The following is a 70721-nucleotide window of genomic DNA, read 5'->3' as shown; positions in this document are numbered from 1 at the left end:
GGAATGAAAGCCCAAAGCTGACAGGAGGAGAGCTGGGGAGCTGAATCAGCGAAGGATCTCGCCCATTGGAAGAGCTATGAGCACCGCCAACATCAAGGCCAGGGAGTCAGCTGGAATCTGGAAGGGGTGCTGTACGGGGGCAGAGGCTGTCGGGACAGTGCCTTGGGGCCCCCCCCAGCCGACTCTCTGCTGCTCTGAGCCTGGCAGCAGCCTGTCCCCTTCCAGGCACGCCTCTTTTCCTTGCCACCCTTGCACGTGAGTCTCTGGCCCATCTGGGTCCAGCCTGACCCCAGCTGGCCCTCCCCTCTCCCTCCTCTCTGCCCCCCCCCTCCAAGCACAGACATCCCTCAGTCACCCGCACAGCCTGGGAAGGAAAACGAACCCCATCTTCCCTTCCCAGAACTCTGCAGCGGTCCCCATCCCCCTCGGGGGGCTGGCGTGCTCACCTACAAAACCAGAGGGGTGGGGGACAAGGTTCAGGTCTTCCCTGGCTCCCGGGTCCTTGAATCGGAGCTTCCCTGGGCAATGAAGGAAGCGCGGTCAGACAGGCCTACTTCCAATCTTAGGTCAGATCTGACCGGCTGTACAAGCTTGAGTAAGTTACTTAACCTCTCTGAGATGTACTTCCCTAATGAAGATCTCTCTCTCCCCGTCCCCACTCAATGAGGCTCATAATTCCTGGCTTGCTGAGGTTTTCTGAGTAGCAGACTGGAATGATGTGAAAAGTCCAGAACATCATTAGTACAAACCAAACAGTTGCGTAATTACAATCATTCTAAGGGTTCTGAGCTTTCAGCTCCGCAGCTAAAGGGGCACGCTGTAAAAGCTTGAAGTCAGGGCACCTGGGTGGCTCAGTGGGTTAAGCCGCTGCCTTCAGCTCAGGTCATGATCTCAGGGTCCTGGGATCGAGTCCCGTATCTGGCTCTCTGCTCAGCAGGGAGCCTGCTTCCTCCTCTCTCTCTGCCTGCCTCTCTGCCTACTTGTGATCTCTGTCAAATAAATAAATAAAAATCTTTAAAAAAAAAAAAAAAAAAAAAGCTCGAAGTCATTTACGGTAACTCAGGTACCCCTCACGCTGCCGCTGACTCCCAGCGCGAATTACTTGCCCTGGAAAGGGCGATCAATTGAGATTAACTTGCAGCGGGAAGTAAGTTTCAAAGGACGGCAAAAGCACATCTCATCTCAATTCGGTGCCCTTTTTCTTCCCGTGGAGGGAACGGGTTTCGCGGGGAAACTGTGTGTGGGGTTGTAGGGGGGGAGACGCCCTGAGAAGATGCAGCTCTGCCCTGAGGCGGGAACGTGCAGGCGGAGCCAGCTTCTTCCTCCCGAGGCCCCGTGTGCAGTCTCCTCCCCGTGAAAGCCTCAGTTCACAGGGTGCACAGTGGACACGCCCGTGTGTCGCCTGTCGCCTGGCACCCTGAGATGACGGGCTCGGAGCTCCTGCCGTGCGCCCCCAGCACAAGCTGGTGAGGCCCCTCAGGCACCCCCTGGCCGGCCCCGTGGCCGAGCCGTGGCTGGGGAACTAGATCCGGCCTCAGGAGACCTTTCCTCTGTGCTCCCGTCCTGCTGTGTGGCTTCCGGACCACCCCCACGTTCTCGATGACTCGGTTTCGTCATCCGTACAACGGTCCAAGGAGCATATTTGCACACCTGCCTCCGAGAGGCGGTCGGGGGATGCGGGGAGGGGGGCGGATAGCAGTCAGGACAGTGCAGGGAATAGATACGATTAGTCATCACTGCTGTCCCCTCACGTGGATGGGTCCCTGCCCACCCCCCAAAAAACCCTTCCAGGCCAGGAATGTATGGAGGGAAAGCTGATGTCAGGGAAGACCCCACACCGTGACACTGCAGAAGATAAAGAGCGTTTCCGGGCCGTCGGGGCCCTCGTCCCCCTTCCTCTCCCTCCCGGCTCTGGGTCCCCCCGTCTCCCTGGTGCCACAGCTCCATGGCCGGGACTCCCTCTGCCCGCCCAGCCCGAGCCTCTGCTCTCTGCCAGACTGGCCAGCCTGTGGCCTCCCCGTGGCTCCCACACCCGGCAGCTCTGGAGCGGTCCCAGAGGCCTGCGCCGTCCACCAGCTGCTATGGCCAGCCCTCCCCAGCCGCCCTTCAGGCTCAGTCCCAGTTCCTTCCCTCCAAGTTCCTTCCCAAGTTCCCGTTCCTTCCAGTCCCAGTTCCTTCCCTCCAAGCCGCTGCTTCATAGGCCACCGTGGCCTGGTTGTTTAAGGCAAAGTTCCAGGGGGCGGGACCCTGGCTCCTCCCCGGCCCCCACAGGCAGCCCATCCCGTCTCCAGCAGGACCCACTCCAGGTTTCTGGGCGCCCGCTCATCCTCCTGCCTCCTGGGGGACGTCTCCCTAGCTCCCTGCACCAGCGGCCGGTCTCCCCTCCCCCGATGGGCATCTCCCTGCGGGGACCCCAGGGACACTGTCTGTCCTCTGCTCATACCTGCACCCTCGGGAGGGGCGGCTGACCAGGGCGGGAGCCTGGTGCGTCAAAGGCTCTCAGTGATGCCTTATTGAATGAACCCTGGTCCCAGTACACCCACCCAGCCCTCTGCCATCTCCCCCTGCTCCCCACCAAGCACCCTGAGACCAGCCCCTAAATGGAGAGTCTCCTTGCGTACGGTCTGCTTACCCTCTGCCTTCTCTCTGCCTCTAACACTCTTTCTTGTTCAGCCGACTCAGAGCCACACTTCGGGCACCAGCCCCCGTGTCCACCTCCTCGGCCACCTTTGAGGTCTCAGCACTCGCGGACGCCCTGTGCCTCCTTCCCATCACCCTACCAGGGCACAGCTGGCCACACCAGGCCGTGGACCCCTGGAGGCTCTGTAACCCTGGCCGGGGTCGGGGGTGGGGGGGCCCACTCTCACCCAGGGATCAGGGAGGGGCTCCCCATGGAAGCTTCATTTAAACTGAGATTGGAATTATGAGAAGATGGGGAGAGTCGAGAGTCGTTCTGAACAAAAGGAGGAAAAGGTGCACAGGCTATCGGAACGGGGCTTGGCGTTGGGGAGCTCAGCCCAGAAGACATCGGATCGGGACTGTAGGAGTCGGGTGGGGGGCAGTGCCGGCAAGGGAGAGCCTGGGTTCTGGTCTTCGGCGTGGTGGACAGCCAGGGGTGCTGGGGAAGAGGGGCACTCAGAGTGTCCGTGGAGGGCGTAAGCCCGGATCCTGGTCTCACAAGCACCTATAAGGCCCTGCCAGGGGCTGGCGTTCAAGCGGGCACGAGACAGGACGGGCTCTGACTTCTGAGTCCAGGATTCAAAGATCCTGAGAGTCCAGATCATTTCATGGACCTGGCTGTGACCCAGACTCCATCCCGCTCCCACCCCACCGCGTAGTAAGGAGTAGAGGAGCCCCAGGGAGCATTTGCTGGATTGGGAACGTGTAGACGGGGCTCCTGCAATAATTCCCAGGAGCTCCGTGGCCCACACATCCCTCCGCACGGCTCTGGTGCAGCGGGAGGCTTTGCTCAAAGGGAACATCAGAAATGGTTCCTTAACTGGAGACTAACCCTGGAGTCCCTCAGAGCTCCCCCCCACCCACCAGCGGTCTCCCTGTGCGTCTTTGACACCCAAATGCATTTTCCTTTCGCTCCCCACAACCCATCTGTTATACCAAACCTTAGAGGCCAGAGTCCTTGAATTAAGACCAGTGACTTTGTCATGTTTAAAAGGAAATGAAATTGGTTTTTAAATAACGCAGTTGGGGTTTTTAGAAAGATCGCCCACTCAAGTACATAGCACTCATTAGTTTCCTCGGCTTCCAGGAAAATAAAAACACCCCAGGGGCCTCCGCTTTGCCAACTCCCTGAGGGAAAGGGAGATACGAAAGGAGAGCAAAGGACACACATTCAGTGTAAAATGCAGGGAGACGTAGAGCTGACTGCAGCCCTCTGGACGCTGGAGAGGCAGGTGCGCGGTGGGGGGCGGGGCCTCCCAAACCGCCCCCCCCCCATTCGGACCTGACTGTGGTCCCCTTGAGCTGTTCCATTGCTCAGGGAGCAAAGGGCATCGGTCAGTGGCTGGATGAGATGCTGCTGGTCTCGGGGGATGTCAGACCCCACCGTATGCTGAGCCCACTAACAGGGGCCCTGATTTCTGGGTTTGGCAACTCTCCAACCTCTTGGTCCCTGAATATGCCTCCTGGCTTTCTGCAACTGCCCCTAATTTGCCAGGTCTCTGCACTTTCTCCCCCGTGCCTCATGGTGTTTGTTCCTTTTTCCTTCCCCTTCTTCTGCCCAGACAACCTCTACCTGCCTTTATTTATTTATTTTTTTAAGATTTTATTTATTTATTTGACAGAGAGAGAGAGAGAGAGATCACAAGCAGGCAGAGAGGCAGGCAGAGAGAGAGGGGGAAGCAGGCTCGCCGCTGAGCAGAGAGCCCGATGCGGGGCTCGATCCCAGAACCCTGAAGCCATGACCTGAGCTGAAGTCAGAGGCTTAACCCACTGAGCCACCCGAGCGCTCCTCTACCTGCCTTTAAGGCCCGGGTCACACATCACCACTCAGTGGCGGGGCCCCCTCTTCCTGTATCCACCAGGGGCTGGGGGAGGGAGGACAGTGGTGACCATGTAATCCTGCTAGCCCCGGAGAGAAGGGAGGTAACTGGGGCGAGTGGTCGCCCTGCGGATGGCGAGGGCGGCAGGACACAGAACACACTTCCAGGCCCGGGGGCCATCCCTGTGTGTCAGGGCTGTGGCAAGAAGGCAGTCCCTGTGAGCCCGGAAGGCCACGCAGTCGACCAACATACACACGGGCGAAGCCATCACCCAGCCGAGGGCCTGGGTTAGCCCCGTACTGACTCGTTCCCGGCCTCTTGGCCCAAAGACGCCCAGAGCTGCCCGTGGAGCAGGTGGGGGTCTCCGTGTGCTTGTACGCGTTTCCCATCTCGGCCTTAATTTTCCACCGCCCCTTATGCACACAGCAAGACGGGATAGGGCTACCGGTGTTTTCTCTGCAAACCCTTTCATCCTTCGCCTTTGCAGCCAGTGACCGCAACCTTGCAACGGCTTGAACACCTGGGATTTCCTTCAGCAGACCTTGGCGTTGACAGATGCACGAGTATCGATCCAGAAGGAAAGACTCCCGCTCTGCAGGCCTACAGGGGTTCGACCTCAGGGCTGGTGTGCGCCTGCCGGGAGCCACCTGTTCTTTTCGCATAGAATGACTCCTGGCGACCTACCAGGCAGGCTGACAATCCAATGGAGGAGGCTCACCCCAAGTCTAGTCTCTCTGGGTCGAGGGCTGGTTCACAACTATTCACAACAATTGTCCAGCGGCCGTCCTCTGGAAAGACTTCGTCTATCCCAGGGGCGCCCGGGTGGCTTGGTTTGTAAAGCGTCTGACTCTTGATTTTGGCTCAGGTCAGGATCTCAGGGTCGTGGGATCGAGCCCCACGTCAGGCTCCGAGCTCGCAGAGTCTGCTTGAGATTCTCTCTCTCCTCTGCTCCTCCTCCCCTCCCCCTGCTTGCACACTCACTGCTTCTCTCTCAAATAAATAAACAAAATATTAAAAAAAAAAAAAAGATTTCATCTATCCCAGCAGTGCTGTGCAGATGTAGACATGATCCCACGGACAGTGAGGAACGTAAGCATCAGAGAGGTTTAGCTTCCGCCCGAGGACACACAGCTAACGAGAGTGGCAAACCCAGGAGTGTCTCTGGACCCTGGACCCCTCTGCTCTGCTGACCTTGTAATCATTATTCGAGATGCCCCACCACAGGACGGGGAAGGGAACAAGAAGAGGAATAAGATGAAGATCACATCGGTGGGGGTGGGGATGCTGCAAGGAGGAGTCTTCGCTGTCGGGAGACGCATGAAACAGTGGGAACATTCTGCAGGTGTGTCTGGGCACGAGAGTGACAGGAGCAGGAACACAGGTCTCCTGTCTCCTAAAGATGCTGTTTGGAGAGCTGTCTCCTCAGGAAAATCAGACCAAAAAAAAAAAAAAAAAAGAGAGAGCGAGAAAACATGAAGGCATAAGCTGTGGATTTTATCACGGTCTCACCCTGCCATCTTCATATGCCTGATTTATAAACCGTGGTTTTTATTAACCAAAGAAAAACACACTGAGATCAGAAATGGTGCCTATGAGACAATCCTTGCATATGGCCCTCCAAAAATAATATAATGACATATAGAAACTTGAGAGCCTGCTGACGAAACCCATCTCCTATATGTATACAGGGTTAGAAATGTTTCCATCTTCATGGGATACGTAAAGTCCTTTTTAAAGAACTTTTTTTTTTTTTTTAACCAAAGGAGGATTTTCCATTGGAATTTTCAATCAAGGAGACTCAGGAATGGGTGAAGGGGACAGGAGCAGGTGCTATGGCAAAGAATGTCGATTATAAAGGTCAAGGCAGGGCGCCTGGGTGGCTCCGTGGGTGAAGCCTCTGCCTTTGGCTCAGGTCCTGGTCTCAAGGTCCTGGGATCGAGCCCCGCATCGGGCTCTCTGCTCAGCAGGGAGCCTGCTTTCCCCCCTTTCTCTGCCTGCCTCTCTGCCTCCTTGTGATCTCTGTCTGTCAAATAAATAAATAAAACCTTAAAAAAAAAAATAGAGGTCAAGGCAACAAGTGTCCAGAACGTAAAGGAGCCTCCTCCCGGCCTGACTGGTGGGCGTTAACGACAGGTTCTAAGGTTTGGAGTCTGCAGAGCTCTCTGATGGGGGATTAGCCAGCAGCCCCGGCATGGTGGGGGAGGCTGCCGTCATGCCCCATCCCCAGCCCCCAGGGCGGCTCCTGCTCTTCCGGCAACAACAGCAGCTTTCTGGGCACCTGCAGCTTCGCTGCCCCCTGAGACCCTGCCAATGGGGGCCGAGCAGGGAAGGGCTCTGGCCCGGAACTCTGCGGGCTCACCTGCATCCCAGCTCTGGGGGATTCTGGGAGCCCAAGCACACTAAGCGTGTAAGTGTATGGGCCTCAGTTTCCCTGTCTGTCCAATGCAAGGGGCAGCTGTCCCCACCTCCCACAGGGAGGAGTGGCAAGGGCTAACCGAGTTCTTTCATACACGGTGCCTAAAAGAGTCCCCAGTGACTATTAGCTGTCCCTGACGGTCACTTTCTGAGTGGGGTTCCACATTTGTATGTTTCAAAACCACAGAGCGAGCCGAGGTACAGGGACAGAGCCCCGGCGGCCGCCGGTCAGCTCTCATGGCGGGACCTTCTCACCGGCTTCCTGTGTGTCCTCCAGGGGTCTCCACGGACACAGACTTAGAAAAGGGTATTGATTCCCCCGGTATAACGCAGCGAAGCCCTCACTCCAGCTTTGTCTTGCTGTGTATCTGATCCCACAACCTCAGCAGGAACAACACTGGCCTTTGATTCACGGCTTTTCTGGGTCAGGAGTCAGCGGCTCAGGGGTCCTCTGCTCAGGCTTCACTGGCCACCAACAGACTGTCTACCAGGCTGCGGTCTCATCGGACCCCGGGTTCCCCTTCCAGGCTTGTTCGGTGCTTTGCACTTACAGGACTGAGGGATCAGGTTTCTTGCTGGGTGTCAGCTGGAAGGCCACTCTGAGCTCCCAGAAGTCCCCGCAGTTCTGACCACAGGCCCCTTGCACGTCCCTATCCCTCCAAGCCGGGATCTCTTGCTGCCATCTGCTGTGAGGGGATGCACATGTCAAATGACATAACCCAGTTACAGAGTGACACGTGTCACCCCTGCCATGTTCTCTTGGTGAGAAGCAAGACACAAGGTGTGCAACACCCGAGGAGAGGGAATTAGATATGCGAGGCCCACGGGGGTTGTCCTGCGTGTGTCGGTCTGCCGTGACACTGCTTTACACATTGAGGCTTTTCTTATCTACATTTTTTTGGTTGTTGCCCAGATCACACCTCCCTCCAAGAAAAAGTTTACGATTGCTGAGGAGAGCCACCGAATAAGCTGTATCCCGTGTGTGGTCACCTCAAGAGAGATCAGTGTGTGCGTGTGTGTGTGTGTGTGTGCACGTGCGCACACTGTTGCGCGTGTTTGGGGGGAGGTTCAGCAGTCCCTGAACTTCCAACTTAGAAACTCCAGGACTCCAAATTGCTGGTTCCTGGTCTGGGTTGTAAACACCAGGCCCTCGGCCCGCTTTCCCTCCCCGTTTGCAGAGCATTTTTTAATGCCCCGCTTTGTGTTCTAAAGATACTGACAGATTTAAGTAGAAGCGATGAATCACCGCACGGAAGACATCAGCAACCTATAAATAGTGCAAGCTGTTGACAGCAAGAGTCCCACACGGGGGCATCACGCCCCCAAACCCGAGCCCCGGTCACCTGTCCGTCCCAGTGCTAGTCCCGCGGCCACCCAGCAGCCCTGGGTCACCGGCCCCTGGAAGACTGGACGGGTGGCGGCCACAAAGGAGGAGCCGGCCAGGCCCCCTTGGGAGCATACCAGAGGGGTCCTCCTGCTGTCACCGGGCCGTGTCTTACGAAGCAGGCACTGGGTTCCCCTTCACGAGACACGTTTACACAGAGAGGAGGGGTCCCTAGAGCTGTTCTTCTTTATCTTTTAAATACAAGTTATCAACAGGCAGTGAAAGACACAGAATGTGAGAGTACTGGTCTCTGAGTTTTGACAGGTGTATGTACCAGGTAAGCAATAAAGATCTAGAACATTCCCAGCAGCCCAGAAAATTCCCTCCTGCTTCTTCCATCCCCACCCCCCCACCCCTGCAGAGCCGTGATCCACTGCTCTGGTTTCTATCCCTGAGCACGAGTTTGCTGGGGGCGCCTGGACGGCTCAGGCCATTAAGCGTCCAGCTCTTGATCTCAGCTCAGGTCGTGATCTCGGGGATCAGCCCGGTGTGGGGTTCCATGCTGGGCGTGGAGCTTACTTAAAAAAAAAAAATACTTTCTGCCTGTTCTGGGAACTTTACATCAATGACATAGTACAGTCCAGACTCCTTTTTTTTCACTTGACATCATTTCTGGGGGATTCATCTGTGGTGTCGTGAGTATATTTAGGTCTCCTTGGAATTACATGAAGATTTCATCACCGGTTGCGTATAAAGTTCTAGCTTCTCCTGGCTCTGTAAGTGTACCACCACCAGAGACTTCGGAATCTGAGATTTGAAAACCTACAGAATGCTACACCAGCGGTCAACAGAAAATCTCAAGCCGCGGTACCTGCAGACCTTCAGAATCCAAGTGCCCAGACGGAATCTGTCCTTGCGAAAAAGTCCTGCACCCAAGAATGGGGGTGCCACCCACCCATCTGGCTCTCAGAGTCAGAGACCTGCGCCCAAGTGGCCCCCGCCTCCCCATCTCCCCCATCCATGTGTGAGCCAAGCCCCTGGGTCGGGTGGCAGGGGGTGGTGGTCCGGCACTTAGGGTTCTAAAATCTCTCTGTATCTCCTGTCCTCCCCAGGACCCCGACCAGGAGCAGGGACAGAGGCATCCCAGAGGATGGACCTAAAATCCCAGCCTAATGGGGACATTTCTAGCGAGGCTTGGGGAGCTCTCCCAGCTCGGAGAGGTACATGGACTGGAGGGGACCACGGAGAGGCAGATGCTGCTGGAGGACGCGGTGGGAGGGCAGAGGAGGGCACCGAGGAGAGAGAGGAGGGTGGAGTGTGGCGCTGGGGTTCCATCGAGGGCCATCAAGCCATTGGTGGGTCACATGGGAGCCTTAGGATGAAGGGACATTTTGGTGGGGGGGGAGTCAACTGTTTGTGTGGGGCCCTAGGGTCTCTCCCACGAGTGCATGGAGAGGCCTGAGTGGATGGATTTGGGGTAAGTTTAGGCATCATCAGCAATGGACCAGACAGCAGTTTCTACAGAGGAGGGGAAGGTCAGCTCTGAGGGGTGCGAGAGGGGCAGTGGGCGGTCCCCAGAGGTCACAGAAGAGCTGCTGGAGGCTCTGGCTGTGGCTGGGCCACGGGCTGGCCTCGCCAGCTCCCCTGGTTCCTGGTGGTCTCCCGCTTCCCAAGCTGCAAGTAAGGGAGGCACTGGGTCAGACGGTCTCCCAAGCCCCTGCCCCGGGTGACCCTGTGTCTGTGTAGGATCCCTGGATCTCTAGGGCTGGATTTGGGGTTTTTTGTTTTGTTTTGTTTTGTTTTGTGCATCCAGTAACTACGAAGCAAAGTACGGCAACGTGACAGTCAGAAGAACCGAAGATCGGGAGTCATTTATTGATCAGACATGTAAATCCAAAAGAAATACGTGCATTTTCCCATCAGTTCTGTCGTGCAGACTGCGGTTGTGGAGGGGAAGGACATCGAGAAGTGAGGACGGGCTCCCGGTCCCGCGTGCACACACGCGCAATCACACCCCCAGCCCCACTCTTACACGACTCCGCCGCCGCCGAGCAGAAACGCGCCTGGGCTGTACGTTTCACATCCCTGAGCTCCGGCTTCCGGGTCGACAGAAGGGGGATCACGGCAGATACGGAGATCACGGGGTCGTCCTTAATCAGACTGAGAGAGCCCAGGGAGGCACCTGGAGCCTGCCTGACGCACAGCAAGAGCTAAGTAAGTACCAGCAATCATCAGCCTCCTGGTCCTCGCTCTGACCGGAGAGCACCAGCCGCGTCCTTAACCCCAGATCCGCCCCCTCCCCTCTCCTGTCCCCCCTCCTGTCAAGTCAAGAGCCGTATTGTTTTCTCACCAGACAACATCCGCCTCCTTGGGGATCATTCCTGTTCCAAGTAGGACTGGTCTTAAAGGCTTATAACTAACGACCAGAACCGCAGTGTTTGGGGCCCAGCCCACACCTTCCAGTTTTCCCTGGGAGGGAGGTTAGGGGGCAGGGTGCAGTCGGGGTGACTGTGAGGCACTCAGAGAACTCATCTCTGCCCTGGGGGTGGGGGGTGGCGGGGCGGGGAGAGCAAGGATCTCTGTCTTCCTTCCCCGTGCATCGCGGTGGAGCCAACAGCAGCTGACCCTGCTTCCCGCTCTGAATCAGTTACTACGTCTCGGTGCTTGACCATGACTAAGGTCCGTGCTGGTCAGGGTGCCCTGCCCTGCGGAGAGCCCCAGCTGTGGCTGTCAGGAGGCCGCGTTTTGGGCTCCGTGAGGGTCGTAAGTGATGCTGCTGGCAGACCCAAGGGAGCGAGTGCCGGTAAGTTCCCATGGGTGGGGACCAAAGGACAACTGCCAGCGCCCCATGAGGGACGGCGTGGTCCCCCATTCCCCTTCATCAGATAAGACCCCAAGAAGGCCAGGACAACCTGTGATCAGGGGGTGCCGTGCAGGCAAGCGGGCGGAAACTGATGGACACTTTGCTCCTTACAAAATCTCACATCCGCACTGGAAGGCGGGAATGATCTCCTCTGGATAATTTACCCTCTGGATAAACGAGGCTCGAAGGCTGCTGGGTTGCGCGTGGCTCATTCCATTTATACGGTTGACCTGCCCGTAACTCGAGCCAGGGCTCCCCTTGCCCTGCCCCCGCCTGGCAAACTGGAACCGACAGGACTCAATTCACAGAGATCCGGCCAGGGATCTGTTTGTGGGGGGACAACACACACACAGTCACCAGCGACGTCCATTGCAAGGGAAGCCTCGCTTCTGGCCACAAATAAACTGTTGCTTCTTCATTTGGCTCACAGACCTCCTTCTCCTGGGCCAATGGCTCGTTTTTTTCTTGGAGAGGTGGGAGGTGGGTGTGACATTTTCGGCTGCTATTTTCACGCGTCTTAGTCACTGCGGGCCCCTCACAAGCCGGCAGGAGCCTTCCCACTGCCTGGTGCTGGTTATTCCTGACTCGACGACGGGCTGACTCCCGGATCAGCTGAAGACAGTGACAGGCGCTTGTCCCTTCTCCAGGGCCCAGTGAGGACTGGGGCCATAATAGCTCCTTGCAAGGTGAAGAAAGACAAACCCCGGGCTCAGGGACCAACCCCACGGGCACCTGGCCTCTTTGGAGACCCATTACCAGCTCACTCGCACTTCTGGAACGTTCTCTAGCACTGGAAATAGTGAAGACCAGACCCTGACTATTCAAAATAGACGCCCAGCATCCCTGAGGTTCGTGCCTAAAACTTGTGAGAGGCCCCCCAGGCTCCTACTCTGAGTCATTGACTTTTATTTGGGTTACAATTTAACAGCCTTGATCTTCTCGCTAGGGCGGATTCAAAGCAAGGAATTCCTCGCTGCACCGCCTGCTGGGGAAGAGATTAAAGCTCGGTTACACTAAATGCATCTTAAGGTACCTTCCAACCCCACACTTGCGAATTTCCATAATCCTTAGCATAAAGCATTATGAAAGAAATTTATATAATGGACACAGTTTTACAATTCACTTCTTAGCACCAAGCAAAGTAAACATTTCCTCCCATTTTATTTATTTATTTTTTTAATTTCGGGAGCGTAAGAACTCCCTCATCTTACTTCTTACTTCTCTTTTTTTCTCTTTTGTCTTTTTGGGGAAGCAGTTAGGTTCCATGAAGGAAGCCCTGGCATCAGGTCTCAAACCCGATATTGAGAGTACGGCTTGGGATATGTCATTTAACCACTCTGGGCTTGTCCGTTTTTCGATAGAACAGAGATCCATGTGTTTACCAACATTTATTGAGCAACGACTATATGCCAGGAGCCCCTCTAGGTCCTGAGGAACTGGTGAGAAGAGGTTTGATGGGGTTTCACTGCACCTAGGGAGCACGGGGACAGGGAGAGGACGCAGAGCCGCCAAGCAAGCCCATGAGTGTGACGGGTTCAGATAATAGCACATGTCGTGAAGGGGACGGTGGGGAAGAAGGTAACTAAGATGTGTGGTCTGGGAGGCGGGGCCACTTGGAACTGTCAGAACGGTCAGCGCGTGTTCACTGCAAGAAGAGTTGGAAAGCCTACACTCCAAGCAGACGTCGGCAAGCTGAGCCTGAGTGCGGGACGTTCGAGGAAGAAAAAGGAGGGGAGAGGTAACAATCCCTCCTACCTCTAATGGGAGAGCCCCCATGAGGGAACGAGCCTGCACGACCTCCAGGACCAAGGGATCCCGCAGATCAGTGATGCCGTCAAGGACCCAGGCTCTTTCCCATCCTTTGCTCTGCCATCCAATGGGCCATCCATCCATCCATCCATTCATTCAATAAACATATCTCAAACCCCTATTGGGGTAGAACAATGAGCACAACAAATTGCTCAGTCATAGAAACTCACTCCTGGGAAGAGAGCTGATCACAAACAAATATAGGGTGTCTCGGGGAGAGACGTGTGCTTTGAAGAACAAGAAGGCAGGAAGGGTGTTCATGGCGACAGGGAAGGCAGGTGTTCTACAGTGGTCATGAACAGTCCTGGGATGCCTGAGCAGGGGCCGCAGGAGGAAGGAAGGATCCACGCAGGTGGCTGGGGTAGTTGTTCCCAGGCAGAGGGGACAGCTTGGGATGTTGGAGAATCCCGCAGGCCAGTGCGGCTGGAAGATAGGAAGCAACTCTTCCAAAAGGCAATTCGTCAAGGAAAAAGGAACCATCTATTTTCCTTTCTACAGGAGGGTCTGTGCTCGGGCTGCTCTAACAAAATGCCACAGACTGGGGGTGCTGAACCCACAGATGTCTATTTTCTCCAGTTCTGGGGGCTGAGAGTCAGAGAGCAGGGGGTGGCATCCCCTCTGATGCACGACTTTGGGTGGCACATGACGTCGCTTCGTCTGACTTCCGGTGGGACTTCGATCCCACATGCTGCACCCTTCACCACCTCCCAGGTGTCCCATGCACTCTTCTCTTAGGTTTTTCGTTCTCTTTTCTCTCCCTGGATATATAATGCAAAGATGTCTTCCAGCTCATCAATCTTCAGCTACTAACAATTAGCTACTAAACCCATCTACTGAGTTCTTGGTTTTATGTATTGAGTTTTTCAGTTCCAGAATATTCATTTGATCCACTTTTATAAATTCTTATTCTCTCTTAAAGATTCTCCACCATCACCTCTAGTCTTGAAAATATGAATCGCTTATATTGTGATTTTCGTGTCTGATGACTCCAGTTTTGGGTCATCTGGGGGTCTGTTTCTACTGCCACTTTTTTCTTCTGCTTTTGTTTCTTGGTAGACCTGGTGATTTTTTTTTTTTTAAGATTTTATTTATTTACTTATTTGACTGAAAGAGATACAGCGAGAGAGAGAACACAAGCAGGGAGAGTGGGAGATGGAGAAGCAGGCTCCCCACTGAGCAGGGAGCCCGATGTACGGCTCAATCCCCATGACCTGAGCTGAAGGCAGATGCTTAATGACTGAGCCACCTAGGTGCCCGAGCTGGTGATTTCTTACTGAATGCCAGACGTGTAAGAACTTCGAGGACTCTGGATGATGTTTATCTTCCCCCAGACAGAAATTGCCTTAGATTTTGGCAGGTGCTTAGCTAGGGATAGAACTGACTCGAGACTGTATTTCAGTTTCTGTAAGGCTTGGTCTATTTCAAGTTTACACTTTCCCTCAGGTGGAGCCATGTAGGGTTGGTTCCCAGGAAAGAATCTCAGTTGTTTATCAGACCGCTCCTCCCTGGGGGTCCTGAACACCCGTTCTTGTCTTCCAGCACCGAGAAACTGCCAAAATACCTGATTGCCTTCTCAGGCTCTTGGCAGCCACTTTCTGCTCAGTTTCTCATCCTCTGAGCACAGGTGGCTTGCAAATTAGTAAATCACTTGAGAAGCACAGCTGCTGTGTGTCTCTCTGCCTCTCTTCATTCCCAAATTGTGGACCCTCAAGTCCTGGTTGCCTTAGTCACCCTGATTTCTTTTGTCTCCCCAGTTCTGTGAGAATGCTGATAGTTGTTAACCATCACTGTCTATTGGTTTCTCAGCTTCTTGCTTTATGCTTCTTAGGAATCCGGAAATGTCTCGAGGGAAGGAGGTATAGAACATGAGTCCCCTTCTCTCTGGAGTCTTGATCTCTCAAATTCTTCTTGACTTGGTATATTATATTATACCATATTATTATTCTTTTATATACTATATTATGTTACTTTATATTATATCTCATATCCTAGCTCCAGACATGAAAAGCTTAGGTGTGCTGTGACTTCTGTAATCTTGTCTCAGTGCATACTGACTTACAATGTCTCTCCCTCCCTTCCCACTTAGCTGGTGCCACAGGCGAATGCCTCATGCTGGGCTTTTCAATGGCTGGAGGAGCATCAGAAGCTCATGGGTACAGTGTGGGTGGTAAGGAAAGTAGGAGCCTCGGTCTGTGCAATAGGACCGGAATGAATAAGGAAGCACTTTCTCTCCCAGACCAAAAACATCTTCCAGCTTCCCAGTCCCCAAAATTCCATCTTTGGAGAATACCTCTTTGTCCCCCATTGAATTGCAAATGCTTCCTGATAAAAGCCACGAACTGTCATCAGTTTCTGGATATGGCTTATTACCTCTTTTCAGCGAGACTGCTCATTTTGAAACTAGGTCTTCAAAAGGAAGGTCATGGAGGGATGACACAGGCGTGGGGTGCCGTCATGACCTTGCCTGCGCTCAGGCTTTCCGCATTCCTGCTGAGACTTGCAGGACCTCCTGAATGGACCCCTCCTTCCTCCAGGCCTCCGGTCCCTCCCCAACGAATCTGTTTTCTAGGCTATCTCCAGATGATTCCAAAGTGTGAATTTGTTCATTTTCTTATTATAAGTCAAGGCTTGCTCATTAAAATAAATTAGGGACAATATAAACAAGAAATTATTCCAACGTCAACCATCCAGACTTTCGTATTTTTAAATATACGTATAGATAGGATACCAGTCAGCTATTGCCACAAAAGTACACTTCGTAGCAAACCATCCCAGAACGTAGTGGCCTGAAACAATAATCATTTATTTTGTGAACTGTAGGTTGTCTAAGGTCTGTTGATCCAGGCTGCGCTCAGCTGAGAGGCTCTGCTGATCTTGGCTGGAGATTTAGTCTGACATCACTCCTTCTCCTCCTGGGACCAGTGGCAAACCTGAGAATTCCCTTCCCATGGCTTGAGCATGGGCACCAGACACCAGTGGAAGCCCTGTCTGGACTGATTCACCATCTCCTCCATCTTATTCTGTAGGCAGAGTAAATCACATGCCCAAATCCAGTCCACAGACACGCAGGTGTGCTCCACCCATGCTGGGAGGGCACCTTGAAATTGCAAGGACAAGGGCATGGCTAGGGAGGGGCACGGAACTGGGCCGGCAATGCTCTCCACTGTCTGGGTGATACACACTGCTCGACAAGCTGCATTTTCTTTTTCACTTAATAGATTGTAGCCATCTTTTCAAGTCAAAACTACTACTCATTATGCTTAATGATTGAAGCATGTTTTCATACCTGGGTATGCTTTAATTTATTTAAATTAAATTAAATTATATTTATTTTAATTTATAGTATATATATAAATACAGTAATATCCAGGACTGTAACTATAGAGTTATAGTTTCTCAAAATTCAGTCCTGGCCATATAACTCTTTAACTTGTAACTTTTCAAGATCCCCATCTTAGTCCAGGCTGCTAGGACAAAATGCCATAGACAGGGGGCTTAAACAACACATGCTCCTTGCTCGTGGCTCTGTAGGCTGGGAAGTCCGAGATCAAGGTACCGTCTGACTTGGTGCCTGGGTGAGAGCTCTTGAAGACATCTCTTGTGGGCACTGCCTCCTTGCTGGGCCCTCACACAGCAGAGAGAGAGGTCATCTCTCGGATGTCTTCTTACAAGGGTGCTGATCTCATTGAGGAGGACACCACCATCATGACCTCACCCCCCACCCCAAAGGCCCTGCCTCCCAGTACCATCATACTATGGATGAGGACTGTGACATATGAATTTTGGAGTCACACAAACATACAGCCAGTAGCAGGTCCCACGTTGGGCGAAACCCAAAGTCCAAACATGCTCTCTGAGATCCGCGGTCCTCCACTGCCCGGTTCAGAGAACAGCTCCTCACCCCTCAGACCCTGCACAGTAGTCACCGTCGTCCCTTCATCTCCCCCGACCCCTGTACCGTAACAGGGACTCCCCAAATCAGCGTCTAAACCCCGAGGGCTGGCGCTCACTTGTGCTCCCATAGCCGCCAACTGTGGTTCTGGGGGTGCCTTCTCCAGGCATCACTCTGTCCCTATGGACCTTCACGGGGGCACCCTGGGTCCCAGCAGTCGGGGAAAGAGAGTGGAGAGGACTCAGGGGCCAGGCTCAGAAGTGGTGGCATCGCCTCTGCCCGCCTTCCCAGGCATGTGTCCTTCCTGCGAGGAAGCTGGCAGAGGTCACCTGGCCACATGCCCTGGAAGCAGCAGGATCGGCGTGTGACCTGGGCATGACAGACCGTGATCTGGCGCCTTAAGTGTATCTGTCCTTCCCCCTGGGATACCTCCTCCCCGCCGGGCTTGCTCTTCACACATTCAGGCCCCCGAGAGCTCTCCCCAAGGAGCCCCTTCTCGTCCCAGGCTGAGTCACACCCTCTCCAGACCCCCGGGGCCGGCTGGGGAGGTGTTTCACTGGAGCGTCTGCTCAGAATCGCGGAAGGACACCGCGTCTGTGCCCACCATGCCCAAGCCCAGGACCGAGACGGCTGCTCAGCGGGAGAAGGGACATTGGAACTGGGTCTGGAGGAAGAGCAAGGGTGACACAGTGTCATTCCATCTGCTGGCAGGAGCTGTTAACCGAGTTATCCTCAGCCAGTGGCATGGGGATAGCAGGAGAGAATACGTCCTTCTTCAGCATATACACCCCCATCCCCGACAGCCTTCTGGGCTCTTCTGAGCCCCCACCTCTGCCCTCTGTCACCACGGTCACAAGAGGCGCTCCACATGTCACGTGTTAGATGAAGAATTGCAGGGAAGCGCGGGGCAGAGGAGCCCCCACCTTGGCCGTAGAGGCCCAGCAGGTGCCTGGTGGGCGAGGGCAGGTGGACAGGCAGGGGTGCCAAGGGGCAGGAGCCTCCGTCCTATCCCAGGCTTCACCACCTCCCTCTGTGCCCGGGCCTGGTTCCCTCTGTACCTGGACTTCCAGGAGCAAACTGGATGGACCGATCCCTCCATCAGAGGGAGGGGGGAGCGTGCAGAGGGGCAGGACCCCCAGGGCCTCAGGCTCCCTGGGGCTGCACTCACGCTCTCAGCCCCTTCTTGGAATTTTCCATTCCCTCGGAGCAGTAACCACTATTCCACAGCCCACCCGCTTTCCTGGGGGGGGCTGCTCCTTCCCTGCAGCTTCTCTAGCCCAGACCTCTCCACCCTCCCCCCCACTACCCCTCTCCAGGCTGCCCACCTCCCCTCCCCTCTGCCACCACCACCCAGGGAGCAAATTCTAAAGGGCCTTTGCTCCCAGGTCACCGGCTCTTCCAGCTGCCACCACCTTCCATCCTGCCTTGTCTGCTCCCTCCTCCCAGGCGGGCTCCGCAGCCCCCGCCCCCCCTCTCTACCTGCATTTGTCTACCCACTCGCAAAAGGCCATTGTGATCACGTTCCTGCCTCTGTTACACCCTGTCAGCGCGGATCCATCGGTTCCGGGGGGAGGTCACGTCCTTACCTGCCTGCTTTGCCCCCACCTGCCTCCCAGCTCCCCCCTTTCTGGGCGCTGGGTGTCTCCCTGCAGACCCGCAGAGTCCCTCCGCCCGGCTCCGCCTGTACTCCCCCCTAGACTGTCAGCCCCTCGGGGACAGCGTACCTCCCGGTGTTGCTACAGCGGGTGGGGTACCTGCCATGCTGGGGCGTCGTGGCCATGTGACCAAGCGGGTGGGAAGCGGGGGATGAAGTGGAGGGAGGGGGGGGCACGGTCAGGGAGCAGGGCCGGGGGGCCCCGCGGGAGGGGGAGGAAGCCACAGCAGCAGCGCCAAGGGGGAGCAGGGGAGGAAAGGGGGGGAGGGGAGGGGGCGCGCAAACCGCCTGAAGACCCCGTGGCCTGGAGACCTCTGACCATGCGCTCCGGCACCCCCACACCCGGGGAAGGGGCCTTTTGGCAGAAAAGCAGGGACAGGAGGCGGCAGCCGCTGCAGAAGGTTCTACTTGGCGGCATCTCCCAGGGTAGGGCTCGGGTGTCCTTGAAGTAGCAGAAAAGGAGAGAGAGGAAAAGCCGCCCCTCCACTGGGGGATCCTTGGGTTCTCTCAGGGCAACGGGGGAGGGGCCCGAGGTGTGACACGCGGCAGCTGCCCGTTTCCCAGAGGGCCGAGCACACCACTCTGCAGGGCCTCAGGGAAGGAAGCCTCTGCTCTCGGACCCATTTCCAACCAGACAGTTCTTCTGGACCCTTCCACGGTTCCGGGGGATCTGCGCCCTCAAAAGTTCAAGACTGTCCCCAACACACAGCTGTCCCTGCCTCCTTCCCAAGGCTTCTCGCGAACGGCTAACCCTGCTTCTTTCTTCTGGCCACATCGAGACACAGTCTTATTTAGGTGTTCCTCGCCTTAACACGTCACAGGCCCCCCCAAATGTGGGGGGCTTCGATGCCCCGAAGGTGGCATCTCGTCCTCCGCTCCCAACCAGTCCCATACGCTTGTGGGCGCCAAGGACTGACGCTTTAAGCCATGGGTCCTGGAAGCGCTAGAGCCCCCAGCCTCTCATTGTCTTTTCCTTCTTTTCCATGAACCTCATCCCCAAAACTGCCCAGAACCGAGCTCTTGATGCTTTCCCACTGGTTCTGCTCCCCTCTCGCTCGCCCCACGTTGGTAACTGAAGTGCCGCCCACCGGTTACCCACACGGCACGCATCCCTGACAAAGGCTCCTTCTCCTCCATCTCCACCAAGTTCAGGACAAATCTGGGATCCACCTGCTTCCCTCCGTCCCCATGACCGCCCTTACCCCCGTGAGGGCCACCTTCACCTTCTTGTGTCCCAGCTCGTCCTCTTGTTCAGTCTTGTCCTCTGCAGCCAGAATGGTCTTGTTGAAAGCCCAGCAGGACCTTGGAAGAAGCCTGTGCCGATGAGGTCATGCTTTAGAGCTTAGACCTCCTATGAACTCCCAAGGGAGCCCCAACGCCGCCCCCCCACGCACCCTGGGACCGTCACTCGGACCTCCACAGACACCGTTCCTTCTGCTCAACCCAACTCAGCTCTTGTCTCTCCATGCAATCATGGGTTCTGCACATGATTTTCTATATTTTCTTTTCTTTTCTTTTCTTTTTTTCCCAATTAGCCCTTACAGTAACCCTGGGCTGGGAGGTGGGCCCTGTGATCATCCCCATTTTGTGGATGAGGACATGAGTCTGAGTAGTAAAAACACTCAGCCAGGCCCAGGCTAGGAAGTGGTTGAGATGAGATTCAGAAGCCTGACTCTTGGTCCTCTGGCTCCGGGGCCCCGTGACCGAGCCCCTGTGCTCTCGCCTCCACATCACCAGGGCACATCACCACCTGCCAGCCCGCTGGCCCCAGGCTGTTTTGTTTTCCAAACCGTCTTTGAGGCCCTACTGTGTGTCCACCACAGTGACAGACGCTGGAAAGCTTGAACGCCAAACACTCCAACGGACTCTCCCTGACCCGCCGATGGAAACTGGGTTCTCCTTCTGCATAGGACTCTACGTGCTGGCCCCGTAGCCTTGTCGATTTGTACCTCTCATTGATTTCTGTGATGGGCTGTCTGTCTCCCTTTAGGCAGGAAGCCCCAGGAGGACGGATTTTGTACAGACCACCCACAGACAGATGTCCTGGCACCTGCTGCCCAGCAACGAGTGAATGAATGGATGCCCCCAGGCACATGATCTTGCAGAAACCCTCGGTGCTTGGGATAGACACATTTCAGCTAAAGAGGGGGCTTCCAAATTATTTTTGGTAAGATGTTTATTTTATCTTATTTTCCACTGAACTGTTGGAAAATCTGAGATCTCTTGGCCGATCTCATGGCTGAGATCTCAGGACAGAAACTTCTGGAGGCCTTAGACATGGGCCGCCCCCAGTGAGCCATTCTCAAGTCCCACATCTGTCCCCAGACCCCTGAGTTCCTCCTGGAGGGCCGGAGCCCAAGGCACGTTCTCCGGTTTGCAGGCCCAGCCAGGGCTGAAAGCGCCTCCCCTAGCCCAGCGGTCCACACATTCGGGCAGTGAACAAGCATCAGTGGACATGACAGGGAGGGGACGGGGGCTCGGAGTCCAGCAGCCCAGAGAGACCTGTGGACAATCACTGCTCACTCGGGGCCGTTTGCCCCATGGACACCATGAGCTTGGGCTGGCTCCCTGCGCCCTGTCCGTTGGGCCACACACGGTCGTGTAGCTGCGTGAGAGTCCTGTCGCTGCTGTGACAAGTTACGCAGACGTGGAGGCTTTACCCAACACCATCTTCTTACTTTGTAGCCCTGAAGGTCTCAAGTCTGCGATCAAGGGTTGTCAGGGCTGTGCTCCTTCTGGGGGTTCCAGGAGACAGTCTTTTCCCTGGGCTTTTTCAATGTCTACAAGAAGCCTCCTGCGTTCCTGGTTCACGGCAGCTCCTCTTAAAGCCGGCCGCGCAGAATCCTTCCCCGTCTGGTCAGGCTTCCGTTCTCTCTCCCACCACATATCCTTCTCTGGCTCTGACCATCCTGCCTCCCTTCCCCCTTCTAAGGACCCCTGTGACGGCCTTGGGTCTACCAAGACGAGCAGGAAGGTTTCCTCGTCCCAAGAGCCTTGACTGAATCCCACCCGCCAAGTCCCTTTTGCCTGGTTAGCCAACGCCTTCCTGGGTGGCAGGGACCAGGGTGTGGCTATCCTCTGGAGGGGCGCAACACTTCACACCCTATTGACTTCGTCAGAGAACTGGTCCCTCTATGACTTGCTGCTACCTCTAGAAGCAGGGGAATTAGTCATAGTAATTAGTCATAGAATTAGTAATCGTAATAAGGCCTACCTTCTGGAGGACTGAATTTCTCTATAAGCACATAGAACATCTGACGAGCAGAGGCTTCCATAAATGATGCTTTCAGGATTTTAAGCAGCAAGATGAGCCCCGTGCCAAAACTTTGAGACTGAAAACAATGCGCAGATGCCAGCATATTTTTAAAATGACAGAATCAAAGTAAGAATTGAATCCATTGAGAAAATGTGCAGCTCCAGAAAAGACAGCAACCCTTCAGAAAACCAGCATGAATTTAGAAACGAGGAAGCCCAAGATGTCCCCAGCAGAGGAAAAGCACTCGAAAGCATTTGCAGCCCCCAAACCACAAGTTAAAATAACAAAAAGGGGTCACTTTATGCCTTGAGACCAGCAGAAATCGGAGCCTGCCAGGGCTGGGGGTGGGGAACGGAAGCAGAGGCCTCCCCACCCACTGGTGGTGGGGACCGGCCAGCCCCCAGGAAGGGTTCCACTCCTGCACCAGCAGCCGCCCCTGAGGACATCTGTCCCCTAGGAATTGTCCCACGAAGCCACAACCGCTCATCTGCCTGGACGTGGCCACCCCCCACCCATCCCCCACAACTGGGGGGGGGCGATATTAGCCGACGCACACCTTGGGGGTGACTGGTGTCTGGAAGAAAGTCGGACGAGGTGTATGTGTAGGAACGTGGGTGGTTGTGAAGAATCACCGGGGTTGGTGGCAAAGTGAAAAGAGAATGAGGTTCAGAACACCCGGAAGCTTCGAGCTCCCAAGTGGCCGTACTCGCGTCCCCGGAGCACAAAGACTGAACTCCGAGCATTAACAAAGGGGGAGCAAGAGAATGAATGAGTGAGGGAATGGATGGATGAATGGATGGAAGAGAAGTACCGGCGTCCGCTGTGGGGGGCGGGCATGTTATCCTAGGTCAACGGGTTTGGGGGGGAGAGCACGAGGGGGCCTGACTAACCTTGGCAGGCGCTGGGGAAGCACGCCATAGGACTGTCAGCCCCGGCGCGGGGAGAAGTCATTCCTTACTCCAGCAACCCTCCGAGGAAGCAGCGATTAACTTCCCCTTCACGCGGAGCCGAGGGAGAGAAGGGAGGATCAGAGAACTAAGGGGCTCGCCAAGGGGCCGGGCTGGGAGGGGAAGAGCCAGGGACCGGGCAGGCGTGCCTCGTTCTAGAACCCGCACCGGGCTGCTCCCTGTATCTGCCAGGCTGTCCAGCCGATGACTTGCAGTGAAGGACACACAGCAAAGGAGAATGGTTCTTGTGCTTCTTTAAAGCCCATGTGGTCTGCCTGCCTCTCTGCCTACTTGTGACCTCTCTCTATCAAATAAATAAATAAAATCTTTAAAAAAAAAAAAAAAAGGGGGGCGCCTGGGTGGCTCAGTGGGTTAAGCCGCTGCCTTCAGCTCAGGTCATGATCTCAGGGTCCTGGGATCGAGCCCCACATCGGGCTCTCTGCTCAGCAGGGAGCCTGCTTCCCCCTCTCTCTCTCTGCCTGCCTCTCTGCCTGCTTGTGATCTCTATCTGTCAAATAAATAAATAAAATCTTTAAAAAAAAAAAAAAGCCCATGTGGGTCTCTCCTTGTGGACCCAGCAGCAGGTGTGGACTCCTCCCCAGTGACCCCATAAGGCAAGAAAAGGAGCCAAAGCTGACTCTGATGTCTGACCTGGGACCCAGCGACAGTCAGCAACGCACACAATAGTCCACAGACACCGTGTGGGCTGGGAAGGCAGGACACGGTGGGAGAGGGGGACAACGCGCAGGACACACTGTGTAGGACAGGGACGATGGACAAAGGGACAGCGCGTGGGACGAGGGACGGACCACGGGACACTGATGGCCAAGAGTGAGCTCACAGCTGGGAACGGAACGGGCTCCCGTAGGTCGCCTTTGAACATCCTCTCCTCCCTTTTCCTTTCTGTGCTGTCGCAAAAAGTCACGAGGGTTTGGAGTCCGGTCACCTGGGACGGAGAGATGACGGTGTTTGTGCTCTAAGACCCGGTGTGCTGGGAGGGAGGCCGGGTTCCAGGGAGGCCCCTCCCTCGCCCACCCCCGCTAGCTCCCCGGAGCTCTCCTCCAGCCTCCTGGGTCTGGCTCATCCAGTTCGAGGCCACAAGCATCCACCATGCTCAGGTGTATCTGGGACCAAAGCTCCATCGCTGACTTCAAGGGCTCCTGCTCTGAGGCTCCTGCCCACCCCCTGGCCCCGCTCTGTCACGGACCAGCGGGCTATATTTGGGCAAAATGAGTTCCGCCTCCGGCGCAGTTTCCTGCTGTGAAAACGAGGAGCCGTCATCCAAAATGGGACTGGGGGCCGGGGCCGGTCGGGACGAGGAGGCAGACGGTACCAGCAGAGGCTGGGTCGAGTGCGGACCAACAAGGAAGCCCGAGACAGGGGGGCTGAGGCCGTGGCAGGAGTCCAGCCTCCAGACGGCCACCCCACAGGCCATACCCCCTGCATATCTGAACCTAGGGACCCCAGGGGCTCTAACCCATCTGCACCTCCCAGTTCCTTCCAAACACAGAGCAGGGTTGGGTGGGGCTGGCAGGATGGGTCTAACAGGTGTCCCCGCCCCACAGCCGTGCTCCGTAACCGCCTCAGGGCCTGCACCAAACTCCTACTCCAGGGTCCCCTTCCCCACCCCCTAGCTACAGAAGCAGAATCTCCCCGGGGTCCCTTGGGCATCTGCCACGTCCAGGAAGGGGGGCCCTAACCGTGGTGGGAGAAGCACCCACAGGTCTCCGGTATCCTGCAAACAGAGTCCCCAGCGAGGCTGTTAGCAGAGCCTGAGGCGTCACCCTCAAGCCTGACCCCAGTGTGGGCCACCACTGCCTCTCTCCACTTCTACCTGGTCCGGAGTATGTCCCCAGATCAGCTGCCGGGACTCCAGCTGTCACCCCTAGAACTCCCACACACGCTGGGGTGAGAGTCCAGGGCTCGGCACCTCAGAGAACAAGTGCAAGTGTCCCCTGAAGGCAAACGTGTGCCTCCCTGGGACCCACCATCCCACTCTCAGGTTCCTGTTCAGAAGCCGGCACGGGTGTCCCCAACCCACATGCAGGTGTGTTGGTGGCACTTTACTCACAAGAGCCGAAGCAGGAAGCCGCCTCAAGGCGCACCGACAGGATGAGGGACAGAGAGTGGTGCGTGCGTACGAGGGAGCGCAGCACGGGGGTCCAACGGAACGAGCGGCTGCTCCGGGCAAGACTCTGGGTCGGTCTCACAGGCGTTACGAGGAGAGAGGGAAGCCAACTGGAAAGGCTGCACGATTCCATTTACAGAAAATACAAACAGGTCAAACGTCACAGTGACTGGTCAGCACAGCGACGCCTTTGTGGGGAGGGTGGTGACCAGGAGGGGGGTGAGCGGTCTCTCCGGGCGCCGGGGATGCTCTCGGTCTGACGCTGATGCTGATAGAAGGGTGTATTCAGGGGCGCCTGGGTGGCTCGGTCAGTTTAATGTCCGACTCTTGATTTCGGCTCCGGTCACGCTCGCAGTCAGGTCCCGGGATCCAGCCTCACGGCGGGCTCCACAGTCGGCTGTCCCTCTCTCTCCGCACTCTCTCTCTCTCAAATAAATAAATAAAATCTTTCTAAAAAGAAGGGTGTATTCCCGTGTAAAAATCCATCAACCTCTAGACTGAAGGATGGTGCATTCTATGCACCTCCAGGACGTATGTTACACCTCACTTCCCAAAACCTGGAGGGCTCCCCTTGCCAACGGAGTCAGGTCCAAACTGTGCGCCTCGTGCCCCACGGTCTAACCTCTGCCCGTTTTTCCAACCTCGTGTCCACTCCCTCCCCCGCTGGTGTGATGCCACAGCCACACGGGCTCCAGGGACACCTTCTGCTCGTCCACACCTGCCTGGCCTTGCGCATGTTGTCCCCCGCCTGGAATCCTTCTCTGCTCCCAGCTGGAGGTGCCTCTCTCCCTCCTCCCACCCCCCGCTCTGTACCTCTCATCCCTCTCCGTGGACACACAACCACGCACACAAACCAAGTGCTGTACTAGTTGTCTTCATGGCCATTACCTGACCTTACTCTCAAGTCCATCTGGGAGACAGACACCACCATGACCGCTTACAGATGAAGAAACAGCCTCAGAGAGAGGAGTGACGTGTGCAAGGCCACAAAGCTGAGACGCGGGTCCAGGGGGGACTCGGGCCCAGGTCAGCCCAACACGTAGGCTGGAGTGTGTGTTCGTGCTGGGCGTGCAGAGAGTGACGCGTGTCCCTCCTTGTCCTCTGAGAGCTTCCAGGCTGGAGGGGAGGCAAACCACCAAGCAGAAAATGCTCAAGCACGGAAAGTGCATTAGCTCTGAACTCGTCTCCGTCCCACCACTGCACAAATCCCTTCAACGCTCCAAGTTTGGCGATTTATCTGCGAAATGGTGATAGTACCTCCATGGGTCTCATTACAAGTGGTGGGCATGTGACAAATGTCAACAGCATCACTGCCCAACTGTTTTTCTTTTTTAAAAATTTTGCTTATTTTTATTAACATATAATGTATGATTGGTTTCAGGGGTACCGGTCTGTGAGTCATCAGTCTTACACACTTCACAGCGCTCACCATAGCCCATACCCTCCCCTGTGTCCACCCCATGGCCACCCCAACCACCCCCGACCCCCAGCCACCATCAGTTTGTTTCCTGAGATTAAGAGTATCTTATGGTTTGGGGTGCCTGGGTGGCTCAGTGGGTTAAGCTGCTGCCTTCGGCTCAGGTCGTGATCTCAGGGTCCTGGGATCGAGTCCCGCATTGGGCTCTCTGCTCCGCGGGAAGCCTGCTTCCTCCTCTCTCTCTGCCTGCTTCTCTACTTGTGATCTCTGTCAAATAAATAAGTATAATCTTAAAAAAAAAAAAAAAAGGTATCTTAAGGTTTGTGTCCCCCTCTGGTTTCATCTCGTTTCATTTCTTCCTCCCTCCCCCTAGGATCCTCTGCCTTGTTTCTCAAATTCCTCATATCCGAGAGATCCTGTGATCATTCTTTCTCTGGCTGACTCATTTCGCTCAGCATAATACCCTCTAGTTCCATCCAGGTTGTTGCAAATGCCAAGATTTCATATTTTGATGAGTACATAGTATTCCACTGTATACACACACCACATCTTCTTTATCCTCCATCTGTTGATGGACACCTGGGCTCTTTCCGTTGTCTCAGTGCCCATCTTTCTGGCAGTAAATATCCTCCAGATCCATCAGATTGTTCAAGGCCAAGGTCACGTACCACCTCCTCTCTGAAGACATCTTTAATTCCCCTCCCTTCTTAGACCCCGAATGTCACCCTTCTCCTCATCGTGATAGTAAGGAAATAATGAGGCCATCCTGGATGGAGAATTTGCTATGTGTGAAGCGTGATGCAAAACATTTATACATATTCTCACGCTCCATCTCCATGGCGACCCTCGAAGTGAGGAACTGCTATCCCGACTTTTTAGCTGGGAAACTGAGGCTTAGTGCTATTACATACACGGCAAGCCCAGGGTCCTACGGTTGGGAGGGGGAGGCCAAGGTTCAGCCCCCGAACTGTGGGCTCAGAATGTCAGCCACGAGCCGCACCGTCCCGTGCACCTCTCTTCCAGGATCCAGCAGCCCCGCACGCGGCAGGCCGTTCAGCCACGTCGATATACGTCGGATGGAGCTTTACTGTTTATAACACGCACCCTTCATCCTATAGGTGAGAAAACTGAGGTTATTGACTTCTCCTTTTCATGAGTAATCCTTTGGTGCCTACAAGTGCCCGGATGTGGCAGGGAACAGCACCAGATGGAGGCCTGCTGCCCTGGAGCTTAGAGTGTCACGGGGAGCTGGAGGTCCCTATGACAAGCCAACAAACACCACCGGCCTGGTGAGGTCTGGGGAAGAAGATCCAACAGGGGCGAGACCGTGTGTACCTCGGGCAGCTTTAGCTGGGAGCCTCAGGGAGGAGCATCAGTGCGGGGCTGAGGGACCAGAGGGAGGACCTAGAGGAAGGGCAGGCCGGGGGCAGGGAACAGCAAGTGCGACGGCCCGAGGGAGGGGGCCATGTGGCCTAGACGGACGGACAGACGATAGACACTTGGACTTGGGAGCACCTTCCTGGAGGAGAACAGGGGAGAGGGGTGAGTTCCAGGAGCAGGACCTGAGGCTTCATGGGCACGAGAGCGAGTCTGGATATTATCTTAAGTTCGAAGCGAAGAACGAGGAGGTTTCAAACAGGAGTGACAGGATCACGTTTATGCTTCAGTGAAGACCTTTCAAGGACATCCCTTGAGCCCGGGACACAGGCCTGGCCCAGGCGAGAGATGGGGGCAATCTGGACAAGGATGGTGGCAGGTGTTGGGTACAGAAGGGGACGGAGTCAGGCATGGGGTGGAGGTAACTGATTCAGTTTCCGGGTCGAGAGGAAAGAAGGAATCCTGGAAGACGCTGGGTTTTGTTTTTTTTTTTTTGTTTTTGGCTTGTGCTCCTGGACGGATGGGGGCGCCGTCTACAATGACCAGAAAAGCAAGGAGAGGGCTAGACTGGGAGCCGGCAAACTCCGGAGAGGGAACAGCCTGGAGGTATTAGGGAAACAGGGAGTGCCTGGCCCTGCTCTGCATACTCTCCCTCACTGGCAACACCGGTCCTCTGGCTGACTTGCTGCCCCAAGGCCAACCTCAGAGCCTGCTCACACATTACTTCTCAGCACGGTCTTCCCAGCCCGCCCAGTCACCCCAGGAGGGCTCTGTCCCAAGACCTGGTTGCCTTTCCTATACAGTATAGATCAGCATCTCCACTTGTCTTGTTTGTCCGAGTATTTCTTTTCTTCCCCGCAAATAGGACGTTGCCTTCTAGAAGGTACGTCCTGCCCCAAGCGCTTGCTTTCTCCAGCACCTACAGTGGGACTGGTTGGCACCCAATTCTATTAACTGGCTCACTGACTTGATCTATTCTAAGCAAACAGATGCATTCTTTCCAACTCCAAGTTGGCCGGGGCGTCCCACGGAGATCAAGGGATCTGGCTTTGGAGCGGACGTGAGTTTCTGCCCAGGCTCACCACATTCTACCCGTGCCTTTGGACAAGTCCCTTGACCTCGCTGAGCCTTGGAGGGAATAAAGAATAAATGAAGACCCTTCTCACGAGCCTGCGCAGGAATAAATGAGATGACGTTTCTAAAGAGCCCAGCCTTGCCGAGGACACAGAGCTCCTAAAGCAAGCTGAGGCCATCAATAGTGATAACCAGATCGAGGCTTTAAAAAAAAGTTTGGAAGCTCCGGGTCGCTCTTCATTCCCTATAATTGTCACATTGAGAACTTAGGAATCATTAGTCATGTTGGCAGCAATCTCCCGGCCCAGCCCACTGGCACATCGGAAGCGTGTGATGGCACACGGCTGTGCGCGTTTCAAGGGGGAGAAGCCAAACACATGCGCACCTCCCGGGGAACATGAGCTGTTCTCTCCCATTTCCAGACAGAGCCAGCGCTGACTCAGTCAGGAATCCGCAGCGGCTGTGAACACTTCCTCCCAGAAAGGATGACCATCCTTTGTTCTAGGAGTCGACTTACGGGCCCTACGGTATTTCCCTCCATAATCCTTAGCGCTGGCTTTGCGAAGACTTGGAAGAAGTAACGGTTTGCTGCTCAGCTTGCTCTGGGCCTGCAGGAACCCTGCTGCTCCCAGGAACCTCACAGGGCTAGCCTGACGGAGACACTCTCCTCCCCCGAGGAAGCCTCCAGGGTCAGTCCCGTGTCTCTTAAGTGCAGCCCCAGCTCAGGGCGGGACAGGCCAAGGGCTGAGCTGGGAGGGCTGCCTGCACCTCACAGACGAACATGGTGATGTGTTCCCTGCCGAGGAGGAGACTGTGCAGTTAAGAACCTTCCTTCTAGCGTGGGAAGAGACAGAGTTGCGGTCCAGAGTCTAGCTGAGAGGTGGTTGGACTGGGCTAAGCCGGACTTGATGGGGTCCTTACAGATCACGAGGATCTTACACCAAGGCACAAACCGCGGGAGGGAAGGATAGGGAAAGGCAGAGGTCCCCAAGTGGTCACAGAGCTTGGGGACAGACTGGCCGGGGGCAGGGAAGGGGGAAGCCAGCAAAGGCAGGTTTGCGGATCTTTGGGCCAGGGTATATGGAGAGGCCCAGACGGGGTCTACCTCCAGGAAGAACAACCAGGGGGAACGACCCGCCATCTCAGGTGGGACCCTCAGTCCCGGAAGTCTGCGTGGTTCACCATCGTGTGCCCCCTTCCCCAGCTACAGCAGAGTCTGTCTTTAAGAAGATGCTCTTCATTTGCCCGAGACATACTAATTGGTATTTAAAAGCAATTATTTTGGGCCAGGCACGTTCTACTGCTTTATATATATTTACTCATTTCTGTCCTCAAATGAACGGTCTCAGGACTGTATTGTCATTGCCCCCATTTTACAAACAAGGAGAAGCGGGGCACAGAGGTTGGAAATGTTTCCTGCTGTTTCAAATCGAGGAAGGGCCGGAGCTGGGATTCAGCCCGGAGCCGGCCCCCGAGCGGGCCTCCTCCCCTTGGCGCTGACCTCCGCTGTGGTGTGGCCGGGGCACGGCAGGATGAAGAGTGACATCCCTGGCCTCCACCCATCCCATCCCTGCTTTGACAACCAGGACCGTCTCCAGACAGGCCTCCGGGGGCAGAGAGGCAGAATGGCCCCCTGGGGATCCCACTCCAGAGTCTCATCTTGGTTTTTCTTTCTTCAACCCTCTTCCTTGGAGCAGAGAGGCCCACAAAGTTCTTCCGCCTTAAAGGACACCCACGACGGAGCGCGTGCATCTGGAAGACGTTGGAAGAGGAGCCGAGAAACCAGCCAAACGCTTACACAACTCCAAAATCAAGGTTTCCATGCGCACCGCGTTCCCCAAGGCCATGACGTCCTGAGTAAGACAACCGGTCAGATTCAGACCTTAAGGGAACTTGCTCAGGACGTAACAAGGACCTCGGAAGGTCAGTTTCTTGGAGATATTTGCAAGCGCGGTTTACGGTAGAGAGAGCTCCTTCCCCACTGCAGATGCGGGAAGACAGACCCCTTTCTCCTTAGGTGGCCGAGGTTTCTCCAGCAAGTAGGAGCAGTCCGTCTCCACGCCAAGGACTGGAACTCTCTTAGCACCAACACGACAGGGAAAGAGACGCGGCCGAGAGGCTCCAAGCCCCCGCAAGGAAAGGAGGTTCAGGGAGGGTGGACAGCTGACGGATGGCGTGGGACGCGTGTGATGCTTTTCAGGGGCAGCGGATAAATACGGACAAGTGAACAAGACAGGCATTCGGGGACATTGGTTCACCGAGGTCCGCGCCGGACCCGCGGGACCGTTCCCCCCGCCGCACCTCTGAACCACACACGAGGCTCATCTCGCTCCCTGTCTGGGGACAGGGGCTCCTGGAGTCAGAGCTGGGGGTGGCCTTAGGGGTCGGTGAGTGGCCTGGTCAGGAAGGGTGGGAGGTGACTGTCTTAAAGGATGACGAAGAGGATGCCAAAGACCCTGTCAGCGATTTCTGCGCGGATGACACGGTGGACAGAGAGTATTTTCGATGTGTGGCCTTAAATAAGGTACAGATTACAACGAGCTCGACCCGATTCCTTTTCTTTTTTGACAAGGCTACCACACAAGTTTAGACAACTGACGGAGCTCAAATGACCCTTCCCAGGGGACCGCGCAAGGGTAGAGGGTAAACCCTGTTCTTGCCTGAAATTTAGCACCAGAAGACAAAAGCTTTCCCCCACAATTAAGGCTGAGGGGCCACCCTGGCCAGGGGAGAGGGCTACGCACGCAGCAAGTCTGCAAGCCCGAGAGTTGCAATTTCATCTCCATTCCCGCGCTCGACTCGCGCAGTTTGCACGCTCCTCTCCCGGGTTCCTGAGTAGCCCCGGGCTGGTTGGCCAGAGGGTTAGCATTTCCAGAGCCTGTGAAGTTCTGCCCCCCGCTCTGGGAGGGGCTTCCGCTTCCCCCCGCTGTTCTTCTAGACTTGCACTTGCAAACTCGAGGCTATCCGGCTATCCGGGCTCTCTGATCTGTCTACTCAGTTAACCAAACTCGCCAGTCACAAAAGTGGAAATGAAGTGACGGCGAGAGTAGGAGCCCTCCAGTATGCAAATGATTTCCCTACTGCGCTCCACGGAGACGGTCATCTCTTTGGTTCTAGCGTCCAGCACGGGCATGCACATACTCACAGACCCGTCCCTTCCTGGAAGAAATACGGGAAATTCATGCTCTCGGTAATAATCTACACAATGATTTATTTATCTTTTTTTTTTAGGTTGCACCAGAATGCCTTGCCTAGCAAAACTTGCGTCCCCATCAATAAAACTAATGTCCAGTTCCAGAGAAATTTATTTTCCTGCTCATTAAAATCACTTTCATTGAAACAAACCATAAAGGATTTACCTGTTGACTCTGCCAGTCATGGCTGATGGGTTCTTTCCTTTTAGTTTATTCTAAAAACCTATCTTCCCGCCGCCAGGGGTTCTGTGGGACCCTTGAGTGATGTGGTTTCCGCGAACACATACACACACGCATGCATACGAACATGAGCACACACACAGCGTCCCTCCCGCAGCTCAGGCAGGACGGTGTCTGGGGACGCATCCGGACCACATCCCTTGACATTTCTTGCTGGGGTGCAGGCGCTGGGTGTGCAGGCTGAGAGGTAAAGTCTGGGCCGGGCACGAAGTTCGAGTCAGCAAAAACCAAGTCTGTGGCCAGGAACGTCACACCAACACACAGATGGAGAGACAACGCTGTGTGGATGGCACAGCCCTGGGTCCTGTTCTCCCTGTCTTTGCCTCTATTTCACTGGTGACCTTGGACCAGCCCGTGACTCTGGTACTTCCTTTCCCAATGGGACAGCTGGTCTGGAGGGCCCACTGGACCCCTGCAGGCATCGGTGCTGTTTGCTTCCTTCTCGTCCGGCCAGCAGGTGCATGCCTACTGTGTTCTTGGCATTGCCTCAGGCTCTGATACTCAGGCACGCGGCACGGCACGTGGGTAACACGGTGCGGCAGAGACAGACCCGTAATCACAGAGTCTAAGGACAGCAACGGAACTCGAGGTGAGGGAGAAGGAGGCGGGAGCTGCGTGGAGGAGGGTGAAAAGCACCCCAGGCGAGGGGACCAGCAGCTCCCTCCAGGACGGTCCCCTGGGATCCCGAGAGCCCAGCACAGAGCAGGTCCCTGTGAATATGAGGGTCCGGGGGCAAGAAACAGCCTGGCGAATTCAGGGACACGTGAATCGTTTTGCTAGGCTGGGGGACCAGATGGCATATCTGGGAGGGACGGGGATGGGGTAAGAGGAAGGCAGGAGTCGGACCACGAGCTTTGTATCTGAAGCTAAAAAATGGGAACTTTAACACTGTTGAATGGTTAAAACGGGCAAGACAGACACTTGCAAACTGTTGCATTATTCCTTCTTGTATGGTTGGTAGAATTTACTGGTAAAGCACCCGGGGCACCATATTGTCTTTATGAAGAGGACTTATGGGGGTGTCTGGGTGGCTCAGTTGGTCAAGCATTGGACGTGGACTCAGGTCACGATCCCAAGGTTCTGGGTCCTGGGATTGAGCCCCATGTCAGGCTCTGCGCTCAGCAGGGAGTCTACTTGTCCCTCTGTCTCTGCCTCTCCCCCTGCTCATGCTCTCTCAATCTCTCAAATAAATAAAATCTTTTATTTTTTTAAATTTTTAAAAAAATATTTTATTTATTTATTTGACAGAAAGAGTGAGAGAGACAAGCAGGCAAGAGCAGCAGAGGGAGAGGGAGAAGCAGGCTCTCGACCGAGCAGAGAGCCCAACGCGGGGCTCGATCCCAGGACCCTGGGATCCTGACCTGAGCCGAAGGCTTAACTGACTGAGTCAGTTAACTCAGTCGCTTAACTGACTGAGCCACCCAGGCGCCCCTAAATAAGATCTTTTTTAAAAAGGGAGAACTTTACTTACAAATTATTTATAGGATCTTCGGATTTTCTCTTTCTTTCGTCAATTTTGATAAGTTGTAAATTTCCAAGGGATTTTTCTCTTCCAAGTATTAACATTAATATTAAAATATTGCATTTTGCTTACAATACCTTCTATAATCCCTTCTTCCTTCTTGACACTAAGAATTTGTGCCTTTTCTCTTTTTTCCTGTTTCAGCATCACCAACCAACATTTTCAGGTCTTCTCCAAGACTCACTCTTGGTTTTGTCGGTCATCACGAATCTGCATTTACCGTCTACTTTCTTACTTTCTGCTCTCATCTTTACTTCTTCCCTCCTGCTATTAGGGGAGGGCAAATTAATTTATTTTCTTATTTCTGGAGATCATAGCTTAGCTCTTCCATTTTCAGCCTTTCTCTGCATCTAAGATATGCATTGGTTACAAATTCCCCTCTAGGCATAATGTAAGCTGTACCCCACAATTTGAATAATTTGGTTTCAGTATCATTCCCTTCGAAGTATTCAGTTCCAAACATTTTGATGGCATTCCGTTCAAATCCTCTCTTCCCTCCCTGGGACACTGATTGTGTGTGTATGTCAGACTTTCTCAGCACCTCTTCTCTGCCTCCTACCCTTTATTCTTTATTCTGGATATTTCCTTAGGACCTATTTTTGATTCACTGAGACTTTTTTTTTTTTTAAGATTTTATTTTTTGTCAGAGAGAGAGAGGACAAGTAGACAGAGAGGTAGGCAGAAAGAGAGGAGGAAGCAGGCTCCCTGTGGAGCCGAGAGCCCATTGTGGGGCTTGATCCCAGGACCCTGAGGTCACGACCTGAGCGGAAGGCAGAGGCTTAACCCACTGAGCCACCCAGGTGTCCCTCACTGAGTGTCTTTTTAGCAATGTCCATTCTGCTGTGAACCCTTCCATTTTTAATTTGGGGTATTATATTTTTTAGATGTAGAATTTCAATTTGGTTTTTTTCTTTTTATGGCTCCTAGGGACTTGCCCTAACTTCACTCATTCTTTTTTGTCTTTGAATATATTTAAAACATGGCCATTTAAAGAGTCCGCATCCATTCATTCCTTTAGCTGGAGCCCTTGTGGGTCTGTTTCTATTATTTATTGTTTCTCTTGGGTCTGATGGTGTCTTATTTCCTTGTGTGCTTTGATATTTCTGATGAATGTCAGACTCAATCATTCCATGAAGAATTACAGAAATGATTTGAGGGCTAAAATGACATATTCCTACAGGGAGGATTTACTTGGGGTTCTGGTGGGTCCCTAGGGCCTCTGGAAATCCCAGTTCACCTTAATCCAATGATAGGGATTAAGATTATGTGAAGCCAAGTAACGAGTAAGAGATCAGGAAAGAGACCTAAAAACCTAGCCATGCTCTCGGCTACATACCAAATATCAGAGCAAAACAGGGAGGCCAGGGTCCAGTGCACTGACCCGCTGCAACCAGGCAGACCTGCTGTCATTGAAGCAACATTCCAGGTGAAGCCAGTGTTGCCTGCTTGGTCTACCCATCTCTGCACCATAACCCTGACCTGCCATATGTAGAAAATAATATGTGGAAGGAATTAAAGTCTTGAGCTTTGTAAGATGACAACAGGAGCTTTTTGCAGAGTGACTGAACACAAACCCTGAAACCTGCAAACATTTATTCCCAACACACCATGAATCACAGTTTCACTGAAGAACCAGCAATGAGCCTTCATTGTTTCATCTGTTCTGTCCCAAGCTCGATGCTGTTTAGTGCACACACAGGCACATACTCTCGTTGTGTCTTGTAAGTTCTCATACTAGAACATTCACTTCTTACTTTGCAATCAAGATTCTTCAGCTTGGAAAGCTCTAAGACTTTAGAACTTTTGGCTTATGAACTTAGGATTTTAGAACTTAGAACTTATGACTGCAGGCAAAGCACAGTCTTTAGGAACAGACCTTTTCAGTAAGGGCGCAGCTCAGCTCACCTTCCCGATGGTTCTGCCTGCGGCTGGCTGCTGGCCTGCTCACAGCTGCAGGAAGCATTCTTACCTTAACCCCAGGGACCCAAATATGTGCTTAGGACCCAACTCTATCCAGACCACTCTACATGTCTGGATAACTACCTTCTAGGCCAGTGCGGTTCTGTCTACACTCCCCAGGAATCTGCAGTGATTTCTCTCCCACTCAGTGCTCTCAGGGGCCACGGCAGAGGGAGGCACTGGAGTATCTCTTCCTGCCTCAGGACAAGTTAAAATAGACCGTCCAACCCATGCCCCCAATGTGACCAAGAGCCATGATTCTCTCTGAGTAACGTCGCCAACCATCTTTGCAAGCCCCGGCTGCCCCCGTGCAACCGCCCCGTCCTCCGTGTTGAGGCAGCTGTGGCGGATCCAGAAGAATCGGGAGCCGCGCAGTCCGGCGCCCTCACGGGTCTGAGACATAGAGGAAGACCGATCATTCGCACGACTGAGTAGGCAGCAACCTTCCTCCCCACACACCCGCCGGTCCTACATGTACGTCAAGATCAGCTCAGGCATCTCTTTCCAGGGACAGTGTGCTAATCCACAGACCGTGCTCTGTCTCTGGCCCCGACCATAAATGTCTGTAAGTCTGTCTTCCCGGCTGGGCCATGCCTCCAGGGTAGGGGCGGGTCTGATTCAACCTCGTGTCCCCCAAGGCCAGAACTGGGCTGACAGAGCAGATGCCCCCAGCTCTGCTGGTGAGCGGGTGGGGGGTGGGCACGCCCCGCGCTGTGCGGTGGCCCGATGGCTGACTAAGGCAGCTAGGTCTCCCTGCCTCCTGGGGGTGGGGGGGTGGGGGGCGGGGCCTGCCCTAGGGATTGGCCCCCGGAGTCGGTGGGTGCAGCCCTCCAGCGCTCCCCAAGGGAAGGGGTACCCCACCCTCCACCCTCCGTCAGGGCTTTCACCCTTGGATACGTGATGTTGGCACAACTCCCCCGGAGGGGGCAGGCGGGAGGGCAGGAGGGGTGATGAGCCCCACCTCCTCCACACTTGGACTTTGCAAAGAGCCTCGTGCCTCCTCTGCCGGCTCAGATGTCCACGGCCGGAGGAGCACAGATGAGGGTCACGTGAGCCAGACTACCCGCCTGCGAACCCCTGTGGGGGTGCTGGGGTGCAGCCATGAGGGACGGCACGGCGGTGGGGGTGGCGGGAGGTGACTCAGGCCACAGAGAAGCAGAGAGGTTTCTGCCCCAAACAGCGCCCACCCGGGATCATGAGCTGAATGGGACTCAGGGGGTCCCGGAGACCCCCCTCCCCACAGGTGGCCGAGGACAACAAAGGCAGGAAAAACATGACGGAGAATAAATTGACAACCTGGGCCCACAGATTCGCATCTGGGATGCGCCAAACACGACATTCCTGAAAGGTCTCGTGACTCATGTTTTACTAGATAATAAAGGGGAAGGGAACCTTGACAATAGCCAGCCCTCCAAGGTCCTGTGGGCCTCACGTGCAGCACACATTCCTCAGAGACTGACGTTCCCCCAAAGCCCCACCAACGAAGCAGCAGCCAGTCAGTGGCTCCTCACAATGACAAGAGCGGCTCTGCCTGCCCGCGGGTCCCGTCCCTGTGCTTTCATAGAAGCACCTTTTTGCACTGTGAAAGGTCTGGAGAATTCTCTCGTCACGCCTGATGACCCCACATCAATGGGGCGCCTCCGATGCTAGACTTTTCACTCTGTCAGCAGACTCTGGCCCGAGAGTCAAGGGCCAAGAGGCTGGTGTTCCATGACAAGAGTTGGTTGACGGGGGAAGGAGAGAAGACACCGGTGCCGGAAGGAGAAGGAACAGGGAGGATGTCTCAGTGGCTCCTTCCCCAGAAGCAGACTCTCCCAGAGGCCACTCCTTCCGGGGGCCAAGTCCACCTGGACCTGGGCTGTCACTGTCTTCTGGAAAACAGGGGAACTTTGCTTGTCTCCCAAGTCAGGAAGGGGGGCCAATGCTTGTGATGGACAGAGGGACAGAAACATCTTCATGCTCCCTAATAATGTAATTATTCTTAACATTGTAATAATCTTATAAATCCCATATTTTATCTAACATGGATTATGTCATCATGTGCTTCCATGTGACTCGTCCCATTTGATCCTCACAACCACTGTGACACAGACACAGGAAAGAACTTCTCAGTCACCTGCCCCCTCCACCCCTGCCCCCGCCCCCCGGACACACACTATTTGAGGGATGAGGGAGCAGCCTGGAAGGCACTTCCTTGACCGAGGTCAGACAGCAGATGGGCACAGGGCCCGGCTTCCGTCTCGGGGCTGGCGCTTCTCCGTGAAACTACCGTGGGGCCCCGTCATGAGAGCTCTTCCTCACAGCAGGAACACGTCCTGGGCACCCACTAGGGGTACCCTCTGCCTCCCTCTCGGAAGGACACCTGTGACGGCCCACGGGTAATCCAGGAAAGTCCCGACTGAAACGACGCTTTATCCAAAATGGTCCCCTTCTGGGGACTGGGATCTGGAGGCCTTCTCAGCGCACAGTGACCCCTTTCTGTCAACGCCACCTCGGCTAAAGGATGGATTCTGATGGCAGAGGGTCTGCCTGACTCTCTCATGTGTCCAACACGTTTTTGTGGAGCACCTCCTCTGGGCCAAAGTCGGGGTGCCTGAAACACACCCACGAACAACAGCAGAAGCCCTGCCCGCCTGTTCCCGCAGCTGGCCTCCCTCCCCCGTGGCCTCACCTCTCCCGGCCAGGAGGCCAGCTTAGGGGCGGAAGGCCCAGATTTAGGAGCCAGATGTCCTGGCCTGAGTCCTCCCCCGCCCCCTGCCGACCAAGCCACTTAACCCCACTTGCATACTGGAGGTGTATGGTTAATGGGGTCGTGGGAGGCAGCATGAGCTGACGGCGGTAATGCAGAGGAAGCATCCATTTATCTGAGTTACTTTACGACTTTTAAATCACTCCGTGATTTAAACCGTGATTTAAACTGTGGTTAAACCGTGATTTGACCACCCTGGGACCCGGCCCTACAAGTCTTCTCATTGTTCCCAAACCCACGAGAACTTTCCTACTCTTTCCACATCACTCCTTCTACCTGGACGTCTTTCCCCTGCCCCAATCTCTCCACTTGCCCCAAACCCTCACCCTCCAGTCTCCTCCTCCATGAAGCCCCCCTAGATCCCCAAGTGGAGCGACCTCTCTGAGCTCAGCACCCAGATGACCCGGGGTCTGGGGCTCATTGGGTTCTTGCTGCCTTCAACTTGGCTTCCTGCTCTTTGCATGGGCAGAACTGGCTGCACTGGGAGCCCAGAGCATGGCCCAAGGCCGAGCGCAGGACCGCCGGGGGCAGGGAGGAGCGCACGGGGAGTGAGCGTGTGGGCTCTCCTGTTGGGCCTCCCCGGGGCATCGGGTGCGGGCGGGATGTGACGGTCAAGGTGACCGTCCGCCTTGGCATCCACCGCCCAGTCCAGAGCTGCTCCCTCCGTGTGTGTGAAATCCTTGTGTGGGTCACAATCAGCAGGGGTGTGGGAGGAGGCAGAGACCGGGCCACCTGGAACAGAGCAGACAGGGCAGACCGGAAAGTACTGGAGCGAGTCATTCATAACCAGAGTAAGTACTGCTCCATGAAGCGTGCATGTGTGTGCATGTGTGTGCATGCGTATGCGTGCGTGCCTGAGGCTTCGTCACCATGGGAACTGAGTTTGTCCCACCGGGCTGCAGTGGCCCCCACAGAGCACAGGCTCTTTGCCCACAGGTGGGCCATCTCCCAGCCCCTTGGTCATAGCCCCAGGCCGGTGCCAGCCACAGCCCGCCCTCCCCACGGAGGACCCTGGACGCCTCCCCAAGTCCGGGGCGATGCTGGTCCAGCTCCGTGACCGGCCCTTGTTTTGCGGGTCCCCTTCACAGGCGCCCGCCTCTCTCCCAGCCGGAGGGAGAGCCGGGGCCTCCGGGGCCAGCGGCCGTCTCACGGAGGCAGGAGGAGGAGCGGATGTTTCTAGGAACCAGACGAGGCTCTTTCTCCCCTTTGCTTGCTCCAGGAGCCAGCAGGACAGACACAGAGGTTTGATTTTTTAAGGACACCTTGGAGCTTTCGTTCTTTGGAACATACCAATCTCATCCGTGCATAGTGCTCTGGAAACGGCCTCCACCCCCCACCCCGCAAACACTACTGAAGAGGGCAGAGGGACCCCACATTTCCACCACCATGGTCTCTGGGGCCCTTTCTCTGGCAGCCGCGGGCCGGAGTCCTACCCCAGCCGCACTTCTCTCCCCGGTGGAACTGGATCCGGAACGGTGCACAGGTTCCGACTGCACCTCCTAGGTGTGCGCTGAAGAAACAAGGTCAGGGCCATCCTCTGTGCTCCGCAGCGACTGCCGTCAGCATCCTTTTGCACCAGAGCCGTGTGCTTCCTGAGTTGAACGGACACCGGCATCGGGAAGGGAATGGGCCGAGCTGCGGCCAGCAGGGAGAAGCGGGTGCGTGAAGCCTCCTGAGCTCACTTGTAAAAGGTGACACTTCGGAGAGCCTCCCTGATCGGGGCTGCGGCTGCGCCCTCGAAACACGGGTGCAAGGCCTGGGACGAACACAGCGCACTCAGCTCCCGTCACCACCCTGTACTGGTCAGCGCCCAGCCCTTGGGAGGACAGGTGGAAGATTCTAGAGAAACTCACGCTAGAAAACCGAGGCAGCCCGTGAGGCACCTGGGGCCGCCGTCCCGACGGGGGGTGCAGGCAACCCGGCTGGAACCTCCAGCAGAGGGAGGGAAGCGGCCAGGCTCGCCCTCCGCACACCCGCAGGGGCTGCGAGTGCGGTCAGACTCTGCAAATAAAAAGACCGGCCTGGACACATGTGAACTTCAGATAAGCGAACTTTGTTTGGTACAAGAATGTCTGAAATCCTGCATGGGGTATATTTATGTTAAAAAGAAAAAAAAAAAGAGGGGGAGGGGGCGCCTGGGTGGCTCAGTGGGTTAAGCCTCTGCCTTCGGCTCAGGTCATGATCTCAGGGTCCTGGGATCGAGCCCTGCATCGGGCTCTCTGCTCGGCAGGGAGCCTGCTTCCCTCTCTCTCTCTCTCTGCCTGCCTCTCTGTCCACTTGTAATTTCTCTCTGTCAAATAAATAAATAAATAAAATCTTAAAAAAAAAAAGTATTCACAGTCCGGGCGTCTAGGTGGCACATTCAGAAAAGGGTCCAACTCTTGATTTCGGTTCAGGTCACGATCCCAGAGTCCTCTGAGACGGTGGGGCTCTGCGCTCAGGAGGCGGCCTGCCTGACTTCTTTGTCTCCCTCTCCCTGCTCCTGTGTGTGTGTGTGTGTGAGTGCGTGCGTGTGTGTGTGTGTGTGTGTGTGTGAGCACACGTGTGCGCGCACATTCTCTCTCAAGTAAATATTGTTTACCTAAAATTCAAAGTTAACTGGGCACTTTGCATTCACCTGGCAGTGCTGACAGGAGCTGGGGACTAAACCCCCAGGTCCCCTCTCGCATCGCCGTGGGCCAGCGGCCCGGCCGGGAGAAACCAGAGGGAGTGGGAAGGCCGGTTGTGATGGGATCCAGACATCAGGGTTCCAGGACACAGCGAGCCGGAGGCCAGGAGTGGGGCTCGCCCACATGACACACTGTAAGGGGAGGCACTGCTGAGGGCCAGCGCGTGCGGAGGCGGGAGCGCCGGGAGAGGGAGGGAGACCCCGCGGCACGTGGCACCCCCGTTCCACGGAGCCGCCCTGCAGGTCCCGCCAGCGGGTCAGCGGCTCTGGCCTCAGCCCCCCTGACCAACGGAAGGGGAAGGGTATTCGATTAAGATGTGTTTCTAAGATTCCTTCTACTTTCCTTGGTTTTTGATATTTAAATTGCAGCGACCACCACAAAACCTGGGTGCCCTATTGTTAAAAACAAAAACAACCAACCTCGGGACTCTCGGGTTCCCACGTAGCACAGCAGTCCTAGAGCTTCCGGCAGAGAATCCAACCAGCCTGGCCCCGAGGGAGGCTCGAGACTGGGGCTCCAGGGCGACGAGAGAACCATCCAGCAGTGGAATCCGACCCAGGACCCCGTTTCCGAGGGAAAGAAGGTGCGGGGACGTTAAACCGTGTAGCCGCTCTGAGAAACGTGATGGCAGCACCCCAAAAAATTCAACACAGTGTTACCATATGACCCGGCAGTCCTCCCTCTGGGGTTTACCCAAAAGAACTGAGAGCAGGAGCTCACACCGATCGGTGCCCCACCGTGTTCACAGCAGCCCGACTCACAGCCTCGCTCGTGAGCTCATGAGCACGCGTGAGCTCGAGAGGAGGAGGGGCATGGGGAGAAGCAGGGACCCCAGTGAGGGACTCGATCCCAGGACCCTAGGATCATGGCCAGGGCAGAAGGCTGACGCTTTACCTTCACCGACAGAGCCCCCCAGGCACCCCTACCAGAGTTATTCAATAAACAATGAAAGAAAACATATCTTCTGCTTTATTCTTTTTTAAAGATTTTATTTATTTGACAGAGATATCACAAGTAGGCAGAGAGGCAGGCAGAGGGAGGGGGAAGCAGGCTCCCTGCTGAGCAGAGAGTCTGATGCAGGGCTCGATCCCAGGACCCCAGGACCATGACCTGAGCCGAAGGCAGAGGCTTTAACCCACTGAGCCACCCAGGCGCCCCATATCTTCTGCGTTAGAATAGTGTTCATCTAAAAAGTTAATATGGAAGAAGGGTTTTAGCCCACAAAGGAGTATTTCTCGGTTATTTAGAAAATTAATTTACAGCAAAAACAGCATTTCCTCGTGATGCCGGGTGATGGCGTTGGGGTCACTGGGTTAGCACCATTAGAAATGTTCTTAGAAATTAATCATGGAATTCAACCTGCGGCCCTACGGTGTCACCACCCCAGGCCTCTCCCATGTTAATAGAGCCACGGCTTATTAGACTTCAAGACACAACAACAGGCAGTCCTCATTCCCTTCCAGACCCTCCTGCCCGTGCGCCTCCTGACAGCTTCTTCTTTTCTTGTTTGATCTTTGCTGAGAAGTGGGGAGTTCGGAATGGCACTCGTTAATTTACGTGCTCATCTCAGTGGAAAGAAGGAGATCTTCTTAATTTGTCTGCTCGTTACCAGGAGTTTCGAGCGAGCCCTTCGTGCCACAGAGGGCTCCACTCTTCTGGGGAGGGTCAGCTGGGAACTGCGGTCTTCCCACGGAGCTGAACAATTTCCCTGGTTTCCTTCCTGGCCCGCCGTGCTGGGCAGAGCAAGGAAGGCATGCACAGGGGAGAATAGAACCCGCTCCTACGTCTGAGAACTTTCTAATCGGGTGATGGATAAATCATGATCCAATAAAAAAGACCATTGTACTCACACCCCTGTCCTGGGGACTGAAGGAGGAGATGTACCTGGCTAACGGGATTGGGCGTGTGCTCGCAACTTCACCAGAGAACCCACCCGAATGAACACGCGGAGAGAGGGTCCACACCAGCAGTCATCGGGGAAACGCAGACTGAAACCACCACGAGACACCCCCACACGCAAAGGGAAGGGCTGGATTGTTTATCTAAGGGTAAAATCAGGCACCAAGTGGTGGCGGGAACGGAGCTGACCTGAATCACTGGAAGTGTGAGCTCTGCGCTGCTCGGGGAGGCAGGGCAGATGCTCCAATCACGAAGGAAACCACAGTATCTGGGAAAGGGAGAGACACACACCTACCATCCAATACAACTCAGGAATGTCACTTCCGGGCACGAACTCGAGGGAAGCGAAGGCTTCTGCCCGGGCAAAGACTTGCACACAAATGCTCCTAGCAGCTTCACTCACGGATCGCCCCACACTGAAAACCCAAGTGAAACAACAAAGGGGACATGGATAGGCAGAAGTCGGTACACCGTGCCCTACAATAGTACGCAGAAGCTAAAAGGAAGTTAATTACTGACCCACACAAAGACGGGAATCTCATGATCCTTAGGCTGATGCCTGAAGCCAGATGCAAAAGAGTTGATGCCCCGAGTCCATTTGTATGCAACCCTACAAAATGCAAACTAGTGTCTGGGGGAGGGCAGAGGCCCTGGGGAAGAGGGGGCAGAGAGGACAGGGACGTGGGGGGGATCCAGGAGAACTGGGGTGACGACAGTGTCTGCATCGTCGCTGCCGTGGCAATGCTCAGAAGCAGAAACACCACGGAACTCAACCGAATTCTATTGTTTAAAGGGGCGCAGCTTACTGCATGTAAAGCACGCCTCAGGAATGGGACTGCAGGAAAACTTATAAAGCCACAAGAGAAGAGGAAGAAAAGCAAACAAAAGATGGCAATAGAGTTCTTCACATGGCTCTCTGGGGATCTGATCGATCTGCTAAAAACTGTACATAGTCAATGTATAAAATATGATGAGTTTGGTTTCAATACAATTTTTAAAAAAGAAAGTTCATTCACAAAGGGTGAGCATGTGGGCTGATAAATGCACGGGCAGAGTAGGGAGGAGGTCATTCCAAGAGCGGAGGGGGTCAGGAAAGTCTTCTGGATCCTCTGCCCTCAACCACTGGGGCTTGGTCCTCTGGGCTGTAAGATGGGGGGCCTTGCCCCCACCAGGGGAGATGGTGCTATGGAAGGCTCGCATCCCTCCTGAATCCGTATCCTGAAGCCCTGATGGCTCGTGTGGCTGTATTTAGAGCTGGGGCTTCTAAGGAAGTAATTCAGGTTAAAATGAGGTCCTACGGCTGGGGCCCTAACCTGATAGGATTAGTGTCCTTATGAGACACCAGAAAGCTGGCTCTGTCTCCACTTCCCCCTTCCCCCACCCCTCTCACGCTGTAAGGACACAGCAACAAGGGGCCCATCTGTAAGCCAGAAGAGGGTTCTTGCCAGGACCCCACCATGCCAACCCCATGTGATCTCCAGCTTTCAGCCTCCAGAAATAAATGTCTGCTGTGTAAGCCCCCACCCCGGTGAGACTGCAGCAGCCCAGGTCCCCGATGCCTGGGGTGTGCTGATGTGCTCATGTCCTGCCACGTTAAGTTCCACCACACACGGTGACTCTCAGACTACCCTCCAGGCCTGGCTTCTATGCCTCTGGCAGCCCAATCCCCTCAATGAACCAGCAGACACCCCAACCCAGAATTCTCCACCTCAACCCTCTCCAGTCTCCAAAGTCCTACGAGGGACAGTTGAGCCTCCCCGCTGCTGGGCCAGGCTACAGAGCTTGGAGGCTTCATGACTCCTCTCTCGTTCCCATATCTGGTCCACCAGCAATCCCAGTGGCTCTGTCTTTGCCAAGCGCCCAGACTGACCTCTCCGCCCCTTTTCCACCACCACCACCACCGCCACTGGACCCAGAGCCCACAGGACTCTTTCAATTTCCTCCTGATGACTGACCATCCAGGGGTCCCTGATGGAGGGAGGATGCTTCCTCCCTCCCCCTCATCGCTACACCTGAGCCAGTGTGGTCCCACACCAGAGCCTGTGCGTCCCCTGATGCAAACCCCATAACTGTTCCCAGAGGCACTCGGTAGAGCTGAGCCCTCCTGATGGCCAGCAAGGTCCTCCCCAGCTCCTCCTCTTCCTCCCTGGCTCCCGAATCCCCCCTCCCCCTCCCTCCTCCATCACTACCTCTGGGCTCGGGGACTCTCTGGGCTCGGGGACTCTCTGGGCTCAGGGACTCTCTGGGCCCCCCCCCGCCCTCCCACCCTCCTTCTCCCGGTCCCCCCCTCACAGCGCCCTCTACCACCCACTGGAAACGGGTGCTCACTCCCCTGCTTTAAGCCCTTTTTGGGTTTTCCAGAACACAGAGGGCAAAGTCCAGACATCTCAGGGGCAGCAACCGCAGCTTCCCAGCCAGGGAACACGTCCACCTCGCTCCCTGTCCAGTCCTGCACACCCCCCCCACCCCACCCCGGAGAACGGGCGAGCCACCCTAGAGCTCTCAGCCGGCCCTCAGGGCTCCGCATCCCCGAGACGCAGGAGGGAAAGAAGCAGGCTTACTTTTCGCCCAGAAGGCTGACCTAGAGCCCGCAGCGCTGTGATAAGGATCAAATACTCCCCGATCGCTGCATTCCTAAGGGTCTCATGACTCTTGTCCAGCTCACCGACCGCCCATACTGAGCTGAATGACAAGCACCAGAGAAATCTCATGAAAGTGGTTTCACGAGCAGAAAGCTGAAGAAAGACATTTATGACCTAATACTCCCTGCACGTCCCCTGCCCCCTGAGCCCGACAAAGCAGATGACTAGCAGCTTCATGCAGCCAAAGTGCCGCTCTTTCTGTGCACGGGTCCTGGCCCCAGGCGACTCCAGTAATCTCACTAAGCGTCATCGTACAGCAGCTCAGGAATTCTCTCTCTTGACCCTTGTGCTCCACAACCCCACAAGATCACACAGTTCCTGCTGTCCGGGGTCACCCTTCATTGTCCTAATTCCAGGTTGGCCTCCTGAAGGCTCTGGGGTCACAATCTCCTGGAAGCTTCCTTCATCACACGAGGCTGTTTAACCAAACATTCCGTGAGCATCTCAGGAGTGCCCGCAAGTGCGCCCCAGTGCTGGGTAGGGAGGGGGAGCTGTTTCAAAGGGCTTCGAGCCGGCATACCCTGTCCCACTCATTCAAAGCTTGGGATGGGGGGACCCTGGGTAGCTGGTGTCTTCTGACAAATTCCCGCGGGGTCAGGGGGAGTTGATAAGCCCCTATCCTCTACGTTTGGAGCATAGCTGGGGTCTTGGGTGGTAAGAGCCCCTTTCAGCTGGGGGCTAACTCAGGGGTTCTCTGCCATCCCACTGGAAGTTCTAATTCAACTATCATTGCCGTGTTCTCTCCCCAGCGGGGCTTCACACCCTCCCAGAACTGAGAACCACTGGCCAGTCTAACGCTTTGACTTTACAGATAAGGAAACTGAGGCCAGGGGAGCCCAGATGAGGTGTTCAGGTCCTGCAGAGTAGGATTTTCTGACACCCTGGGGGGATCTGATGTTTTTTTCTGATGTGCCCATGTCTTCCCACCATTACCCCTCTCAAGAAGGATGGATCGTCTGGGCTTCCCCAACTAAAGACGTTAGAAACTCAGAAATGTCGCCAAGGTTCAAGGCAGTGGGATCCCAGGTAGGGAGCTTGGAAAAGCAACCCCCGCCCAATGCCCACCCTCACCCTGGCAGGAGGAACAAAAGAGGGTCTCCTCCCCAGGAAACAAACCTGAACTTCTCTCCCACGCCATCTAGTGGCACCGAGAGGTAGCAGGGAAGACGAGGCTGATGGGTTCAAAGTCACTGGAGTGTCCACCAGGGAACCGGGCCTGCAGTCCACCGCACACAGAGGGAGGTCCTCAGGCCAGACGCCCCGTGGACGCCGGTGGCCACAGGATTGTCACCCAAGAGATGAGACTTGAGGAAAGGTGGGAATTACATTAACTCAACTTTTTCCCGAGAAAGCAAACGGTTAGGAATGGGGGTCCCTCAAAAAAAATTAAGCAGAGAATTACCGTCTGGCCCAGCGATCCTGCTTCCGCGGGTGCAGACCTCAGAGGACTGAAAGTGGACACTCAAACGGGGATTTGTACACACGTGTTCGTCGCAGCTCTGTTCCTGACAGCCTGAAGGTAGAAATGACCGCGGACGGACGGAGAAAGGAAGCGTGAAATGTACACGCGGCGAGATGCGGTTCCGCCCAGGACGGGTGAACCCACCGTGCGTTCAGTGGGGCTCAGTGGAATGAGCCAGTGACGTGCACAGAAATGCTGCAGGATCCTGCTTCCGTGGCACAGGCAAGAGTCGAATTCATGGGGAGGGAGAGTAGACCGGTGGCCGGGAGGGGCTGGCGGAGGGCGATGGGGACTTTGCGCATCGTGGGGACCATCGTGGGGACCGAGTTCAGTCTGGGAAGATGGAAGCGTGCTGGAGACGGGTGGTCGCACAACGCTGTGGGTGCACTCAGGGTCTCTGAACTGTGCACCTGAAATGGTTCAAAAAGGGAGGTTTTATGTCATGTGTATTTTGCTACAATGTGGGGGGGGGCTTTGGGGGGTTGGGGGTAAAAGCCGAAGTGCTGCGTCGGGCTGAGCTGAGCATCAGTCCCCAGAACAGGACCGTCATTTCTCCATCTATTCGGGGGCCCAGTCATCAGCACACAGTGACAGGACCACAGGCCAAAGACTTGCAGGCACTGGAGCTCCAACGTCCAAACCAGACAGATACAAGGTCCTGCCGGGGCAGAGCCTACAGCCCATTAGCAGCCAGTAAATAAGCCAGAGGGAGGAATGAGGACGTTGCTTTAGAAAAACAAAGTGAGGCCAGGCTGACACAGTGACCTTTGAAAAAGGGCCCTGAAGCCGGTGAAGGGGAACATGGTGTCCGGGGAGGGGCTCAAGGGAAAGGGCTGGAGTGGGGGAGGGGAGCAGTGGGGCAGGGAGGAGGCCCTGGGGTCAGATCACGCACCCACCTCACCACTGTGAGGACGCTGGCTTTCCCCATAAATGAGATGGGAGCCTCGGGGTGGGGGAGTTTGGGCAGAGGAGGGGCTTGGGATGTAGCAGGATCACCGGGCTGCAGTGCGAGAGCAGACCAGAGAGGGCAGGCAGAGCCGAGAGGCCCGTGGGAGGCTCCTCGAAATCCAGGCAGGAGCTAATGAGAGCGTGAAGAAGGAGGCGGGTAAATGGGCCAGTGAGGAGTGCTCTGATTCCGGATCTGTGTCGGCAGAGTCGCGGGATTTCCTGAGGCCTCGGGTGTGGGTCATGTCATGAGGGACATGAGTCAAGGGTGACTCCCACGTTTGGCTTTTGTCCTAAGTGTCTAGAAGGTTGGGGACGTCCAATTACTGAGATGCAAAGGCAGAGAGAGGTGAGGGTTTGGGGAAAGAAGAATAAAAAATACCCTTTGAACATACTGAGTCTGAGATGGTTTTATGATGTCCACAGGGGGCGCGGAGGAGACACGGGCGTCCAGTGCTTGGGGACAAGTCCAGGCTGTGACGGGCTGGAGGATGCATCCGCAATGAGATCACAGGGGGAATGAGTGTGGATGCGGAGGGATGAGCCGGTATGCGAATGCTGCAGAGACGGAAAGCCTCTGCGGAGGAGCCTAGGAAGGGCATCGGGGAACGGAAGGATAGCAGGGGAGCGGGATGTCCTAGAAGCCAAGAGACGAGTATGCTTCACAGAGAGAGTGGCTGCTTTGAATCACATGCTGCTGTTGGGTCACGTTGATGAGGACCTGGTGACTGACCATTAGATTTGGCGACATGGAGGTCATTGACCTTGATGAGTGGGTTAGGCCCTGACAGATGGGGATGGGAGTCTGATGGTCTAATTGTGTCGTTCCCGCGTTGTTGAGAACCAAGATTATTGGTGGGGAAGAAAAGAGATGCATGGAAAAGCAAGCAAGCGAGCGAAAGAAAGATAGGTAGAGGGAGGGAGGGAGGAGAGTCGGAAAGAAGGAAGCAAGCAAATCAGCAAGCAGACAGAAGACAGCAGCACCCACAGTCCTGCCAAAGGAAGGGACCCCAGGTGTCTGGTGCGTGCGGCACACACAGCAGACAGAGGAACGTGCTGGACAGCAGCACAAGAGGGCATTTCACAAAAATATCTAGATGGCAGGAACCACCACGGGTCAAGCACCCCCCGTCCTTATCAGACCAATCGTAAAGGAAAAAGAAAACCCTTAAAAAAAAAAAAAGAAGCATGGAGGGGAAACTTGTTGATTATTTAAAGAAGTAAAAAACATATTTAAACAATTAGCTGGGCAAAAAGCAAACTGTACCATTCAGGGATGCCCGCTCGTATGATAAAACGATCAAGAAATGTGGGAAGGTGATTATGATAAAAGTCGGCCTAAGCTACCCCTAGTCCTCAGAGGGGAAGGGAGGGGACCGCGCTTGGGACGGGCGCTCAGTGGTTTTGTGGGAGTGTTGGCCATGTTCTGCTTCTTGACCCGGGTGGGGGTTAAAAGAGTGTCAGTTTTCTTGCTGCTGTGACTTGTGAAGGTGCACAATTGTCCCCTTGGGGGGCATGTTGGAAACACGATGGGTGTTCTTGTTGCCACTTTGACGGGGTTACCTCAGGCCTTCTGTGGCTGGGACCAAGTCTGCTAGATGTCCCTCCAGGCACAAGGACAATCTCACACAAAAAAGAATGGTCCCGTGTCTCCTGTGTTTTTCCAAACGTCCTGGAGGACATTAATGCAGGTGGGGAAAAGAGACTAAACGTTGACATACGCACACAAAGGTTTTTACAAATTAATTATAAGCCACTAGGCAATCAGAGGGAAGACTATTTCTGTGTCCTTGTCGGAGTTTCACCAAACGTTGACCGTTCTGAACTCTCCTGCCGCTGCCTAACGCGAGCCTGTGGCACCCATCACGGTCGCCTGCCTAGAACAGTTCACGTCCGTCGCTGTCCCATTCCTGATGATTCTCCAAACACGGTGCGGGCGTGAGCTTCTGCTACTCCGTTACGTCTTTCGGTAGACTCAAACCTAAGCGTTTCTATGCTGGAGAATGCATTTGATTATCAATCACTTTCATTTCTCCCTCATATTATAGTAAGGGCATTGTACTTTTTTTCCCTTCAAAATTGTGTTACAAGAAAGTGGGATTATCTGTGAATTTCATTTCAGCACACCAATAAGTGTGTGACAAAATATTTATTAGCTGACGGATCCCACTTACATAAGGCATCTAAAGTAGTCAAATTCATAGAAACAGCAGGTGGTAGATCCCAGGGCCTGGGGGGGACAGGGATGGAAAACTAGAGTCACTGAATGTACAGAGATTCAGTTCTGCCGGCTGAAAACTTCTGGAGATCTGCTTCACAGCAATGTGAACATATTTAGTACTATTGGGCTATGCATTTAAAAAGGGTTAAAATGGTAATTTTTTATTTTATCATTTTTATTGAAAAGTCATTGAAAGATGGTCATATCTACGTTGTGGTAAAAGGAGGTAGTGGTTTTGATTGGTTTGAGAACAACGATCTTTGTAAGGGTCCACATGCCAAAACAAGTGTTGTAACGTGGTCATCTGACCCAGCCATTCCGGTCCCTGGTATGGCCCCAAACAAACTTAAAGCGAGGACTCGAACAGCCGTAACCCACGGTCACAGCAGCACTCACTGTTCATCCTAATCAGAAGGTGAAAGATCGCAGCTGTCCACCAGCAACTGAACGCATAGACAACACACGTTCTATACCTACAATGGAATATTACCCAGCCCTAAAAAGAAATAAAATCCTGACATGCTACAACGTGGAGGAAGTTCGAGACACATGCTAAGTGAAGTAAGCCAGGTACAAAAAGACAGATTTGGTCTGGCTTCACTTACATGAGGTCTCTGAAGTGGGCAAATCCATAGAGACGAAGAGGACACCAGCGCTTAGTAGGGGTCGGGGGTAAGGAGACGGGAGGTTGTGTCATGGGGACAGGGTTTCAGTTTGGGAGGATGGAAAAGTTCTGGAGATGGAGAGTGGGGACGGCTGCAAGCCCAGGGGAGTGCGCATGCCGCGGAATTGTACACTCAAAAATGGTGAAAATGCAGGGAAAGCTGGGGCAGGGGGTGCGTGAAGCAGATACACTCACAGCGATGGCGGCTCCGGACCGTGTGGAATCGTTGACTCACTCATCGCACGCCTGAAACGAATATCGCACCGAATGTTCGTTCTACTTCGATAAAGACTTTAAGTAACGAGAAAAGGACATATATAATGGAAGCCCCCTGGTAAGAGAGGTCGTAAGGGTCTCAAAATCATGTTCACGTCAAGAGCGCATCCGTGTGATATCACCGTGTCATTCCGTTTTCGGTAACAAGTAAGCTGCATACGTTTTCTTAGGGAAAAAACGGTCACAATGTTGACATTCGCGTTATGTGTTTTTATCACAATATAAGGGGGGGCAGGAAACATTATTAGAAAATGATCCAAACCATCTTCAGCAGAACAGGAGCTCTGCTTTTATTTTTTTTCTCATCTGAATAGACACAAGCTGCATAAAAATCACTGACAATTTGTCTCAATGCAGATTCCTGGGCGCCTCCCAACGTTCCCATGTGGTTGGCCCCTAAGTCACTCCTTGAGAGGGAAAGTCCCTTGTGGACTCTGGTCTGCTGTGGGCATCTGGCTGAGTCACAGGCAGAAAGGCGTTGCTTTCCTGCCTGGAGCTCCCACCGGTCCCCACGCTGCCGCAGGTGGTGGCGGGGTGGGGGTGCGGAGAGGAGGAGGGTATGGAAGGACTTTGCGCCAACAAGCAAGACCCCGGGCTCTGTCCTACCCATTTGCTCACGCTTTCCTTCAGTGAGTCTCCAGCACCCATTATGTGACTACTCGTGGGACTGGGGGGGGGGGGGGCACTCACCTGTCCTGCTTCGGTTTCCTGATCTAAGTAACACGCATGACATCAACTGTCTTGGCACATCGTCGTGTTAGACTGATTGACGCAGCTGAAGGATTTAGGACAGGGTGGTCCGTGGCCCACGGAGAGGGCTTGGTGGGGTAATGGCTGTCTCCACCATCAGGATTCTCTAAGGGGGAGCATCGGGGGTGTGTTTTCTCCAGAGGTGGGACTTGACTTAGATCTCACGGCAGAGTGGGACGTGGCTGCACGCTTTACCGTGAGCACTTATATGGCCCTCCCTCTGCTCTTTACACACAGCACAAAGGGGTTACCGAGAAAGGGTGGGGGTTGGGTGCCCGCCACACAGAACCTTGTGTTGGAAATACAGAAAAGGACTCAGTGATATTTATGAGCCCATTAAGCGTAGATTGGAGTTCCAGGGAAAGGGGGGCCCATATTTGTCGTGCCAGATTTCTAGAAAGAATGGCCTGATGATACTCCCTTCTCGCGCCCACCCACCCTTTCACCCCTGGCCCCCTCCCCCTCCCCTACAAGCTCTCCATGGACTATTTAGACCTTAACAACTCTGGAGAGCTATTATGATCTATCAGGTGAAAAAATCATTTGCTTTACAAAGTGGTGTGTGTGATTTTCACCATTGACCGTAATAGCAACAGAGAATCATTTCAGCCGGCTGAGTGCATAATCTGTGTGCTAAACTTCTCTAAGCAGGGATTTACACAATGGAGGAAAATAGCCCCCTGGGACCCACTCAGCGCCGTGGAATAAACAGCCTTTCGTAGACGGGCTGAGTGTGAGCCAGAACCATTGCTCAGGGCTCACACCGTGGTGTCTCTGGAAGACCACCGAACACCCAGAAACCGTCTTCGAAAATCCTTTTATGGTAAGGTGGAGGGGGGGCTCCAGGGATCAGGCACGCCACCAGCAAAGAGACTAAATGTTCTCATGTGCCATCAGCCAGCAGGAGGGAAAACAGAGCGGAGCCGGCCCAAGGGCAGATGCAGCCCTTGCTTCTCCCTCCTTCATCACGGCTCCGCCCCAGCCTCCAGCTCCCCGCTCCCTGCCCTCCGAGACTCACCAGATCACAGCCACACTGGCTTCCTTGCTTTTTATGGACCATGCCCTTGCCCACCTCAGGGCCTTTGCACTTGCTACTGGAAGAACTCCCAAGTTGCCCCTCTCCGAAGCCTCCCCTTCTGTTGCTCCGTCTTATCACCTGCTTCCTGGAGTTTTCGGTCTCTTCGTGCATCACAGCACTTCTCCCAACCACAGTCAAATCTCTGGGTTCAGGAACGTGGGGTACCTAGCTTCTGTCTAGCTCCCACCATCTCCCCAGGGCCCAGCGCAGTGTCTGGCATACAGCTGGAGCTCAATAAATATTTGTCCAGTGAACGAAAGAACCAAACACAGATCGTGTCTTGTTATCTTCACAGAGCTTACCTCCGTCTGACCTAAGCTTGTTCATTTATGTGTTTACGGGTTGGCTGGGGCTCTCCCCTCCCTGGAATAGAAACTCCAGACAGGCCGGCACCCTCTCCAGCTTGGCCCCGGCTGCACCCCCAACCCCCAGAGCGGTGCCGGGCACAGGGCAGAGCGTTAGTGAATCGATGCTGGACGTTGTGTGGCTGCTGATGAGATTCTGTCATTGTACTGATTCTTGAAAAAAACGTTTTTATAGTGGATACTGTTCAAAAATTCAACACATTTTGTGGTGAGGTTGATCCCATAAACACGTGCGCAGGGGCGCGCACAATCCTCTTGTTAACCTGCACAGTGGGTTTGGACCAAGTATTTTGTCCGTCTGGGCCAAAGGCAGCATCTGCCTAATGAGACGGCTACGCTCACCGGCTTCGGAGACTCCTCCAGCTCTGGTCTCCTACCGTGCCGTACATTCTGCTCGACGGTACGTGGGTTCAAGCCACACTCCGTGCCAGCACACTGACTTCAGTCCCTGGTTGGATTCAGATACTTCCTGGGTACCTGGTGCTAGGTGACCCCTGGTGCCAGGTCCCACCCAGATACGTCCAAGGAGATGTTGGAAGCTCCACGGCTCATCCTGGAGTCAGAATCCCGGCCGCTCTCCGAGTGAGGAAGATGGACCCTGCCCTCCGACTCTGCCACCGTGGAAATCAACAGACCCAGAACGTTCCCTATTTAATAACTTGATGGCCACAGGTGACCCCTCTGAGGCCTTCCTGAACATGCCTGCTTGGCTCGTGGTCTGGCTGGTTCCATCCCACAGCCAACCACTCTGGAGTCAACAGCTCCACGAGGCAGGAAAGCCGCCCGACCGCTCGACGGGTTGAAAATACCAGATTGGCTGGTGACCTTCGGTCTTCTGTGTCTCAATCAAAAAGGTCCAACCCAATCCCTAAGTAGCCACTCAGCACCTGTGGCACGATTGATGCTGAAGACTTAGTCTTTGCTCTCCAGAACTCAGCATCAGGGCAGGGAGACAAAACATACGTGAAAAGTTGCATTAGAAAGCGAAGATTTAAAAAGAGAAAGAGGAAGGAAGAGAGAGGAAGGGAGGGCAGGGGAGGGGAGGACCTAGTAACCCAGTAGAAAATGAGCAAAGAATATGAAAAAGCAGTCCCCAGAAGAGGAAACTCAAATGCCCATAAATATGAGATGCTCAACTCCGCTGATGATGGAAGATCTTCAGAGGTGTGACACAATCAGAGTCGCAGTGAAGTCTGAAAAGACCAGAGAACGGAGGCGACCCCTCGGCGCAGGCACGAGACCGGCGGAGTGCGCCGCGGCCTCGCTAACGTCGCTGGGGGCTGCGCGCCCTTCCAGCTCCCGCCACCGCCGGCCGGAACCGCGCCCACGCTCCCAAGGAGACAGGGAAAGGACGTTCACGGCAGCACAGCTTTCACATTTGTATGAGACAGACCCGGGCCTCTGAGGGGTCGTCCACCGTGTGACGGGCTTCTAGACAGGGATGTAAACACATGAACCGCATCTGCACGGATCCACGTGGCCCGTCCTCTGAGCAGGCTGGTGACAAAAGCAGGTTCCAGAACAATGGAGTCCGTATAATACCATTTTCGCACAACCTAAAACACGGAACCAGTGGCATGTCCTGTTTATGACGCCTGCATAGGCAGGAGAGCCGCCAAAACACGCAGGGGAGTGCACTGTGGGCGGGAGGAGGAAGGGGCTAAGGGTGGAACGTTCGTTGTATCACGAATGGTTTACGTCCTTAAAAACACAGCAGAGAGGCTAGAGATAGAACAGAGGAACCGCCCTGGTGCTGATTATCCTGGTGTCCACCGGGAAAGGGCACCGAGAAGATGCGGCCACCAGCCGACCCATGCGCCGGACCCAGGAGATCACACCCCCTCCCCCATCCTTGGCATGTGGGTTCTGCTTGGCCTTCGCCCTCCCAGAGGCTGCCGCAAGGACACAGCCTTGAGGTAGGGTCGCAGTGTTGAGAACACCTGCACAGCACGCACCTGCCTCTCCCTGTCTGAACTTCAAAGATGTGGCCGGCGGGGATGACTTGTCTTGCTTCCGCCCAAGACAAGCCTCAGATAGAAGGTCCTTTTGCTTATGAAAACTGCCACCTGCCAACCTGGAAAGGCCTGGCTCTTTCTTCTGTCTCCCCTGACCCTCTGTGTGGAAGGGGCCGCTTTCAGATTCCACCGGGAAGCTCCCGAAAGGGCCGAGAACCAACAGCGCCTCTTCTGTTACCGCCGGTGCTCTTCCATACATTTTAAGAATTTCAAAATGAAGCACTTTTAAAACAAACAAACAAAAAAGGTAAATAATTCTCCTGAAAAACGTAAGAGAAATATTGCTCCTTAATATAACAATAGGAAGCCTGAATAGGGCCGTGGGGATCCTTTAATAAATAACCTCCTGGCGTTAGGAGCCAGCTGCATCGTGAAGGAGACAGACAAGGGCCTGCGCAGCGTCGCGGGAGAGGTTGAGTCCGGGCTGGGTCGTGAAGAACGGCGTGCAGCCTGGGTTCTCTGGAAGCAGACGCTGGGACCGAACGTGGGGTACCAGATGTTTCTTTAGGGACCCACACTGTGAGGGGTGCCCCTGTGGCTCAGTGGGCTAAATGTCTGCCATCTGCCTTCGGCTCAGGTCATGATCTCAGGGTCCTGGGATCGAGCCCCACGCGGGCTCCACGCTCAGCACAGAGTCTGCTTCAGATTCTCCCTCTGCCCCTTTCACTCATGCTCTCTCTCTCTCTCTAAGACAGACAAAAAAAAAAAAAACTTAAAAAAAAAAAAAAGAGAGAGAGAGAGAGACCCACACTATGAAAGCAAGGAGGGGCAGGCGCAGCACTGGACAGAAGCAGCGCCGTGCCCGCCCAGTAAGGCCAAGGCCTACTGTTATCAGGCCCGAGTGCCCCGCTCACCGGGTCACCAAACGTGAGCTGCCTGGAAAGGGCATGGCTTTGGCAACGGGGCTCTCAGTCGCCGACACTTGGGGGCTGGCTGTGGACACTCCCTGTGCTCCCCGGGCCTGCCCGAAAGCCTCGCTCCGTGCCCGCCACACAGACAACGTTTTCTAAATAGACTTTACTTATTTTAAAAGTAGCTTTAGGCTCACAGTAGAGCTGAACAGAAAGTACAGAGCGTTCCCAAGCACAGTCTCCACCATCACCGCCATCCTGCAGCGGAGCGGCTAACTACTTACAATGAATGAACCTACACTGACGCGTCGTTCTCACCCGAAGGCCACAGGTGCCGTGAGGGTTCAGTCCCAGTCTCGGGTATTCTATGGGCTTGGACAAAAGCAGAATGACACGTTTCCGCCCGTACCGGCTTATCCAGAGTAGTGCCGCTGCCCCAAAGCTCCGCCGTGCTCTGCCTGGTCGCCCCTCCCTCCTCCAACCCTTGGCAGTTACAGATCTTTTCAGTGTCCCCACGGTTTGCCATTTCCAGAATGCCACAGAACTGGACTTGTGCAGTAGGCATGTGGTCTTTCTAGGCTGGCTTCTCTCACTTGGCGTTTAAGGTTCCTCCGTGTCTCACATGGCTTCAGAGCTCGTTTCTTCTAGCGCTGAATAATGCAGCATCTTCTGCATTTTGGAAGTTTGCAGCACCACGCTGCTTTTATGAAGGCCTGTATTAGTACCTGTTTTTGCTAAAGGAAAGAGAGCTGAAAACGACTGTTCCTTTCCCAGAAAGAAGGGGGAGGAGTCGGAGGAGGAGTCAGAGGATGAGGAGGGAGGAGGAGGAGGGAGGAGGAGGAGGAGAACAACAACAACAATGATGTAAAATAGGGTTTAGTGGTTGTCCATTGAGGCAGTGCACACCCTGAGCAGCGGGAATGGGGCTGCCAAGGTCCTGCCTGGGGACCATACTCAGCATCTCAGCATCAAGCTGCCAGACTTTGAACTGTGAGCATCGGTGCTGTATCTTGAGTTATTTTGTGTGTTTGTTGGCCAGATGTGTCCCAAGTTATCAGGAATGCGTAAGAAAGGTTATTTTTGGGATCTGGAAATGCTCAAAAATCTTCCCATCCCTGGGGCACCTGGGTGGCTCAGTGGGTTAAAGCCTCTGCCTCTGGCTCGGGTCATGATCTCAGGGTCCTGGGATCGAGTCCCGCATCGGGCTCTCTGCTCAGCGGGGAGCCTGCTTCCTCCTCTCTCTCTGCCTGCCTCTCTGCCTACTTGTGATCTGTCAAATAGATAAATAAAATCTTTTTTAAAAAATTTCCCATCTAAATCAATGGTAATTGCTTCATTGCTTCACACCATTTTGGCTTCCACGCTTTCATCGTAAAGTCCTCATTTCGCGGTGGGTGGGGGGACCCTGCATTTCACTGTCTGGACACACCAGTTTGCTTATCCATTCCCTAAAGAACATCTTGGCTGCTTCCCCGTGGTGGTGATGATGGACCAAGCCGCTGTAAACATCCCGTGTGCAGATTTTTGGGTAAACAGAGTTTACAACTCCTTTGTGTCAACGCCGAGTGCTGGATCATAGCACGAACGCACGCTTAGCTTTGCCAGAAGCTGCCCGGATGCTCCCCCAGAGGCTGCGGCGGTCTGCGCTCCCGCCAGCCTTGAGCACCGGTGTTGCTTCACGTCCTCGCCAGCACGGGGGGGGGGGGTGTCTTCTGTCTTCGTGGACCTCCGAGTAGCTCCACGACAGCGCTGTCTCACCGCAGGGCCCACGGGGCTCTCCGCACCGGGTCACGGGGTGGCGGCAGCTCCGGCCGGAGAAAGTCCCGGCGTCCTCCTCCTCCTCCTCCTCCTCCTCCTTCCTTCCTGGATCTCCTTCTCCACGCCTTCATGGGTTGAGGGGCCAAGGGCCACGAAAATAGTTCCCGAACTTGTCTATAAACTCTCCGGAGTGAGATCTAGCATCAGGCTTTGACAATCTACGGCATCTTCCGGTCGCCCTTGAAATCGCAACGTGAATGGGCTGTTCCCTCTCAACGAACCCGTCCTGGGCTGTCCTGCGAGGTAACACGAGAGAGGAAAATCTGGGACCAGGTGCCGTGGTTTCCACTCACCACCCAACTGCACTGTTGCAAAGAAATTCAAACAGCAGAGAATCACGGATGTGTTTTGGGCCCTGCTGGACAGAAAGGAAACCAGGCACCCCATCGGTTCCCACCGTTCTCTTATTTATACCGTACACCTTTCTCCCACAAACATTATGTGTTTTTTCCAACATTTGTTCTCCTTTGGAAATAGAATTCTGTTTCCTTTCGTCTGTTAATGAGAAGGGCCTCTTCCTGTTCAAGGGCATGCCATGTTCATTAGGGTAGTTAAGAGTCCGTGCTCAGTGATGCATCCTTTCTGTATTCCTTGCCTGAGCTGAGACCCAGCAAGAAAGAGGGATTAGATGCCCAGAGTTTATTTGGAAACTGTGTCAGCTTCCTAGGGCTGTTGCAACAATTTGCCACCGCCCAGGTGGCTTATAACAAAAGAAGCGAAGAGAAGTTCTCCCTCACGGTTCTGGAGATTAAAAGTCTGAAATCAAGCTGTCAACAGGGCTGTGCTCTCTCCGAGGGCTCTGGGGGAGAATCTGCCCCAGGAAATCCTCTTCACTTCTAGTGGTTTCTGGCGATCTTCGCTATTCCTTGGTTTGTGGATAAATCACTCCAATCTCTCCTTCTGCCTTCCCAGGGCCTTCTCCGTGTGTGTGTCTCTCTCTGGATCTCTTCCCCTCTTCTTAAGAGAACCCCCTAATCCAATATGACCTCATCTCGAATTCATTACACCTGCTGAGACCCTGCATCCGAACCAGGTCAGAGCCACGGGATGGAGATTCAGGACTTCAACGGACCTTTGTGGGCAGCCACCACCGGAGCCGTAGTAGAAGGTGACCGATCCCTGGGAACTCCAACGGGGTGGGCTTGGATGTGAGGGAGGGAGAGGAAGGATCAGCATAGAGTGTACCCGCGGGGGACCTGGGGCTCAACCCAGCTGCGCTTTTCCACCTCTTTGCGATCCAACATCAGTTAAGGGCTGCTTTGACCCTCCATTGACTCTCCTACACTTCTGGCTCGGTTTGCTCCGTGTCCCGGCCCCATAGGGTCCCGGAGCCAGAAAAAAGTCCTCAAGACAAGAGTCTCCAGTGCTTGTGGTAAGCAGCTCTCAGTGTGTAGAGATGAGGGCCGCGGGGAGGAGGAGGAGCCAGCTGTGTTGGCCACAAACCCCAACAACTTGTCTAATTCTATGCAGTGAAAATCAGAACGAAAATATGAGAAATCTGACCCACTTCAGTGCCACCCGAGGTCTTTAATCCTTACCTCTCAACTCAAAATGCTAGATGTGGACACTCACAAGGAAACCGGAAAATTCCGACACAGGAAGGTCCTGCTACGCAAGCGAGCCCACGGCGTCCTGCAGGGGAGGCCCCCTCGGTGTTAGCTGGCTTATGGGCTGTTTCTACCACCTCACCCTCTTCCTTTTGGGTTGAAAGAAGCCAAAGCCCAAGTCAAGAGTTGGAAATCGCACCCCAGCCCTGCCGCCTGCCTTATCTGACCCTTCGCACAGACATGTAGTCAGCATCTCCCTTCCTGGCGCACGAGACAGAACGCGGTCGCAGTCTCGGCACATCTTCCTTTCAGCCGCGGCCGGTCCTTCTGCCGACGGATCCGATCCGACTCTTGGCTCTCACGCTGACAAACCCCAAGGTGCTGGAATGACAGTGTAACGCGCTTCCTTCAAAAGTGATTAGCGCAACGTACTCACCAGGGGAAGGCAACAAGAAGGAAGAGAGAGGAAAATCTGAGTATCTTTGGCACTTCCCCGGAGACACAATTAGGGCATCTTGGCAATCGTTCATTTTTAGCTCTGTTGTAATTCTCAGCAGCAAGTAGCACTACTAAGAAGGAAGGAACAGGTATGGATTCATAAACAGACTCACCAAGTAATAGTAAGAAATAGAACGAAATCAGCTTGGGGGAGGGAAAGCAGAAATCATCCCACGGATTGGTGAGTCCCACAATAATGGTGCCATCTGGCTGTTGGGCTTCAGGGAGGTCCGCCTGCTGACCTATAGCCTGGGCAGGCTGCCGGTCTCTGGTGCCAGGGCCATACGGGACCGTTCTCTTCTGGGGGAAGCCTTCCCAAACAGGTGCAACCCAGAGCACCTCTCTGTTCTCAGAACTCTGGTATCTGTCAATCACAGGTGTATTGGATCCTTTCTAAATATTCCCAATGAGACTATGAACGTGAGGGTAGAGACCCAAGCCCTCCCCCACATGTCTAGAATTGAGTCCTGATTTCAATAAGGTTACTTAAGAAATCGTTGCTACTTTCATTGAGTTGTATTTTCTTCTTGCAGAAAAGACACCCATCAGCCCCCTGAGTGGACACTTGTAGATCAAGATCATGAGCCTCAGGTCATTCAGAGCGGAGCGATCAGAGATGGGGGAGGGAAGGCAGTGGGGTCCTCTACAGTCTCAGGGTCACTGAGGGTCGGGAACCCTGCGGTGACTCGGTGAGGGTGATCGTGGTGGCGGTGTTGGGAGCTAGACCTTGTTGGAATTCGGTGTCTTCACTGGTCTCATTGGGACTTTACTGAGGGTAACTGCTTTGCCTTCGTGTTCTAGTTCTTCTTGATGTAATGAAGGTTCGACAGAGAAATCCTAAGTGACCCTTATTTAGGCCACAGAGAGAAGCTTGGGGTGTGCGTGCACGGGAGCATCAGGCAGTGTCTCAGGGAGGGGGAGGCTCATTCACTCATCCAGCAAAGGGTCACGTATGGCACTGGACACCGTGCAGGGAAGGCGGCTCTTGTGGGTGGAGATGGGATAACTACGATTCAACAGAGCGACGTGAGGCGTAAGAAGTTCCAAGAAAGTTCTTAGGAGCACTGGGCCGGTGTGCAAGTGTCTGAAGCACAAAGACTTTGAGTTGACTCCCTCCCTCTCGGGATTTCCACCCAAAGTGTAGGAGCCGGAGAATCCTCGGGAACCAGTGAGTGTCCGGCCAGGGTTCCTTGTCCTTGCCTTCCTCGGTTCACACACATGTGTCCATTTACATCATAGTCCAATACGTTGTCTTTGCTGCTTTATACACGCTGTGTTGTTGATCAAAGGGTGTGGTGGGCAGGCACCGTGGGCATCGCGTGTAAAACTCGCTGCACCATGACGAGGAGAACTCCCCGAAGCGGCAGCAAACGTGGCAATGCCCGGGTGGCCTCACGCGACTCTTCTCTTCCTCGGAGGGGACAGCACTATGCAGGGACTTTGGTTCTGGCGTCCAGGAAACACAGGTTCAGGGCTGGGCCGGGGCCAGGCCCTGGAGAGCCAGCTGCGCGGCTCGGGCTGTGGGCTCCTGGCTCAGACTCCGCCTCAGGTGCTCACCAGCTTTGTGACAGGCCCAACTGGCTCTCAGCCCTCGGTCTCTCTACCCTTTTAGGTTGTTGGGGGGATTAAAGGAGCAAACACGGACGTGGGGAGGGTTGACTACTGTGACCTAGTTACCATCCTCTTTCTCCTCCCCAAGACCATGTGACCGATTCTGTCCCGCCTCCTTCCAGCAGGAGGGATTTTAGGCAGGTCAAGAGAGAGGGGAGAATCCCACCCCGGCCAGCCTGAGTCCAAGCTGCTTTTATTTACTTATTTTTTATTGATTTGAGTGAGAGCAAGCACGAGTCAGGGAAGAGGCAGAGGGACAAGCAGACCCCCTCACTGAGCACAGAGCCCTACTCGGAGCTTGATCCCAAGATCCTGAGATCATGACCTGAGCCAAAACCAAGAGTTGGCTGCTTAACCGACAGAACCCCCCTGGTGCCCCAAGTCCAAGCTGGTTTTAAAATGAGGACTGGTTAACACTTTCCCAGCACGCTTTGGAGGAGGTATGTGGGACTATTCCTCCCTTTATCTGGAAAACAGCGAAGTCGGGAGCTTGGCTGTCATCCGCCTTCAGTGGGAGGAGCGGCCCGCAGGGTGGGGCGGGGAGAGGGATGCTCAGGAAAGCGCTCAGTGTTCTTCACCTGCGATTAAGAGGCCCACCGAGGACGACTTTCCCGCCTTCGATTCCTGGCGCCTTTTGCCCTCCCGCAGCCTGTGGCTGACCCGTGCACCAGAGCTCAGCTGGCAGGGTCTGGCTTTAAAGGAGGGAGAGGTGACTGGATTTTTCTGGCAAGTTTGAGCTCTGATTGGCTCAGATGGGAAAGCAAGCGATGCAAAGGAAAGAAAAAAGGAGGGAAATTTGGTGGTGGTGTGAATGCGGAACAACATTTTGAAATAAAATCTGAACCCCTGCTCTGGTCCCAAAGGAAAGCAAAAATGGCTTGTGAAAGTCAAGTGCATTTTTTTCTCTATTAAAGATTGCCATACATTCAACTTGCTAAGATGGTTAAAGAAACAAATATTCAGTAATACTTGTTAAAGAGAGTAAAGCACACTGTGTTCGTGCATAGGGCCCACTGCGATGGGCTTCTGCCACGCTGGAGGGAGACGGGGCTCAACTTGGAATACAGCACGGGTAAGTGGGGGCTTCTGGCCGAGGAGCAGGTGGGGGTCAGTGGGTGCAAAATTATCGAGGGAACATCAGGGGTGGCAGGGGTGGTGGCGGAGCTAAACCAACCTGATGGGGTTCTTTGCTGAAGACAGGTGGTTGTGACCAGACCTCACCTTGGGGGAGGGGTGCTGGAGGATGAGAAGTCGAGCAGATCCCAAGGGTGACCAGATGTGCGGGGGTGGGGACTCCAGTTAAATCGACTTAGCCGGGTGCTTGCTTAAAACCAGGCTTTATAAAGAAGCGCACCTACAGGCAGGCCTCGGAGAAGTTCCGGGAGGCTGACTAAAAGCATGTTTGTCACCACAAAATGTTTTCTTTTAAAGCAATGTAACATCGAGACCTTAGGAGACAAACTATATGCTACAGCTAAGTTACCCACAAGTGATTCAAGAAAGATAAACTAGTTTCAAAAGCATCTTGAACTAAGTTTATTCAGAGGTACAGTATTACATTGTGTGCTACTTATTTTTTTTTTTAATTTTAACTTTTTTGGTGGGGGAGGGGCAGAGGGAGAGGGAGAGAATCTCAAGCCGACTACTCCATGCGGAGCCCCACATGGGACTCAGAATCATGAGCCTGAGATTATGACCTGAGCCAAAATCAAGAGTCAGACAATCGGCCGACTGAGCCATTCAGGCACCCCTAAAAATTTTAACTTTCAAATGAGAAAGTATAAAAGAATGCACAGAAATAGGAAAGACACAAAAGAACCAGTACTGTATGATTCCACTTAGGTAGGTACTTAATACAGGTTACCACGGGCTAGGGAGAGCAGAAATGGGAAGTCATTGTTTAACGATACAGAGTTTCTGTTTGGGGTGATGAAAAAGTTCTGAAAATGGATAAAATGATCAATTTTATGTTTTATACATTTTAACGCAATTTTAAAAATCAATTTAAAAAAGAATGTGGGGGGCGCCTGGGTGGCTCAGTGGGTTAAGCCGCTGCCTTCGGCTCAGGTCATGATCTCAGGGTCCTGGGATCGAGTCCCGCATCGGGCTCTCTGCTCAGCGGGGAGCCTGCTTCCTCCTCTCTCTCTGCCTTCCTCTCTGCCTACTTGTGATCTCTCTCTGTCGAATAAATAAATAAAATCTTTTTAAAAAATAAATAAATAAATAAAAAAGAATGTGTAAGGGGCGCCTGGGTGGCTCAGTGGGTTAAAGCCTCTGCCTTCAGCTCAGGTCATAGTCCCGGGGTCCTGAGATCCAGCCCGGCATCGGGCTCTCTGCTCAGCAGGGAGCCTGCTTCCTTCTCTCTCTCTGCCTGCCTCTCTGCCTACTTGTGATCTCTGTCTGTCAAATAAATAAATAAATAAATAATCTTAAAAAAAAAAAAAAGAATGTGTAAGTCCGACTGCAAACACAGCCCTGTTGAACCACCATGCCAGTCTGCTCCCTTAGAGTTGTGCAGTGCACAACCTGTACAATGCAGCCCTGTCCCAACACTCTATTTCCTGACAAAAAGATAACAATACAGGGGCTAGAAGCAAAAAAAAAAAAAAAAAAAAAAAAAGGATAACAGCACCTGTATTTGCGTATTATGTTTCTTTAAGGTAATGCACAAACATTCCCTCTCAGTTGATTTTCTGTTCAATAAAGGGAAACAAAGACAGAGAAAAAGATCATCAGTGCACCAAAACCACAAAAGTGACACTCAGAGAGAGAGAACAGCGGGGTGGGGGGTGGCGGGGAGCGAGTCAGGGAGTCTTCAAGCAGAGGTGAGGGAAAGGGGTGGCTGGATACAGCAGGTTGTGTTTTGGAAGCGGAGTCAACCGGAACTCCTCTGTTGCAATGTGGGATTTGAGAGAAAAGGAAGAATCAGAGATGATCTCAGCCCATGGGGGTGCCATTCAGAGAGACGGGGTGCTGGAGGTCCACAGCTGGGTGTCGGCAGAATGTTGTCTGAGATGCGTTCAGACATCCACACGGGAATGATGAGAAGAAAGTCGGACGTAGAGTCTGGGGCTCATGAGAAAGATCAGGACAGAAGGTGCATTTTGAGTTCAAGCTGAAGTTTCAAGAACACACGAGAACCCTTGGAGAGTGTAGACAAGAAAAGAGGAAAGAGTAGACAAGAGAGACCTGGAGAACGCCAACACTTAAGAGGTCTGGGAGGAGCTGAGAAGGGGCACCCTCTGAGGCAGATGGAAATCGAGACAAATCCCCTGAGTATCACAACACACTACGGAAGGGAGTATTTCTTTTCTTTTTTCTTCTTTTGAAGTTTCACTTATTTAAGTAATCTTTGCACCCAGCATGGGGCTCAAACTCATCTGTAATCGAGAGTCACATGCTTTTCTGACTGAGCCAGCCAGGCGCCCCCAGAATTAAGTATTTTGAGGACAGAGTGGTGGGCCGTGGCAAAGGATACTGAGCCTTGCAGCTTTGGGCGGTGGGAATGAAGTAGTTCTCATTTAATTGTAGCTATGTTCTTCATAAAACACGAGGCAGTTCTCAGCTGAGTACTGAGCTATCTCCATAATGCTACCATTATGCAGATAACTGCGGAGAGACCTAGGGCACTGCAGAGACACCGTCAGCCGAGAGGCGACGGCTGCAGGAGAGAGACCAGGAAGGGAGGGTCAACGGTGAACTCAGGCTTCCGGGCTTCGAGCTTGGAAGTCTGAGACACCTGTTAGGCATCCAAATCCCGATGCTGCGTACAGGACCGGGGTTCAGGGGAGAGGTTCAGGCTGAAGATTAAAATCTCCCACCATCTTCTCCGTGAGCCTTTTGTTAAGACAGCCCACACAGACGCCCAAATTAAAACAAATCCTTTGTGCCCCAGTTTGGGATGCAGAAAATAACTATAACTAAAAACCAAGGAGGACTGAAACAGAGGCCAGCTCTCAGCGGAGGCAGGGGTTGGGCAGGGGGATTGCCAAGGGTGAGCAGCAGCACGCCGACGGAAGGGATGCAGGAAGGAAAGTGAGCGAACCGCCCTCGCCGAGAAGATGAGGAGGACACTAAACCAGGACTGCCCCAGAAAAGTGACAGCCAGACGCGTGGCATCCTGGCCAGTCATTTTCCTGAGACGTGGTTTAGGAGCAGGAGCCCATGTGTGATGCGGTCACGGGAGCACCGTCTGCAGAGGGATTTCCTGGGCTTGCATTCCAGACCGCCGTCCTTCAGCCTCAGACAGCAGTTCAACGTCTCTGCACCTCCATCCCTGTATCTGTTAAAATAGACGCGCGCAGCTGCCCACTCCCTGGGGTTCCTGTGCGGGACGAAATGCTCCGACCGCCTGGCCCCGAGTCCGTGCTGCACAAGGGTGAGCTCTGGTCATGGGGGTTTGTCTCCCCGACTTCTCTGTGACCCCATGAGAACCTCAGACCCACTCCCACTTGCATCACGGCTCATAATACGGCGGGAGGGTGGTGTGCTGAGCTAACCAAAAGGGCTCCCGGGCTCCCTCCCATGGCTCCGAGGAAGGGAACGGTACTACTCACTCGCCCTGCACCTGTGCGCATCCTTCCCTCCCTCCCTCCTGCTCTCCTGGGCTAAGCATCCCCCTGGTGCGCTGGGGTCCGGCCCCCATCTTCTCAAGGGCTGCATTCCATTCACCGCCCCTTCTTCACCCTCAGCCTCCCCTTAGACCTCCTCCACTTTGAAAAACAAAAACAACAACAAAAGTCCTCCACTCCTGCACGTGTTGCCCCTGCAGCAATTTCCCAATCTCTACACATCTGTTCTCGGCCCAGCCTCAGTGACGTCTCTAGTAGCTTTCCGGAGCTTCTGTGCTGCTCATCTCTCAATGCACTGCAAAGTGCCACAGTCAATCCTCCCTTTTCCAAAATGGTTTTCTTTCTTTTCTTCTTCTTCTTCAAATACGTTCAAATACGTCCAATGCTGACTGAACATCAGGTGCCAGGCGCCCGGCCAGGTTTGAAGGAATGAATTCCCTGGGTTCAAACAATGTTTGTAAGAGGCCTGTAGAGGGGTGGGTGGTCGGCAAAGACCGGAGGACACCACCAGTCTTGGACCACTGGGTGGGTGCTGAATGAGGGAAGACGGTCCCTGTGGGAAAGGGGTGATTCTCAGAGCGTGGCTGCTGCCGGCCTGCAGCGCCCCCACACTGTGCAAAGCAGAGAGGAAGGGGCTGTGCTCTCTGTTACTGTCAGATGGGAGCTGGCTGTGCAAGGGATGACACACATCCCCTGTGTCATGGGAAGGACACTCCATGGGAGAGACATCTGACTCTGGAAGCTGCCTCAGGGGCCCAGATCTCCCTTCCGGGGCCAGGTCTCCCAGACAAGGCATCTTGTAGCCCCCTCTCTTTCATAATTAACTAAATTTCCCCTACCCGCCCCCCCGATACATGCAAACCTCAGAATCAGAAATAACGTGCCCTGAAAGGTCTGCAAAAGCATTTTGTAAACTTTTTGGAAATTACCTCCATTTGGAAGGGAGCCTCAAGTACTTCCCGAGAAGGTGGGATTCTAGGGTAATTCGAGAAAAATTTTTCAGTAACGGCTTCCCCCAATTTTCTTCTGAGCAAGGAAGATGGAAGACGGAAATCAGCATCTATGAAGTGTGCAAAAATGCCTAGGCACATGCTAGACCCTTTGGTCTCAATGACAGGCAACTTGGCAGCACTTGGGAGATGGACAGCAGCGTCCTCATTTAACAGATGGAAATTAATCATCATCATCACCATAATCAGGGACTCAGGAAGATCAAGTAACTTCACTGCTGGGTAATAATGACCCTGGAATTGAGCTAGCTCGGTCAGACTAAGAGCACTGGGACTTTCCTCCGAGGGAAAATTTCTTTGGCCCCAGCTTACAGACCAGCTCTGGTTAATGAACGCTGTGTCGCAGGAAGACCTGGCTAAGGCCTCAACAAGGGGGCAAAGATTTCATTAATCACTCCCACCTCCTCTGCCAGAGGCTTCACGAAGTACACGGTTTGATATGAAATCGGTGCTTCTGCCTGGAATTACTCCACGTGAATGCGGGAAAAGCAAGGCCAGTTCAGCCGCCTGCTATAATACAGCCCTCAATTTCTCCTGCCCCTCCAACTTAATGTCCTCATTAAGAAAGAAGGCCATGGGATTCTTCTCCAACGTGAGTTTAGCGTCAACAGTAGCGGAGGCGTTGGGTAGCTGAGGCTCCTGCCAACACTGTACTTAAAATAACAGCACGAAGTCCCAGCTGCTGAAACAGAGACACTCAACTACGGTGGCTTACTTCTTTCCTGGTCACCAAACAGTCCCAAGGGCCAGGATGGTGACCCGGTCCCTTTCCCGCTCATTGCCATGCGGACCCCGAGGGCGCGGTCTTCGTCCCAGGGTAAAACGGCGGTGGTGAGCACGCTCATGCTGCAGCTCGCAAGAAGGGCAAGGAGCCCCATTCTGGGACCAGAGCTCACCTTCCATGTCGGGAATAACCTAGAAGTTGTACCACAGTGTCTGCACGTGTCCCAGCACGTGGCCACCAGGCCATCCCAGCAACAAAGGATATGGGAAGTGTCATTTCCCACCAAGCTCCACAGCATGTTGATTCCTGCGGAGGATGCAGAGAGCGGATCCTGGGGGCCAGGTGGCACCCTCAGCCATGGTCATGGTCACAGCCTGAACCTCTGCTTTGCTTTATAGGTAACAAGTGCTTTTGCACCTACTGCTTCATTCCACCCAGCGACAAGCCTTTGAGTAATAACATTTCTCTCATGTCATGTGTGAGAAAATGCGGCCACAGGGGTGAAGGGGCTGGGCCAGGGCCCAACCACGGAGTATTAAACGCAGGGCGAGAACGACCCCAGTGGTGATAAAACACGGGGAGAGTCAAAAAGAAAAAAACCTGTTCCATCTGCTCCAGCCACTTATTAAAGCAATTAATAAGAAGGAAGGAACCGAGAAAACGGGAGGAACAGGGCAGGTCCTTGACCACAGAGGCTTTGTGGCAGTCGGGGAATTCAACAGGGATCGCAGGACAGTGCGGTCAAGGCAGGCAGGGCACAGTGACAGCAACGGACAGAGAAGGGGCCTTAAGACATAGAGAAGACAGTGATGACTCCCGGGGTGGGGCAGGGTGCGATGAAAGGTAAATGCTAGAAGTCTAGAAGTCTCTAGCGGAAAGTGGACGACCTGAGAACCTGGCCAGCATTCATGCTCCCACAACCAGGAAACGAGAGTTCACATCCCACAGGACAAGTCTTGGCCATGGGACATGGAGTGCCAGCACACAAGTGCTCGCTCTCTGTCCAGACTTGTACCGTCTGAAGTCCACTCTACATGCTGCTGGGAGGTACAGGGGGCCAAGCCTGTGATGGTTAGTTTTACATGCCAATGTGGAGGGTGTTTTGGATGAGATTAACGTTAGAACAGTGAACTTTAAGTAAAGAAGAATCCCGTCCATAACATGGGTGGACCTCATCCAATCAGTTGGAGGTCCAAATAGAGCAAAGACTGACCTCTTGGAGCAAGAAGGAATTCTCCAGCAAACTGCCTTTGGACTTCGCTCTCAAGTCTTGAGTCTGCCAGCCCACACTGTAGATTTTGGACTTCCTCGCTTCCATAATCATGAGCCAATTACTTAAAATCAATCTCTTCTGCTTACTTCTCTGGAGAACTGAGTAATACAGAGACACAGTGATCCACATGAGAATGACACTTGTACTGGCTCTCCTCCTTTCCCGCTGCACTCTCCCAGTCTGTAGAATCCCTCACTTTCAAAATAAACCAGGAAGACATGCGCACACCCTTATCTCTAACTTGCCTTCTGGGTGTTCCCCACCCAGTCCGCATGTGGCAATCAGTATACAGGGGCACTGATGGTTCATGGGGAGTCTGGCCTTGCTCCCACTGTGCAAGGGAAGACTCTGGGCGGCTCCATGGGGCCTGAAGTGCTCACAGGTGCAAGCCAGGTCTCCACGAGGGAGAAGCAGGAGCCATGGGTGGGGCCACCAGCATGCGCTGGTTCACCTTGGAGGCCAAGGGGAATGAGAACATCACCATGGTGAGGGCAGCCAGTTTTTGGAAAATGTGATTGATTGCATGATGCTCCCCATCTGGTTCGAAGTCTCTGCAGTATTCTGGTCCTCCTGGTGCCTCGGTTTCTGGTGAAGTGAAGACCAGAGTAGCTGAGGGTCTCATTGGAGCAAGTCAAGAAAGACTCTGAAATTCAGAACGACTAAAGGAGGGAGGAGTTAACCAGAGTTACTCCTTGAGAGAGAGGGTATCAAGGGAAGAGGCATGAGCCAAGGCAAAGCACCTGGCTAAGCAGCTGGGAGAGAAAGATGGAGTGATAAAGAAGCAGGACACATTCTGCAGAGAGCAGCTGGCTGGACAGAAGGACAGGAGCTCAGAATTCCACAGTCACCACTGAACAGTGTCAGAAAGCTGCTAGGGAGGGGAAAGCAACGTTGACCTGCTGTGCATTTCACCCTGTCTGTGCTGTTCTGCAGACCCATTCTCCAGCGTTCCCGCCAGAACACCCAGCAGATGCTCAGCGGCTGTGTTGGCCGACCAGTAAGTGCGCCGTGTCCGTCAGGCCACACCGAGCGTGCTTGAGCAGGGAGCGTCAACTTCTAGAGCAAGCAAAACCCCTCGAAGGTAATTCTGGAGGCAGAACACTTTTGTTTCCTAGGAAGAAAGGAACCTTTTTAAAGAGAAGATGAGGGGCACCTGGGTGGCTCAGTGGGTTAAGCCGCTGCCTTTGGCTCAGGTTGTGATCTCAAGGTCCTGCGATCAAGCCCTGAATCGGGCTCTCTGTTCAGCGGGGAACCTGCTTCTCTTTCTCGCTCTCTCTGTCTGCCTGCCTCTCTGCCTACTTGTGATCTCTGTCAAATAAATAAAATCTTAAAAAAAAAATTAAAAAAAGAAAAAAGAGACGATGATAAGAGAGAGGCACCAGGGAGCAGATCCAGCAGGGGCGCATCCCAGTTTGATGAGTTGTAGTTTGAAAAGCCGAGCCCCACATCCGCTATTGGCCAGCAAGGACACACTGCAGTGTTAGCCAACCCGATCATGACAACAGGAAGGCAG

At 54.1% G+C, this 70721-nt stretch overlaps 1 long non-coding RNA gene across 3 annotated transcripts; it reads right to left on the bottom strand.

Moving 5' to 3' along the window:
- Positions 1-41956: 41956 nt before the first annotated feature.
- Positions 41957-69479, bottom strand: LOC309869185. 3 transcript variants are annotated; one of them, XR_014314036.1, is made up of 8 exons: positions 69149-69479; positions 64263-64323; positions 51017-51067; positions 48319-48525; positions 46932-47401; positions 46646-46833; positions 45449-45569; positions 41957-44150 (listed from the first exon to the last, which is right to left on the bottom strand). It is a non-coding gene; the product is annotated as an uncharacterized lncRNA (long non-coding RNA). The 3 variants fall into 3 exon arrangements; XR_014314037.1 differs by having other exon boundaries at positions 48319-48494; XR_014314038.1 differs by lacking the exons at positions 51017-51067; positions 64263-64323; positions 69149-69479 and having other exon boundaries at positions 48319-48801.
- Between the last annotated feature and the right edge of the window lie 1242 nt (positions 69480-70721).

This window comes from Mustela nivalis (genome assembly GCF_964662115.1).
Source record: "Mustela nivalis genome assembly, chromosome: 7".
NCBI classification, from domain to species: domain Eukaryota; kingdom Metazoa; phylum Chordata; class Mammalia; order Carnivora; family Mustelidae; genus Mustela; species Mustela nivalis.
Note: the sequence above shows the minus strand (reverse complement) of the source record. Positions and strands in the feature narration are given on the sequence as shown.